Genomic DNA, 61,677 nt, shown 5'->3' with positions numbered 1-61,677 from the left:
TATGCGGACAAGCCGGTTCGTTGGTTTTTAATAAATGTACTATTTCAAGCATATATGTAAAATTTCCATAGGAAAACATGACAGAAACTAATGGAAAATCTTAGCTAAGAAACCTTAATTAAAACATGTAGATCTAATGTTTTCCTATTCCGCTTTAAAGTTAAGAAATATATAAATTTAGCTAAGTAAAATAATACATTTACCATTTTGTTTGTTTATAGCCAGTTACAATAGTTACTAGTTTATATTGCCACACATGCACGATTCGTTTCATCTATTGAAGTCAGTGTCATCAGAGACCTATATACTAGGGATTCGCAACAAGCTCATTGGCTTACCAAACGTCACCGCCGAGCGGAAGTTCGGGTGATTTATCCCAGAGTGCATTGCTGCTCCTAATGTTTAGACGCCATATTGAAAGTACGCCTGACACACGGTCAGCTTTATCACAGCTCATAGAAGACTATTGTCCGATAACAAATCACGGGAATCAAACGTAAGTGCAATTTTTTTTATGTAAACTGGTGTTTCAAACGTATTCCGTCGTACTTTATGTTCGGAAGACTGCACATGTGACCGTTCAACTTCTTTTCACGGCGATTACCGCGCTGGTTAGCTTATGTCGGGCCGCTTATGTCTGGTGTTAAGGACAGTGCTACATGGTTTCAGTTTAACTCCTTTTTTATTTATTGACCAATTTCAAAATGGTTTTCAAATAATTCTTGCTCGATAGTTACTCTATCGCGTTTAGTCAAATTTGTTGTGTAATTCATTGTGAATATTTAGTAATTGCCCAGTGAAAATAAGTAAACAAAACAAATTATGGTTATACTGTGAATGGCTGGTGTTAAGGACAGTGCTACATGGTTTCAGTTTAACTCCTTTTTTATTTATTGACCAATTTCAAAATGGTTTTCAAATAATTCTTGCTCGATAGTTACTCTATCGCGTTTAGTCAAATTTGTTGTGTAATTCATTGTGAATATTTAGTTATTGCCCAGTGAAAATTAGTAAAAAAAAACAAGAGAAAAAGATGGCTGGTATACTATCGTCTATTTTATTTTTAACTGGAAGGTGTATATAATTTAAACTATCCATTAATTATATTCAATTCAACTTTAATATCATATTTATGATTAGATTAGTGATTTAATAGCTATAATCTGTAGAATTTTATATAGTATAACCATGACTTCTGTTAACATTGATCTCATGAATAATAAAGCCATTATTGAAAGAAATGCATTAATTGAAACTAATTGAAAAAAACATAAATCAGTCTTATGTAAATTAAATTAAATATTATACTTTTTGTAAATTATTTGGTGTTTCAAAACAAATATTTGATACAGAATTGCAGGGATTGATCGAGGAATGAGTGTGTTGGAATATAATAGCTATGATATCTTTTGCACATAGCAAAACATTAAATACTGTGGTATATATTTTATTGTATTGTGTGGGAAATTAATAAAATAAAAATGTTATATATTTTTTCCCCCATTATGACCGATATATACACCCCCCCCCCCCCCCCCCCCCCCCCCCCCCCCCCCCCAACCTTTGGGGCATTGATCACACCTCACCTTTGATAAAAACATTTACACCTAGTCATGGGGCATCTCCTAATAAACTCAAAGGGGGTCCATTCAGAATATATGTAGAGTATATACCTGTATGTACCTTTACTTCTGGGTCTACAGAAAAAAATATTGTCATGGTGATCACCTGGGCTCCCCCACTCCATCCAAACCATAAGGACATTGGCCACACCTTTATTACCTTTGAGATATACATCAATCAACAGGTGTGTCTCATTGTCAACACCTGTCCTGAGGCTGGCCATGTCCATCTCCCCAAAATACTAGAGTTCACTAAAGGCATGCTGTGCAGTATACAATCTAAATATTTACCTGTACTCTGGAAGACAAAAATCCCTCAGGTGTGTCCTCATTCCCTAATTAAACTTAAATGAGTCCATTCATATTTAGATATATATGTTTTTAGGTTAATTTTGAATTTACGAATCTGTTTAATCAACATTTGGGGTATATGAATTTACTGCAGGGTATTTGAAATTTGAATGTTTCAAATTTAAATCTTATAGAAGCTTCTCTGCCTATTCTATACCATGTATCAATACTTATTAAACTTGATTTTTTTTTTCAGAATGCCAAAGAAGAAAAGATCTACCATTGGTACATGACCTAAGTACTATCAAAGTTTTCAATACTAAATAATAAAATGTTATCAATCATCAAACATGACAGTGTTTTTTTTGTTTTTTTTTTCATTTTACTTAAGACTTTTGCTATAGCATTTGTCTAATAAACAAGAAATATCTATAAAAAAAAGATAAAAGGCATAGTTTTAATGCTGGTTTTTATACTGTAAAACTGCTGGTGAAATAAATCAACGAATCACTGGTCTAGTGGTGGGTGCAGATGAGCTCTATAAGGCCTATAGGTTTACAAGATATATAACATTAAACAACTACAGATGTGTACAGGAGAGTGTTACATACATGTACATGAAAACTGTTCAATATAAAATTATCTACACTAATAAATTTTGTCTTTTGCAAGCCAAATATAGATATTACATGTAACCTAAATTTGACAACTCTCTAACATTATTAACAGATAATAGTTGGATTAATTTAAAAACAGAATGTCTTTTGTAGTAATATTGTTTTATACATTTTACCCTCAGACCTGTATATAATGGACATATCAAAAAAAATGAAACTCGCCCTCGATGTCACCCAAATCACAATTGTTACAGGTTCTATTTCTTTGGGTAATATTATTATGTCTACCTATTTCTATATTTAATTTGTGTGAGGATGCTCCACATACATTTATATTTAGTTTCTATAGGTTTAAAACTGTACACAGCGGCTATCTATCAGATATCGATATATAATCTACCTTTCGAAGAACTAGATATCTGTTAACATGTTTTGTTTTGTAACATCGGTCAATCTCTGCTCAATGCTTTTAAAAACATAGTCTACTGGTGAATTAGAATAAAACATGTACTCAATACCTAAAGCGGCTAATTCATTCTTAATGTCACATATCCACACGTCATTCTCATTTACCATTTCATCAAGACATGTTTTCAATACCAGATAATCCGACTGTTTCACCAATATTTGAACACTCTTAATTTTCTCATAATAGTTAATGGTAATCTACCCAATTCACAGTAAACAGTCATTGCAAGTTGATTTAGGCACCTTATTAAGTTAAGTTTTTTTTTTTACAGAATTTCTAAGGTACGCTTTCGACATCTGGTGCTTTATGAAATCCCCATATTTCCGATGCATAACGTAAAATACTATTTACATACGAATCAAAAATAAAACAATAAGTTTCTACATTCAAGCAATGATTTCTAAGAGAAGTTGTCAGAGAAAATAAAGCTTTTCTGCCTTGTTCTGCAAAATGTTTTTGTGTTTTGTAAAACTTCCCATTGTAGTTGAACAGCATACCCAATAATTTAAAACTGTCAACAATTTCTATATTGTCATTATTATTCATTATTATATTTCCATGGCTCATTATTTTTTATTTGTCCACAATTTCTAAACACCATAATTTTAGTTATATCAACATTGACCTCCAGATTCCATTTTATGGTATATGCATATACAGAATCCAACATAATTTGTAAATCTTCTGGGCAGTTAACAAATATATCCAAACATAATTTGTAAATCTTCTGGGCAGTTAACAAATAAAGCCATGTCGTCGGTATGTATACATTAGCAAGAAAAGATTAAGCATCTGTAATTCAATACTCGGACAGTTGTCATTAATAAAGTGTATTTAGATACAAAGAAAATAACACAGGTGATTATATTTCCCCTTGTAAGAGTCCGGTATAATTAGGGAAGCACTGACTGAAGTCAGTATCACTATCGAAAATATAAGAATCGTCGTCAGTATATTTCTCTATAACATCTCAATTTAGATCATCGTCTAATGGCAGAAAATCGGACGACATTTTCCATGTGTTTCTATATGAATCTTTAACGGAAAAATGGTGCTTTTTTCGGTTAGACACTACTTAAATATCGTTGTTCACATCTTCCGATATACATTACAGTGCATAGGTATAACTATCGCCAGTGTGAAGTTATCTCGGCCAAACGCGGCGACACATGTGCACAGACAGTCGTCGCCATCTCTTTGCACGGCACATGTCATTAATATAAACAACTCCGATATCCATTCGGAACACCTCGGCCGATTCTCTACGGTCATCTAACCTCGGATGTATCACGGTCGTCGCCATATTGGAACTACTTTCAAGTTACCGGATACGGGGGGGTTAAACATGGCTGCGTCCATGGATACAACACCCGTGAAAATTGTTTTGCCCAATACAACGTGTATGCTTTGCCTACAAGAAAACCGAAGGGCTCACTGTTTGGTAAAGGCCAAGGCTACAAAAGAAAACTATATCCATGTATTACAAACATTTACTGGAGTTACCATAGAGAAGGACTTATTATGGAAGTGTTATGTCTGTACTTCATGCCTAAGTAAGTGTCAAAGTGCTCTAACCTTAAAAGAGACATGTGTTAAAAATGTAGGCAAGTTCTTAGACGAAAACGAGCGAAAAAAACGAATGAGCAAAACACCACCATCGGCAATTCGTTCATCGGTAGCTGAAACACTTTTGTCGTCTGTAGAAAATTGAAAATATCTACTTCTACCAGTTCCGTAAAAAAATCTCGCCAGCGTCTGTTTGAAGATGGTCGACCGTCATTGCCCCACGGATTTCAAGCGTTATCTGAACACGCGTACAGTAGTAAAGTGTTTCAATCAGATACAACTAGTGCGGATCCCAAATTGAACAGACCTACAGGTGAGGACTAATCTTATTGATTGAGTTTTTCTATTGAAAGATTTGTTTTATCTTGGTATATAACTGATTAATCATATGTCTCATTTACAATGTATGTATATAGTCTAATTTAACCTTGTATAATGGTTAAACATTGTAGTATTACAGTGACCCACTTATTACTCTGTTGCTCATATAAATGTCATATAGCAAAAAACAGACAGATATACGCACATGTACAAAAAAGGAGAGAAGTGTGAGACAGAAAGAAAATAAAAAGTTGTTTTGGGAGAGACAAAACTAAGCTAGTAGCTTTATATACATATGAAAGTGTATATTGTATAACATGTGAATATGTTTATCATATGCTCCAAAAAACTTTTGTATTACAGATGAAGAATTCATCACTGAGAGACTGCAGTGTGATATTTTGCCTGCTATAGATGAATCCTTGAAAGATGTTGCACGGCTTGGGCGAAGTGTTTTATTCATCAAAGATTGTAAGGACCTATGTGAGAAGGACTGGTTCAGAGATATTGCTGCAGAGGTGCACGATAAATGCCCAGAACTTTTCCAAGTTTTATTCACTGCTCTTGGTATGTACATACATGTATATATACAGTCATGATTGATTGCACTGCTTCATAAAATCAAGAATGTTCGTAGAGTACGTACCTGTAGAATAAAAGACTTACATTTATTTACAGATATGTTTATATTTTTTGTTCAAATACAAAAAGTTAGAAGATTGTCAAAAAGATAAAATTGATTTAGCGGTGGTCTTCAAAACAAACAGGAATAAAAGTTATTATTAAAGGATGTTTATGTTTGTAGGTAACAAAATTACTGCAGAGTCAAAAATGGGAACTATTTCCATCATATATGGTATGATAATGCACTCTAGGAATGTGAAGGCTTGTGCAGTGCAGCGTATACTGACATCACTGTGTATTAGATACCATGCTGATAATTTGGTAACATTTTGATAGTAATTTGTTTTCAGTTATCTGCAATTTTCATATTCAATTTTAAAGGGGCCTTCCTTCGTTCGAACAGCAAAAATATTTAGAAAAAAAGTTAGTTTTCAAATTTAATTAAAGAGAATTACATCACTGCTTGTACATATAAGTGCTGAAATGACTGTGGAAATGTACAGAAATTAAAATAAATCTACCATGCATAAACATTTTTTTATGTACAGTAATTAGTGAACATTTGGCCATAGGTCATACTGAAACTTTTACTGCCATATTGATATAAAGTTGATAACTTTTGTCTGGAAAAATACTCATATTTGTTTAATTCCATTTTTACAACCAAAAGTTTTTCAAACAAAGGAATGCCACTAAAAGTTACAATATATACCACAAAAAAGTTTTATTAATATACTTGTTGAAATTTAAGGTCACCTGATGAACCTAATTGGTGGTTTTGCATAGCTGAGGCAATTGTTTCAAGTGTCTCTTGCGAAATTGCCAGATGACTTTTCTGTTGTGTATAAATAAATAGTATTATCAGTAATTGATTTATTTCTTTGAATACATGTGGTATGTATTGTTTGTTCAATTTTAAATACACATGTACATGTAACTTGTAAGGTTTTTAAATATTTACATCAGTTAAATGTAATAGTAATATTTGGAGGCGATATCTTGGCCATAAGGCCACTTTCTGTAAGCATTTAAAAGATATTAATTACTAATTATCAAAATTTTGTACATGTGTATGCAGTTTTTTCTTTACTTTTTTTCTGTTGCAGTTTTATTTTCTTGTTCATGTTCCAATAAATTTGTTGATTTCCAGGTGTGGTTGTTAAAAAAGCGGTTTTGCGTGATAAGACAGTTACAAATGATATTACAGAATAATTGGTAAGAAAATAGTATGAAATCAAGTACAACAGAAAACATGCTAAGCAGTTTCCCCAGAAAATCTGTACTACAATGAATTTACCTGAAATAAATTATTAATATTTATAACTTTGAAAAAAAAATCAGTGTATACGTTATACACAATTTTCCTAATTTGTATGTGTACAGACAGTTTAAAAAAAAGATATATCGGAAATAAATAAAATGTAACAAGCAGTTGTCATCATAATTATTGACAATTTGATCAAAGTTTTGGCCTCCTTTATATAATGGAGGAAACATTTGTTGGATGGAGACTTGTTCCTTGTTGATGTTTTTGTTCTTCATTTTTATTTTGTATACATGTATGTGTTCTGTGTGCACATATAATGCCTCTCAAATGTATAATGCTCTGTGATATATGCCAAGAATGGTTAATGCTAACCTTTACTTTAAAATTAAAAGACTTAAAGATCAACAATTGCTGTGATAAATGAATGAATTCTTAAAAAGAAGAAAGATGTTTCAAAAACATTTCTATTATAATGTTTCAATTAGTAATTATTAGGTCTTGTTATTCACAAGATTGAAATATTTTAATTAACAAAGATGATTATGTGTATTTGTGTTATAGAGTTAATTATGTTAAGTATTATGTACAAATAGCATACATCAGCCATATACAGCACATCAGCTTTTTCATTTTTATTTTGATACCTGTTTCTGTAGAATTTGACAAATACTTAGATTTTTCCTTTGTTTTTTATTACAGCTACTTGCATGTCTAAATAAAGTACATGTCACTTTGTCTCATGAAACCAAGAGGAACCTAATCGGAGACTTTGGCAGCTATACAACAGAGAAAATTGTTTCAAGGATATCAGATGGTGAAAACGGAAAACTAAATGGGGACAATCTGGACTTGTATGTTACGACAAACGATATCCGAATGGATAACAAGAATAAAGACTACCACTTCTTTGCCACTGATTTCATATTGGACAGGGTAAGTGTGAGCAGTCTGGATGACTCCAAACCAATCGGAAATATAAACACTACAACATACAGACAGTTTGTTCCATCAGCATGTGAATCTCAAAAGTACAAGGAATCACTGAAAATCATCCTTGGAAGGCTGCTGTCCGAGTATGTTGATGGTTTCAAGTGGATGGAAAATGTTCTTCTAAAACATATTCCACACAACTTTGAGGAATCAATGTCAAAGAAGTCAGAGGTTTTTGTTTTACCTGTCCTACTGAAGAATGAGACATCTTACTCAGATTGCATTCACATTTTGAAGTCCTATGAAAAGGATTTGACTTCCTGGTACATTAAGGCAGGCAGAGGTAAGTCTACGTTACAGTTACAGTCTTCAGGAACCAAAATACAATTGACCTGGTCAGTTTTTGGTCAGGGTCAAATTTTGTAATCCAAGACCCTTGTTTGTTTGTATACCTCAAGAAAGCGTTGAATTTCACCTTGGTCCTTGAAAAGCCTTGAATTTCATTCTGGGCCTTGAAAATCCATGAATAATAAGGTTTCATTATGATAAGTTAAACCCTGGCCACTGATCATTTGAATTCAACTTTGTCTATGTCTCCCCTACAAATGTAAATAATGACCATGTCAGGTTTATTTTGATCACGTGAATAGTTATAAGTTTTTTTTTCTCTTGTTCCTTCTCAAGATGACAGATAAGATGGGCCTTGGATATTTAATAAGAACATTGAAAAGGCCTCGATTGGTTTGACATAATCCGTTAAACCCTATGTGTAATCCTGTGTGTATTTTTAATTTTCAGCTGCAGAGCTAGATAGACTGAAGGTGCCCATTGGAGGAGATCAACTCACTAGAGTGCGGTTACAGGGAGCCAAAGGACTACAGGATGGGTCTTTGACAGCAACAGACAGACTAGAGCATTTAGATCCTATGATTGTGGAATTGTTTCATACAGTGATGGATTTTTTGGAGGTAATTATTAAATCAATGAGTCATGGTTTATGTTGTACTAGCTATATAGGTATCAAGAGTCAACACAAAGGGATGGGTTTCATTTACAGTTGGCATGAGATGCTGTCAGACAGTAGGGATTCAATTCAAAATTGTACAAATAGCTTTCACAAGTCCTGTCATAAGTGTCCTCAAGCCATAAATGTAGCCATTGCTTTGTGTAAACATCTAGTGCAGAAATAAAAGCTACATGTGTTTTTTCTGTCTTTTTTTTTATGTATATATAATTTTGACCTCATATTTTGGAAATAACACTTCAAGAACATTAGCTATAGAAATGTTGTAAAGGCGTTCAGTATTTGTTCATAAACTACATTAATCTTTTTTTTTATCAGAAACTGTACAAAAGATTTTTCAACAAGTCCAGTGGAAGAGAGAAAGGCACTCTTTACAACCTGAAGATACTTATTCAGCGATCAAATGTAAACGGGAATGTGAAGTCACGTTTTGAAGTAAGAACTAGTTAATATACTAGGAATCATATACAAATCTTTCAGTTTGGATTATCAAAGCAATTCGATTTAGTGTAAACAAGCCCAGTGAATAATTCAGACCATATTAGCCTCTTTTCATATTGGAATCATAGATACATTGTTGTGATGTTCACTCAGTTTTCTTTCAATATTGTTAGTCTTCTAAAAAAATGACAAAATGCTGCTCTTGATCAATAATTGTCATCTTGAATAGTATATGTATACAGCATAAATGCATAGATAACATCTTTTAGAAAACATAGTGCAGTATATACGTAGATTACAAAACATTTTTACAATTTATAGACATGCTAATTTACATATCGTGTTACATGAGCCATTTTTTGTGTGCATAATATCTTGTTTGGAGTATGTTGTAATTGATATGGATTTGTTTCTGATTTCAGGCCCATGAAGACTTCATCATGACCGTTGGCTGTGGTTACTTCTTATCGTACATATTACATTTCTTCCAAATGGAAAATTTATCAGATGAACCTAAGCATCCATTGCTGTCAAAAAACATGAAAATGAGGCATAAGGCTGACAAAGAAAAAGTCCTTTCTGAAATCCTTGAAGAGGTAGTCAATGGATTATTGATATTGTTTCCAGAAAAGGTACATTGTTTTGTCACATGGTGGTACGCATTACATTCATTTTAAATACATTTTTTAAAAATGTATTGCTTTAGAGCCAAAGTGCTATTGAGGTCTAATATTATTATAAGGAAATTTTAAAGACGGTAGAGAGGCCTTTCAATTCTCTCAGTCAGATGTTCATGTAATTTCAAGGTCATTAGACATGAATGGTCACAATGATCTATATATTCATTGGAATGTTAGGTCTTTTTTCAGGTGGTTGTTAAAGGGGCATGAGTGCCTTGTTAAAATGATTGAATGATTAACTTTTTTATAAATTTTAGGAGCCTGATGTTTTGCTAACAGTGGATGTTCTTGGAATCAAGCATACAGTTAACAGTTCCATAGATGGAAGGATGCTGAAATTTCATTTAAACATCAATAACAGCATGTTCCTGTTTAATGTTACGCCTGCGCAGGTTGAAAATGGAGTGACTATAGATGTTCCACTAACAACAGTGAACCTTCCTGTGACAATTTCCCGTTCTACAGTTGCAGCTTCTGATGAATTGAATGATTACATAACTCAACTTTTGCAGTGGTATTTTGTCCTCTTAACTTTTAAGGATTCCATTAAGGAGGGCGATACTTTTCGTACGAACATCACTCTTAAGTTTTGTATCCCTATTTTCTTCAGTCACTCGGTTTTGTCAAAATATTTAGAAGAATGTATAGATTACATTCTCAAAACTGAAGTAATGCTGACAGAGAAAATGGCTGTGAAAGTCCGGTGTGGATCATTTGTTAATCCTACTGGACACAAAGGAGACAACAAAGCAGCAGATCTTCAGAAAGAAAATGAAGTAAAAGTATTAAAGGAATTAATTAGAGGGTTAGGTTCAAACAAAACGGAGAATTCTATTGTGGCGATAACTAAAGCAGCCCCAGTTATTGACGATATTGTTGGTAATTTCCAGGAAATGTTGAACATTCCGGTTAAGAAAACCCATCACAGAAAGCGTTCTTTTAATGATGATGTGAAATGTGTTCTGAACACACTGATCCCTTTAAAGGTTTGGACTCCACAGAATGGAAGAAAACTTGAAAACTTCAGAAATATTAAGAAGTCACCATTTGATATTGACCGAGGTCATTTTGTGGAAATTGTTGAAAAGAAAGTTGAAAGACTGAGAAAAGGAATTTCTGTTCCTGCTGATGACAACTCTGACAATGAAGTTTGATACATCTGTATGTGAAGAGAATGTTTAGGGGTTTCTTTAGTCAGTTTTTGAATAGAAGGTGTGAGTTCAAGGGAAGACTGTGACTTATGAGTAAATTAAGGTAGGTGTAGGTGTAGGTGGGTCTACCCGCCACCCTTACAACCATATTGCTTACTCACTATAACCGCATATCTTCCAATATACATCATGATCAGTGTAACAGTACTAGTGCAACTATTGTTTCATTTATTACTTTCCTTCACAACAATTTTGAGATGTCTACATGATTGTTACCAAGTGTATTACTACCTATTACATGTATATATTTTAAATTTACTTTTATATGTTTTTATATGCCAGTTTATAGTGGATATCTATGGTGTAGGACTGTAGGTCGGAAATACCCAACACCCAGATAGTATTCTGCAAATAATGCACATATCCACAGAATGCACATAACCTAGGTGGGTACAAAAGTATGCGAGAATACTATAAGAAATAGTTAAAAACCAGTTGACGTGCAACACACTCGCCACCCATACAGGTTACATTCTTGATATATCAAAACACATTTACATGTGTATATATAGATGACTAGTCTTATGTATTTGTGCTTCTGTGTGCATATATATTTGAAAATGTTGATTAATATATAGATATACTCCTCATTACTCGTTCAATTAATATATATACAATTGACTTCATCGTATGCCCCAATTTCAACAGAAATTACTTTTTGTATCAGACGCAGTCGAATCCCTGCTAGTTTAAAGTTCCTTGATATATCTCGTGCAATCTGATGCCAAGTAAGATGTATATACAGGTACCAGCAAGTGAGAATCTGAGTCATCGCTTTCGCTTGTTCAATGCATCTATTTCAATACATGTACTTAACTTTTCTGATAATAAATTGTTTTAATTGCAATATTTGAATTCATAATATGAGAGTCATCGCTTTAGCTTGTTCAATGCATCTATTTCAATACATGTACTTAACTTTTCTGATAATAATTTTTTTTAATTGAAATATTTTAATTCATATACATGTATATATATATTTTAAGTAGATCCTTGTTAAATATCTGCTATATATATAATATATACACACATACAAAAAATGTATGTGTATAGCTCCATATAGCTTGACAACTTACTAATGTTGAATGCTAAATATTCACAGGGATTTTATTATGATTCAATTAATTCAAATTAATTAATTGTTCAAAATATCAACTGTTTGCATTATGTTACTGCCTGAATACTGTTGATCTAGGAAATCATTATCAAATGTGGACTCATTAACAATAAATAAGTGACAAAGATTTTAACTATAGTCTGATTTTTTCCTTATTAAGTTATAATAATAACTTTTGTGTAACGATGTTGCATTGGTGCAATTGAGTCGTCTGTATCAGATAGTAGACAAGAGTCTCCTGCCCACATATTCTTTGTATTGTTGTTAGCCATATATATCACCAATCATTAGTGTTGGTATGATTATTGATTATAATCAATAACTTAATCCTGCTGAACCAATTCCAATGATCGATGGGGTGTTCAGGTGGCACATTGGTAACACATGCACGTGAATTGCCTTTCAACTAGCTATAGACGGCCGGGGTTTGATTCCCGCTTCCATCCGGGCCAACAAGCGTGATTAATATAAGTTAATATAAATTGTTTCAAAATTGTTGTAAATCAATTATAAAGGTTAATGATCAATTATAAATTTTAATAATCGATTATTTAAAAAAAAAAACAAACAAACAAACACCATTTTCAGATTGCCAGTGATTCTGTATTCTTGCCCTTTTCAAAGGACATGTAATTGCAAGATGTCAAAACATGCATAAATATGACAGAATGATTTTACATAATAATGAGTCATACATGGGTAATTATATATAAAAATACCAAGCTAAATAAAACAAGCATTTTCTGTGAGTATTGCTAGACCAATACATGTCCACTACCGGTGCCCCCAAGTTAAAACTTTAGCCAAATTTGAGTAAAAAAGTTTAATTAGCCACAACTGAAACATTATCATTTTATGAAAATAAGTTCATTCCAAACAATGTGTAAATTCAACTCTATTGGGGTGAATAAACAATGTTTCCTAGCTGCCCATAAAATATATTCCGGTATATATATTAGTTTGGTATATCTACTGTACAGAGTAAAAGAATCTAAAGTGAATTTAAATTGAAATGTGTAATATATATATAACCGCCTTGGATTAAAATATAAACATAATTCTGCATAGCACTGCATAGTAGTACACTGATTTTATTCCAAAAGAATCTCACATCAGTGAAGCATTCAATACAGAGAAAACAGTTAAGTCCATATTATGAAAAAAAAAATCAAAAAATGAAAATAATTTTCATTTTCAACTGTACAAAATTAATGCCACACACCCTAAGAACCTCTATGCAAGGAATCAGCATCCTAATACCATTATTAAGTGAATGGTGTGCCATTATAAAACTTTAACCAAAACTTTAACTGGAAGGACGGACAGACGGTCGCAGGCAAAACATATAGTCACCCCCCGGTTTCATCGGTAGGGGACTAATAACCAATCAATAATTATATAATAGTATCTTAAGATGTTCTTTCAGTACGTATATATATACACTGTATACACACTATCATATATATATATTCAGAACAAGACAACTTCAGCCAAGACAATAAATGCAACACATAATCAATTATGAAAATCCCAAATGATTCCCAACCCATGGAATAAGCAATACAACAGTCAACACATTTCATGAAATGACTGTCAGACTTATATTGACCGACAAAAGACTATGACATTGAAATTCATTTTCATATGAATAAAATGTAATTAATTTTCATACACAAAAAATGAGAATGACATCAGTATAGGTATTATCTTTTGTTAGTGAGTGATTGAACATACTTCATTACTGGATTTCCAGACGCAATCGTATGTTTACATATCATGGCCAGCATTCCTGGGTAATGGTTTTAGGCTTTTAGGTAATGGATGTAGGCTTCTTGTTAACGGTCATAGGCTGTTAGGTAATGGTTGTAAGTTAATGCATGATGGTCTAAGGGTTCTAGGTTCTGGTGGTACTGTTCTGGGTAGTGGTGGTAGGCTTCTGGGTAATGGTGGTAGGCTTCTGGGTAATGGTGGTAGGCTTCTGGGTAATGGTGGTAGGCTTCTGGGTAATGGTGGTAGGCTTCTGGGTAATGGTGGTAGGCTTCTGGGTAATGGTGGTAGGCTTCTGGGTAATGGTGTTAGGCTTCTGGGTAATGGGCATTTGTTCAAAACTTTTGTCCGAATTCAACAAGTGTGCAAATGTGCAGGCATGTGTCAGTGTTCCATGTTGTTAGGTTACTGTAATTGCACTAGACTATCAAAGTTGTGTCAGCACTCCACTGGTCCACAACAATGCTGATAGAACTAGTGTTACATTAGTCCCTCTCCTTTGGAAACGTTGATGACTAAACCTCTCTTGCATCTGTTATCCAAATGGACAAAACTTTTGTGATTGTCTCTATTGTACTGTATTTCCCACACAAGTAGTGGTCATTGGCTCCTCCTAAGTAATGGTAGTAGGTTCCTGCGTGATGGTCTAAGGGTTCTCGGTTATGTTGGTAGGCTTTTAGGTAATGGATGTAGGCTTCTTGTAAACGGTCATAGGCTGTTAGGTAATGGTTGTAAGTTACTGCGTGATGGTCTAAGGGTTCTCGGTTATGGTGGTAGTGTTCTGGGTTGTGGTGGTAGGCTTCTGTGTAATGGTGTTAGTCTTCTGGGTAATGGTTATAGGCTTCTAGGTATTGGTGGTAGTCACCTTGGTAAAGGTTGTAGGCTCCTGCATGATGGGCTTATGGTTCTGGGTTATGTTGGTAGTATTCTGGGTAATTGTTATAGGCTTCTAGGTATTGGTTGTAGTCTGCTGGGTAATGGTGGTAGGGTTCTGCGTTATGGTCGTAGGGTTATGGTGGTAGGCTTCTGGGTAATGATCGTAGGCTCCTGAGTAATGGCTGTAGGTTCCTGGGTAATGGTTTTAGGCTTTTAGGTAATGGATGTAGGCTTCTTGTTAACAACAAAATTATGGTTGCTATGGCAGTTTATATCCATCAGAACAAACAAAGAAACTGATGTTATTGTGAGAGTGTTATTGAATGGTTTCTCACAGGAAATAATCTCTGCAAAAGTGATCATGACATACAGACATAGTGAGAGTGTCACTATCCCTGGCATTAAATATAATCCCCGTGAACAATTGTCTTAAGAATCTACTTTATACAGCAACAGAATCCACAAGAATGATGTGTATGTCACTAGATGCAGGGAATTGCTTAAAATCACACTTGACGGGAGAAATCATATATACAGTCAGTAATGACGAGTCATTTTCTGCTACAAATGGAGCAACAATGTTCCTTTGGTCCTGAAAAAACAACACTTTCAAATCCAAAGTAATTCACAAGAATAATTCTATAACATGTTTCACTTTCACAAAACTTCCTCATTTCTTCTGTCATACCGATTCTGTTTTTTGCAATATCATTTTTGTTGTAGTAAAGAATTGCCACTGACGGTTGTCCAACACGTCCAGCACGACCGATTTCTTGTAGGTATTTCTCCAGTGTTGTTGGGGGCCTGCAATGAATGATACGTGAAACACTTGGGGCATTGAGCCCCATTCCCAGTGCAACAGTTGCCAAAACTAATCTGACTTTAGGGGTTTCTTTGGTCAGTTCCTGAATAATGATTTTCTTCATGGACTCTGCATAATCTTTGTGGTATTGAGCATATATTCTATTCTGTGGGATTTCCTCACCATCGTAGCTGGCACCCTTAAGTTTATACGAAAGAAACTGATAAAAATAAGACAATGCTTCCAAACTTTCCACATACATTATGGTCACTGGAAAATGAACTCCTTTTTCCAGCAATTCTGTTGCCACAGGTTCTATCAAGTCATCAAATTTGTCAAATTTATGAATGTTTGGCAATCTGTTTCTAATGTCTATAAATATGTTTGGACGATCCACATTCTCACTGATAACAAGTGGATTTTTCAAATTCAGCTCTTTAGCTAGACTTGCAATTGATTTGGGTGTAGCAGTTGCTGTCAGAATTAAATGCAAAGCCTTCTCTAGAATGCACATTAACTCCCCAAGCTTCTGGAATGCAGGACGGAATTCTTCTCCCCTTCAAATAACAAGAAAAAAAAAAGATTAATTGCAGTTGACATTAACAAATATAGAACAAGATTAATTTGTAATTGTTTGTCGCCTCTTTCCTGCTTTGTCGATAAATTTACCAAAAACTGGCCTGGGGTTATAATTAGATATTCATTAATGTGATGATATCAATAACCCTGCAAAGTTTTAATTCAATCCAACATCAATGAAATTACAACAATTTTAATTATAAAATTATCAAAATTTAACATTTCTTCAAAATATATTGTTGAAGGCAAAGACTGGTTATTGCAACTTGATTTCTTTTTCAATAAGGACTGATTATACTCTAAAATATAAATTCTACCTCATTTTATTTTGCAACATTGCCCTAATGCTGATTTAAATGCAAATGTGTATTTATACATACCATTCTGAAACCATATGGACTTCATCTATGACTACTGCACAAATGATCTCTTGGTACAGTTGAGACCTAAGAAGTCGAGAAAATCTGGTCTTCAATAGTGCCTCTGGATGACAATAAATCATGCAAAAGTCTCCTCTCTCCAGTTGCTCAAATGGAACATCAATTTCAACATATTCATGATCCTGTTCCTCATCGTTCTCGCAATCCGCATCTTCATAAGTTGAGCCATGAGTACCTGTGAAACGTGAAACAGATGGGTTATTCAGGCTGATTTCACACTAGTCAGAACAATAGGTTATGTCATGCCTACTGGCGGTTTCAGTTGGTTTGGGTTATGTAAGTTTGAAAAACCAAAAAGTACTGGTGAGCTGATAACAATTGTCAAAGCAATGAAAAATGAAAGGTACAATACATGTTACGGGAAAGAGTATTATTCAATCTTCATCTTGGTACATGACATTTAAAATTTGGTTGTTTTTAAATAGGATTGAAATTGACAATTACAGAGATACATATCTGGCCAAACCAACAAAGCCAGACCATCATCTGGACATAATTATTATATAACTTATCACTGTATCATGTGTACATCATCATGTATGAAAGGGCTTATTTCAAACATGTGTGGTAGCAATTGTGACAGTCACCTGTTTTTGTGTTTTAAATGACCATTATAATTTTTTCATGGCTGCCTGTCTTAATTGTGTGCTTTTACTTGCATCTTACCAGATCTATAACAGACATGAGGGGATCCAAACATACAATACATAAAGCATACAATATAACAGGTTTATATCGACCCCCCCCCCCCCCCCCCCCCCCCCCCTATATTTTATACATACAATATTATTGTAACGTGTCCCTGTGATATAACTGACACATACCAGTGAAGTTCAAACTGCAAGCATTTAATCCCTTCTTCCTCATTGCAATGACTTGGTCCTGGATTAGGGAATTTAGCGGGGACACGACTATCACGCTCATTGGTTTCCGTTTCTCCATTTTCAGCTGACAAAACCACGGTAAGAGCTGAAATATTACACTTTTACCGTAGCCTGTGGGTAATACCGACACACAGTCATGATCTTCGTACAATGCTCTCAACGTCTCAATCTGTTTCTCCTTCAATGTGATCTTCTTCTCTTTAAATAAAGGACAATTATCGAGAGAATACTTTAAACACTGTTCGAATGACGCCATTTTGGAGATCTATATGCACAGCGGAGACTCATCCATAATGAGTGATACGGAGACCGCATCACAATTGCACGGCGTTTATACATATCAAATACCGTGATACATCCGAGGTTAGATGACCGTAGAGAATCGGCCGAGGTGTTCCGAATGGAATTAGAGACACCTCGGCCCCGTACCGTCCTCGGCCTAAGACACCTCGGCCCCAATACTTTCTCGGCCTGGACACCTCGGCCTCTATTTATAATATATAATAGTGTGACGGGCTATACTGTAACATGTAATGAATGTTATTAATAATGGAGGTAATATTTTATAATTTTATTGTTTTGAAATCATTTCCTGCTTTATTAATAGGGGAGGTAACTAGCAAGAACTAAAATGTATATTGTATTGCGGTTACTTCCCCTGCCATAACAATTTATTGCATATAAGTTATAAGAGGATGTCAGCCGGTATATATCATTTCGTCGCATGTATATGCATGCATTTAAACGATGTATACCGTTACCAGTTCTTGCCACGTGGAGGCCTCCTCTTTCAAGAACCAAAATGTTTTTTTTTTTTTTTTTTTGTGTGTGTGTGACCTGCCTCCTGGGTGTGGCATGGCCTTGTTCGACTGTGAACTGGTCGGCGCGGAGATGTTGGTATACTCCTGAAATGGAAACGAATTAAATTAAAATAACAGTCAAATGATAATGGTATATTTCCAATTTAATGTCATTATACGAGGAAACATTCGCATGGCGGTATTTTGACCGATATGTATAACTTAAGTATTGTTTTATATGTATAACTTTAGTATTGTTTTATGTATATCGTTGATATCTATCCTTACCTCATTCGTCGTCTGGTGTTGGTCGGACCGTCGCTGGGCAGTAGATCTTGCCGACGGTCTTCAGGAAGGTCGAGCTCGAGATCTCCTGCTCAGCATACTAAAAAAAAAGACACAGAAGTGATTACATTTAAAAAAAAATTACATTTAAAAAAAACATATTGATAGGCCTAATAAATGTACAATGTACGCATTTCCTTTTATATATTCTTTTATATATTATGGAAGTATATGCTTATCTTAAGTGAATAACAATGATTCTGATTTCAATTCAATAAGTTTTACATACCTGGTCCCACAACGTCTGGATCTTCCCCTGGATCCGGCGGTACACTGTAGTCTGCTGGCGACGCAGGGCCTGCTCGGCTACCAGCCTCATCTGGAGGGTGACCAGGCGGCCTTCCTGGTGAAGCAATGGGACGAGCATGTAGAACGGGAGGTTCGCCCGGCGAGCCTTGGTGTTGATCCTGCGATGCCAACCTATAAACAAAATGAATGATTAATCATGTGATCATAAAACAATTTAACAAATATATAATCAGATATGACTTATTTTAATGAATAAGAACTTTTATTATGACAATATAGTTCTATCAGGCATCGCTTTGCTTTCTGTATTGTGACACCCATTAATATGTACAACTTACCCTCTACGTCGTTGTTGGTGCGGACGGACTGTCGATGGACGCACCAGTTCGCAGTCGACCAGACACCGCTCCTGAACCAGTATCTAAAAAGTACAAAGGAACAATGCATAAGAGTTTCAATGTATGAACACTGCTTATAAAATAAGAGTATAAATGGAATGACACGTGTAATGTCAGGAAATCGTATGCTTCAGGACATTTTTATCGGTAAATTCTTTCAACGATTAGAAAAAAACTGTTGATAAATAAGATTGATTCACAACAAACACATATTTAGAAGTTTTACCTGTCGAGGTAATCGACCAGCTGAGTCAGCTCTGGGGTGTTGGCCAGACGCTTCAGCTTCACAAAGGCGTCGTGAATCTGAGGCGACGGGAGGAACGGCAACGCCATCAACTTCCGGATGTATTCCGCAACACCTGAAAAATTGAAATAAAGTTCAATATTTACAATGCTTATTGTAATAAGATTTTACTAGTATATATTTTAAGCATGGTTTTAAATAACTGTTATACACTATGTAATTTTATTATTTTGTAATTGTGATATATATGACACTATAATAAACAAATACATTGGATGATTGATTGTAACTTATAACGTTTTCGTTAAACGTCTTATATGTGTAAATACCTTGACGCTTCCTGAAGGTGGCCCTAAGTCCAAGACTGTCGACCTTGCGGAGGACAGCTTGGGCCCAGTGAAAACTGCAGCCCTTCAGGTCCACACCCGGGAACACGCTCCTGCAGAAGCCGAAGCTGGGTAGGTGTGGCAAACATCAGATGACGGTGGCTGCCGACACGGACGTCACCAACGATGAAGTCATCGCAGTCCAGGAACTCGCGATTCACCTGATAATCAAAATAACAATAATGTTAATACAGAATAGTTTACATGGCTTTAACAACTTTAAGAAATGTACGTCGTTATATTCTACGTGGCTTTAACAACTTTAAGAAATGTACGTCGTTATATTCTACGTGGCTTTAACAACTTTAAGAAATGTACGTCGTTATATTCTACGTGGCTTTAACAACTTTAAGAAATGTACGTCGTTATATTCCATTTTGGCCTTTATCTTCATATAGTAAATACCTCAAAGTCCAGGTCAACCGGCTCTGCGGGGCGAATGTGCTGCCGACATCGGTTGGCGAACCGGATCAGGTTGGCGGGCTTCGGCAAGTCGAAGTCGTCGTCATCAACGTTGGCCTGCAGCTTCTCCTCCACTATCGTCTGCGCAGATGTAAACGGCTGAGCGTTGGCATCTTCCCAGATCTGAAACAATAATTAGAACAATTATTTCAAATTCAATGCACAATATTGATAATATCGTTACTCGTTCAATGGCAAGACTGTCTATGTGACAATTATCTCCTTCACAAATGTGATAAACATTCAGTCAGTTAACTACCTGTTTCTTGACACGGACAAGCATGGCTGTGGAATGGTCAGGAGGGTGGATGTGGTCTGCTGATCCGGGCGTGAACGTGGTTCCTCTCTGGCTGACGGAAGCGCGGCACCATGTCGATCGGTTCCGGACAGCGCATCTCCACTGAGTTGTGGTGGGGTTGGAGCTCTGTTACAGAAAGACATTTAGAAATGCATATTAAGAACATCATAATCGTACTTATTATTGATATGCTATGATATTGGTTCATATTAGATATGCTATGATATTGGTTCATATTAGATATGCTATGATATTGGTTCATATTAGATATGCTATGATATTGGTTCATATTAGATATGCTATGATATTGGTTCATATTAGATATGCTATGATATTGGTTCATATTAGATATGCTATGATATTGGTTCATATTAGATATGCTATGATATTGGTTCATATTAGATATGCTATGATATTGGTTCATATTAGATATGCTATGATATTGGTTCATATTAGATATGCTATGATATTGGTTCATATTAGATATGCTATGATATTGGTTCATATTAGATATGCTATGATATTGGTTCATATTAGATATGCTATGATATTGGTTCATATTAGATATGCTATGATATTGGTTCATATTAGATATGCTATGATATTGGTTCATATTAGATATGCTATGATATTGGTTCATATTAGATATCATCTCGATCATTATTTACCATTCATTCTAATTACCTTAACCGTGTATGAATAGCCATCGGTGGCGATCAGCTTCCGGCAGCGACGGATGGTCCCGCTCTCCACGATCTCGTAGGTGGTGTCCTCGTCTACCACGACGGTGTCAGTGAGGGGCGCATCACCTAAAGATCTGTAATAATAAGGAGTTTAGTTAGTTACTTCTCACCATTAATGTAAATCAGTATATACTTCATTACTGTAAGAAAAGGTTGATTAAGTGGATAATAAAGGACTATAATATAAGCTGCGAAATTACATAGATTTGTTTTATATTTTTGAATGTTTTGTTATACTTTCTACATATATATATATATGTGTGTGTGTGTGTGTGGGTGGGTGTGTCTGTGAGGGTGTGTGTGTGTGTGTGTGTGTGTGTGTGAGGGTGTGAGGGTGTGTGTGTGTGAGTATACATACCTCTCCGATATGCAGACGGGATCATCGTCATCCTGTACCGTCAGGTCAAACGAGGCGTTCAGCGACTGCTCCGGTGGTGGGGGGACAACAAACGTCGAGTTCATCCGGACTGGCGACAGGTCAAAGTTCCTGTAAACAGTATTCTTTCATATAGAAAATACATATATAATATTCAATTATGCACTTTATGTAAAAACAGACTTGGCACAGGCGAGGCACAGACGAGACATCATTAAAGATAATAATTTGATCGAAAATGATCAAGTGATTTGTTCTATACTTTCACTAACTAATATACCTCATGTGCCTTTCACTGATTGGTTAATCGATTTGCGGTAATTGACTGAGCTACTCTTATAAGAGGTACTCTATTAAAACAACAACCCCTGCGTCCTTAGCTCCAAGCGCCCGGATAAAGATAATTCATATTAATTAATTAATTGATTAACCATTTGAATTGATGTCATTTCAAATTATAAATAATTAAAACAGCACTTAAGGATAAAATAAGAATAACACAATATATCTGAAACGTATAAACATAAGACATTATACGTCTCATAAAAAATCAAACAAAGGCAAAACATATTTCAAAATTGATATTTAATAACATTTGCCCCTGTAAAATGAACCTTTTTAACATATTTAATACATATATACGTACATGGATACTTATACAGTACACTGTATATTATAGAGTAGGGCCGATTTTTACAGAGGCCGAAATTGTCTAGTCACCTCGGCCCCGACCGACATGCGCAAGGGCCGAGGTGTCCAAGTACCTTCCGAATGCTCCGATATCCACCTATTGCGCAGCCGCAGCGCTTGGTCTCGCTAGATCTCGTGCTAAATATACCTCCGGTTATGAGAACAATAGGTGAGGTCGTGACTATGCGAGAAAAGCGGTTGTTGCGAGTCCCTAGTATATAGGTGTCATCCTCCTTCGTCTATTTTTATTTATTTTCATTAATTTTATTCATTTTGTCTGTCTGTCTGTCTGTCTGTCTGTACATTTGCATGATGCTTTCAAATTACAGTGCAACAGACAGACGGACGAACGAACGAACGAACGAAAAATGAAAATTGCAAGACATCTCAAATTTACTTGGTAATTCGGTACTTTATGTGTTCCGTTTTAGATTAAGAGGAAATCACAGGGGCACGTTACAATATTAATGTATACTGTACATGAAATTATTAAAAATGTATGTGGGTCAGTATAAACAACTATGTTTATACTGACCCACATGTATACATTAACATTGTAACGTGCCCCTGTTAGTAGATCGTCGAACAAGGGAGAGAACATCCAACCTGATTCCGTATATTTTTATTCCGTAAATTGTATGTACCATATTATGACTACGCATAAATTGATGACGTAGACCTCCTCTTGCACAACGCTGTGTCCTAAAGCATGACATCGTCTCTGTGAAATCAAAAAACGATTTCACAATCACTCGCACATTAGGAGCTCTCTTTTTCAAGTTTCGATTTCATTTTGGAATTATGGCTATCCGCGCACAGTTCGAGGGAAATAATGAAGTTGGAGTTTTCTCCAAACTCACAAACAGTTATTGTCTGGTTGCAATAGGAGGGTCTGAGAACTTTTACAGGTAATATACTGATATATATCGATGTTCTTGTTAGACAACGTGCTCTCAGTCAAAACGAAAGTCAAGAAGTACACAGTAGTCATGGACTTGTTTTGATTTATTAAATTGATTGGGGTACCGTTTATAATCATAAAGTGATGTCAACGTCCGAATAAATGTAGAATTTACATTCTGTTTGGAAATATTTCACATTTAAAACTGCTGTTATGTGCAAGGAAAGTGATATGATGTACACAGAAAAGAAATTATTTTGCTAAGCTGAAGTATCTTGTCCAGGTCATCAGATGTTCCATATTAAAACCCAAACACCATTCATATGTAAGAGGGGGGGGGGGGGGGGGGGGGGGGGGATGCACGGACAGACCAGGGTTCGAACCTGGCACTTCCATTCACTAGCCAGATGTTCTACAAATTGAGCTACCTGATCGCTGATGATCGACCCGATCCAGTTCTGCTACACTCTTCCCTCTCTTTTAAAGTCTTTGACCCCAAAGACCTAATAACTCGGAACCCATGTTCAAGTTGCCGAACGATGATGACCAGGTCCAGTTCCGCTACACATATAGCATACTCCATGTGTATTTGAAAGGTTTCCGATGTTTAATGGGCCTTATAAAATATGATATTGGCCTGTTAATCGGCTAGTACCCTATTTTTAAAAGGTTCACAAAACATCAGAATTTGCTATATAAACACAAATTATCTGACACCATTCGATGATATAGACAAAATAAATTTGCCTTGAAGTTGACATGTATAATACCTACCCGGTACCTTATATTACATCTCAATCAGTGTCTACAAAGGTTGTTATTTTCAAGTTTTTTTCTTATTTTTCAAGGATATTGTTAAATCACGAAAACATATCATGAAAATTAAAATGTATAGAAGAAATTATACTATGTCTGTTAAATAATTCTGAGAAAAATTTACCTGATTTGCATGACAATAGCAAATATAAATCATAAAAAAAGTTTCAGTATTTATTTATCAAATTACCAAGCCCCTAGTCTGTGTTCTTTTATATTCCATAGAATTCTGCTGTTCCAAATTTTCTTAAAGTTAATGATATGTGGCATATTATAATTTATTATGCATTTTTACCATTATTTTTTTACAGTGTATTTGAAGGAGAGTTGTCGGAAGCTATCCCAGTTGTCCATGTCTCTTTAGCAGGATGTAGAATAATTGGAAGAATGTGTGTTGGTAAGTTTGAACATACACAAGTACTGTTCTTTTGATTATATACTGGTAGACATAATAAACATTCCTTTATATTTAAAATTTGTATCCTTATTCCAAGAGACCTAGGGATATTTTTTCACTCTCTGAAACTTTAATATATCTGATCTCAATCTATGTCTGTGTGCATGCCCATATACTGAAGAGAAATTACACATTTTTATAATGCTATGTGGTACTGATATTGGATACAAATTGTGGAGTATGGCCATCTTGTATATTTAACAATCATACACTGACTTTATTGTAATATGATATAAGCCTTTCAAAAAAGGATGTGTATGATGAAGTCTCAGTACGCTAGATAACAACTTTTGTACCTGTTTTCAGTATTTTGTTACAGCAATCTGGCCATCTTTGTGCAGGAACTATTTATGTAATTCACCTATTTATAAATGCCTATTAAGAATTTTACATGTATTCCTCACTGTTGCAGGAAACAGGCACGGTTTGTTGGTACCAAGTACAACAACAGATCAGGAACTTCAGCACATACGTAATTCTCTCCCAGACAGTGTTTCTGTCCAGCGTGTTGAGGAGAGATTATCTGCTCTTGGTAATGTTGTAACGTGTAATGACTATGTTGCACTTGTACATCCAGATCTGGACAGAGTGAGTTGAACTTTTTCGCTAGCTGTTTCTTCTTTACATCCAATTTGATTCGAGCTTATTAATATAACGTGTATATACACAAGCTTAAAAATGTTGAAGGGAAAAAAAGTATTTTGGTTTGTTTCTTAAAAATTATTTCTCTGATACCAAATCAATTTTTTTCCTTGGGTGTCATTTTAGCTAACTATGAATATATACTATGACTGCAATTGTTAATTTAATGTATTTACATACTCCCAACATCAGGCTAGTACTGTGATAGTATACTTAGATATACTAATGTTATAGTTTCAAAATTTACCTTTCCAGTATGTCTTTATACATTATACTCTTGTATAATTGTTTGCGTTTTATAGCGTCATGATATGTTTGATCATTGATGATATCTAGCTTTTGTGTTTGTAAATCAGATAACAATTCTATGTCAGAAAACAATGCACTATTTAACTAATTATTTGGATATGATTTTCTTAGGAAACAGAAGAAATCATCGCAGACACACTGAAGACAGAAGTATTCAGACAGACAGTGGCAGAGAATGTCCTGGTTGGGAGTTACTGTGCTATCAGTAATCAAGGAGGCCTGGTGAGTCATCAATACAGGATTCATAGGTTTTGTTTATTTTTTTAATATGAAATGTAAAACTATCAAATGTACAATATTATTTGCATGTAATTTTGAAAGATTTTGTGTCACAAGAAGTCATTGTTTGTTTTTGTAGTTTCATTTGGGACATAAGTTAAAACTGCATTAAGGTTAAAAACAAGCATTACTTTCAAATGAAAAGAACATTAATAATGTTCAAGTAATTCACATATACAGTTACATACACAGATACATACAGAGCCAAGCCTCATTAATCCAGACACCACCATTCACAGCATAAGAAGAAGCTAGGATTGATTCCCTAACATATCTAAATTAATATAACTTCTGTTGCCCAGACAACTGGTTTGATATGTAGTAATACAACAGCCAGGTTATTGGTGAATATATTATCAAGGATGGACTGCACACATGAATAAGTACTTATATTCTGATAAGCAGTTACTGGATTTAATGATTATATGACTTTGAATTGATACAATATGACACTTTTATTACTAGTCTGGCTCACAAATTACTGGTAAGGTTCACAGCAAAGGTGGTAGATCATAGTAGATTTGAGTATGACCATTTCATAATTGGTGAAAAGATAGTCGAGGGTTCTCTGATTGACTACATCACATGTTATATAACCGAGAATTAACACTGATAGTGTATGTCATTAACATAGCTCTTCTGTATATCCTGTGTGTGGTAAAGTACTTGGGTTAGTGGTTTCAGGACTAATGACTAGTGGTTTCAGGATTAACGAAAATTTACTGTGTATCACAGGTGTGGTACAGTACTCAGAATAGTGGTCTCAGAATTAACGAAGATCTCCATATCACAGGTGTGATATGTATATTACAGGTGTGATATGTATATCACAGGTGTGATATGGTACTCAGCCTAGTAGTTTCCATCTTCACTAGCCATGGCTTCTGATTACATTACACTCCACGAACCCTTGGCAGATATATTCATCAGTTCTGGCCCTCTAGCGGAGATTCGAAATTATCACCCTTTATGCATGAAATTTATGACCAATCAAAACGAGCGTAACCGATGTACTTCATCAGTGATATTTACAGACACACATGGAGGCTTGTGTCATTTTGATGAGATATGTGATCAATGACTTATATAAATTGATCAAACACTGCGAATGTTTCCCCAAAGATTGTACGTTTCTGTATTTAGGTAAAATGCCATGACATAGTCATCAAGGTAGCTCTGTACTTGGCGCCGCAATTTTTGTTTCCTGCGGAACCAAGCCTGAATGTAAAATGCGATTTGATTGAATGCCCTGGGATTCCAGGGCACGACGGTTTAAACACGACTATAATATCTACCAAGGGTTCGTGGAGTGAAACATAATCAGAAGCCTTGGCTATCAAAGATGAGTAGTTTCAGGATTAATGTAGATCTACTGTTTATCATAGGTGTGGTACGGGTTAGAATTAATGAGGATCTGCTGTATACAGTGTGTGGTATGGTACTTGGCAGATGTGGTTTCGAGATTAATAGAATCTTCTGTATATCAAATGTTTGAGGTGTTTGCTCACTCTATATTTTTGAACAGATGGGCCCAACTCAAATATGCACTCGAGTGTATAATAATTTGAAATTAAATGATTTGTTTTTCATTTTCAGGTTCATCCAAAAACAACAGTAGAAGATCAGGATGAACTGTCATCACTTTTACAAGTTCCTTTAGTGGTAAATAACTATAAATGTATTATAAATGGTTATACTTTATCAAGTGTGAATATTCAAGTTAAACATTACCACCATATAAACTAATTGCATCTTGGGTACACTAATTCATTCCTGCACTAATCAGTTTAAATTTGAGAAAGAGCTAAAACATGAGTGCACTAAAATAAGTTTATTTAAAGTACATGTACATGTATATCATTTGACCTTGTAGGCTGGTACAGTAAACAGAGGCAGTGATGTTATAGGGGCTGGACTGGTAGTTAACGACTGGATAGCTTTCTGTGGACTGGATACAACAAGTACAGAACTCTCTGTCGTAGAAAGTGTATTTAAACTTGGTGACAGACAACCTAGCAATATCACAACAGAAATGAGGGAAAGTTTGATCGACAGGTCAGTATTCCTTCAACACATTTCACATCTTCATCAATTTTTTTTCTTGACGATTAATTTAACTTTAATTGTTTCTACAACAATTTAAAAATTAGTTATATATATTTATATAAATCACTCTTGTTGCTCAGATGGTAGTGTGTGAGGAGACGAGTATTCAGAGAAAACTCACTATTTCTATATACAGTAAAATTCAGGACATGCAAATATTTCTATACCATGATTGTCACTCTAGAATTCTAAATACAGGAGTAATTTGCTCGTTATATCAAAGTCAGTGAGGTCATGAAAAACTTTGAAATATACTAAATATCTGAGGTAGCTGTACATCTTATATAAATATTTTACTGTTAGAACTGAATATTAAGCAAGGTCTTTAATTATCAGAGTTCGAGTTAATGAAGTTGGATAGTAATGTACATTGAATGGTGTTGCTTTTGTTTTGAATGCTATTCACTAAATTCAAGGTAATGCATATATTCCTCTTTCCTCCTCTGAAGATTTTACTTTCTTTATCTTCACACTTTAGATTTCTATTGTTAATATGGTAAAAATCATTTAAAACCTACATTATTATTCTGACTATATAATAATTCCTTTTTCAGTATGACGTAAAGCAGAACTACTCGGCATACGTTTATACGACATGCAGACAGCAGGCTGTTAAATGATTGGTGTTTAATCTTACCAATATTTAAAACAAACTTTGTACATAGTGATGACATCAACCTAGGTTGATATGTATAAACATCATGTCATTCAGGAAACACAAGAAACCTGTTATCAGAATGGATGGACACTGTGTCGGAAGGGAAACGTTAAGTTAGCCAAGTATTTGAAAGTTTCATGTACATAAACAATTTACTGAAATGTTGATACGAGTCAGGTTGCCTTTCTTGTTACTCATGGTATCGCTAGTTGTAACATGTATGATGCCAAGTACTATGGATCTGATTCATTGATATTGATGAATACATCATTGTATAAATACTAAAATCTTTGGTTACCCATCATCTAAATGTATCACCTGTTTCATATGAAGTACCAAACATGGATTTGAAGATTTGTTGTTACACATATTCTGCAAGGGACAAATCATGAAGAAATAAATATCAAAAATAATGAATTTGTTTAGTGACTTTAATTTGATCAATGTTATGAAGTACCGATTAAATGTCCTGATTCTAATTCCATCTGAAAAAGTGGATTTATTATTAGTTATCAAATGCCAAAGTGGAAGTGAGTGTTGTATGCTATGATGTATCATCCAATGGTCTTCCTTCCATCTCTCAAGCACCTTCTGTCAATGCTTCAGCCGAAGGCTCATGTTGACCATTTGCAATGGCATTTTATCCATTGTCGAGTATCGTGTATTAATTTTTTTTTGTGCACACAATAATTTGGGTAAATATAAATGGAAGACTAATGCAGCGTCCTCCACCTATGGGTTGCGAGTTCGAAACCTACGTGGGGCAGTTACCAGGTACTGACCGTAGCCCGGTGGTTTTTTCTCCGGGTTCTCAGGCTTTCCTCCACTACACAAACCTGGCACATCCTTAAATGACGCTGGCTGTTAATAGGACGTTAAACAAAAACAAACAAAATTATGCAGCCTTATATCAACAATATCCTGGATGAGTTTGACAATAAGGCCAATTCAACTATAACTTACAGAGTTATGGTCCTTTGTAGTTTTATTGCCATTTGACCTTGTGCACATCATGACATGATAACTTGAGTAAATATGAATGGATTTTCATGAAACTTGTTATGAAGCCCTATATCTCAAAAAAGTTGACAATCAGGCCGATTCAACTGTTACTAACTTACAGAGTTATGGCCCTTTGTAGTTTTATTTATGAACAGTTTTTTTATGAAACTTGGTATGCTACCTCATATCATTAAGATCTCGAGTATGCTACCTCATATCATTAAGATCTGAGATGAGTTTGACAATGGGACAAATTTTGGCCCTGCAGTTTAATTACCATTTGACCTTTTGAGAATAACTTGGGTAAATTATAATAGTTATGGTCCTTTGCAGTTTAAGTCTAGGGTCATTAAATTGGGCCAGTAGTATGCTGGGATGAAAGACTACCAAGATTATTCAAAGAATTACCTTAAGCGAAAATCATTTATCAGTATCGGAACTCGGGTTACCAATAATGCCCATGGGCCTCTTGTTTCCGTTAACATCTTCTCAATAACCAAGAGGTCTAGAGTCATTATATTGGGAAAGATGCAGGTTGGGATGAAGGAGGAAGGACTAAGGCCTATCATGACGAGAATTGACCTACAATCATAGTAAGAGGGGAAAAACTTCTTTAAAATAAGCAGATCCAAAAAATAAATGCTGGTCTAAGCTTCAGTGTTTATTTTCATAAAATTGTTAAAATATGTGCTGATTAAAGAACATAGTACTTTGTACCTGTACTGGGAAGATATTTATATTTCTAACACCAGTTTAGATTTAATAAGATAATAAACAATACAATACTTCAAACTGTTCAGATCGTTTTAAGCATGGTCAGCTTAATACTAAACAGACAAATATTTCAAAATGATTATATCTTTTCAAATATGTTCAGGTTGATAATAAAAAGTACAATACTTCAAACTGATCACATTTTTTCAAGCATAGTCAGCTTGATACCAAATTGTATAATATTTCGAAATTGTATCTTTTCAAATATGTTTATGTTTAAAATTGAAAGTACAATACTGCAAAATGATCACATCTTGTCACACAAGTTCAGCTTGATAATAAACAGTGAAAACCCAAAATGATCATATCTTTTCAAACATATTCAGCTTGATGATGAAAAGTACTATACTTCAAAATGGTCATCAATACTTCAAAATGCTTGAGTCTTTTCAAGCATGGTCATCCTGATACTAAACATTAAAATACATGTATTTCAAAATGATCATACCTTTTCAAATATGTTCAATGTTATAATAAAAAGTTCAACACTTCCAACTGATCACATTGTTTTAAGCATGCCAAGATTGATACCAAAATGAGCCTGTTTTCAAATATGTTCAGCTTTATAATAAAATGTACAATACTTCAAACGGATCATCAATACTTCAAACTAATCAAATCTTTTCATACAAGTTTAGCTTGATAACAGAAAAATACTCAAAGCTGTTCATATTTTGTCATACGTTTTCAATTAGTTTTATGTTATATTATTTACATACTTAGCCAAAAGCCTTCAGTTACTTCAAATATATAATTTTACAAATAGTACTGATTATTTTAGCATGCTCAGTCCCATTTGGATGTCCCTGACTGAAAAAAAATTGTCATTTTATTGTTAAAAGAATTGAAAAGAATAATAATTTTAACTGGTTAAGTTAGGGTTTCTAAATGGTATTTGTACGTTTTTGATTGTTTTAAATTGAATTAATTACAAATTTCTCGCCAATCCTGATAAGACAGTGATTTTTACATCCTATTTTTGTGCCTCATAAGGAATCCATTTAAAATACTCCAACATATCAGCTTAGTACCATTGCTGTACGTATATCAGAGGGACCTGAGAATTCTCAGGTCCCTGTGCTTTATATAAGACATACACACACATGTTAACATCATTTTAACTTTGATCAAATGTAATAATACAACATCTGCTTCATACAATGACAAACATATTTTTGGCGAACGTATGTCCGTTTGGTATGTTTGATGTAAATTATGATAGATGACGGAAAGAAATCCGCCTTAAGTTACAAAAAAATAAAAGATGTAACCTCAACCATACACATTTTCTGTAATGAAGTCCATATTCCTGTTACAAACATTTAAAAATATAACTTTTACGATACACATTTTCAGTAAAATATGAATAACAACACTTTAATGAAGTCCATATTTCTATAACAAATTAAATCTTAATTCATAAATACAGTAGATGTGTATCATCAGAGGGACTTGACGAGAATTCCCAACCTACGGTCTTTATGTAACTATTTATGTTCTTTGCGTGTGGTCGTTTGTAATTTACGTTTGTCTTGATAAAAGGGCGAATCGCCTGGGAAATTAGACAGTTTACTTGTCTGTTTTGGTGTTTATTACAATACAATACAATACATAGACCGTGGGTTGGGAATTCGTGTCAAGTCCCTGTGTATATCATAACTGAAACACGGGGTATGCACGTGACGCTTACATCAAGCAAAATTGAGTGTGAAATGGAAAAAGAATATGGACAGCTACACAACTCGTAGACTATATAACATTTGTCTTTCAAATTCATAACATAATGGACTAAGAATCACAGACACAACTGGAATGAAGCGAGTGTAAAGAGGCCATGTTTGGAAAGAATTTGCATTAATTTTAGACGGAGGAAGACAAAATTAATTTATTAACATCAAACATAGGTACTTAGCACGTTTATAAGTCCAAAACCGATTATAGACTAATACATTTTCTCTATACTTATAAACGTGCTAAGCACCTATGCATCAAACATCTAAAGTATCATGGCACCGCTGGTAGCATCCTCGATACTCCAGGGGACACAGTGAAGTCGTAACTACACTAGTTATTTCATTTTTTTTGTGTAATAGGGTATACTGAGCATTATCTAAAGCACGCATACCTTGTATGTAAGTTGCACTCGTCCATTAATGAATTGGTCGACAAAATCATAATACTCGAAGGAAAAGTTATGTTTAATGAGTTTACATTTGAACTGGATCTGGATCATAATCAGCAACGTCCCAAGGATATTTCGATTTTGAGTAATAACTCGTATTGTTAACGTACTTATAGTACTGGTAGGACTGTGTAACTGTTTGTCCGACTTTGACCCATTTGAGGAAATGATGACGTTATGACAACCTTACACAAAACTAATTAACATTGACATTTGTACTCAAATCTGATATTTATACAAAGTGTCCATAACTTTTTTTTTCATCATTCATATCACTTCCTCTGAAAGATCAACCTTTAGTCCCAGGTGATTTGAATTGTAGATTGGGCGTATAACGGTGCAAAACAGTTATGTACATTACCCAAACCACAAAACAATGACAAATACGTCAGAAACTGTATTGAGATTATCCACACACAATTGAAATCGTTAATCTAACACAATGTCATGTTTTACACGATTATAGTGACCTCAACGCCAGGAAATACATAGATGTATGGTTGCTATGCTTATGCAGTCTTGTCAGTTTTTCAATCCACTTTAGAACGGTACACCTACAAAGGAGAGATATCAAAAAAGTTGAAGGGAAAAAAACCAAACATAAAACCAAAAACCTGGACTTTCATTGATTTTCGCTTGATTATCTTTCCGAGTATCGATAATCTAACTAAACGTAGTTTTCATAAAATTGTTACTCGATTAATGGAATAGGTGAATTTATGACTGTTAATGCATATATGTTGGTTACATGTCTAGACCAGGTAATGTTGATGATCCAAAGATTATAAAATACTAGTCCCTTCCATTTCCAAAGGATGAAACCAAAGATATATCGGATAGTTTACACACGGCCGGGATGCCAGTTGTATATATATATAAGCGTAGAAATTTGATGGAGTGAATTCATATTACTAGTATTGTATAATAATGCACGAAAAAATTGTATTCATTGTGATCAGATTATGTTGTTTCTCAATTTATGAATTTATGTAGAATTTATCGTAGAGTGGAGGGCCTTTGTAATGTTGAAATAACTTGTGCCAAATCCACTTGCTTCATTAACGCCCTTAAATATGTTAAAATCAATCAATAAACCGACAATATTCCAAAACACTTCATTGAGTTACTCACCAAATCACTTTATTTACCATTTCACGTTCCTCCAAACATATCCTCTATTGTAGAAAGAAGCTCCTTTAATTTCGACCGCAAAGCATTTTCCTCGCGTATTACATTATCCTGAAATACAAAGTCTAGATAATCCAACGGACAAAATAGAGAATATCGAAAATTCACGACCTCCGTTAGCTTTTAACAATAATGGGTGAAGCAGAATAGTTTCGTAAAGAAACAAATTAAACAACGTATACCTATTTAAAAAAACCTATCCATATTGCATATTGCATATTCAACATGAAAGAATATCTTTCTTTTATTACGTAACGAATTGAAACATATGGAAGCAACGGAAAATTTACCTCTATTTTGCTACGGTTCCTCTTTTTCTTCAGCTGTTCTATCTTTCTTAAACGCCGGCCTATTTCTTCAATTCTCTGAGTTGGATCTGGAAGGACTGATGATGACCTAATACGCGCCATTCCCATTCGGTCGTGGCTCTGAATTGAATTTGAAATTAGACTCTGACGATCGTCTGATGACACATCAAATGCCTTCGGACCGGCCCAAGAAAATCCAAGGTAGAAAAAAACTTTCTTTTGCCAAAGTGACCTTTGGCCTATTGGCATCGCTGTTGGGACAGTCAAAGCTTCTTTGTTACCGGATTCTGTCTCTATCCTTATCAGAACCTCCAAACCATCTCCAACTAAAGTTCCTTCCAGGCGTTGAAGCTTATGTACGACATTTGGATCTTGCCATATCTCGTCACCCTTGAAGTACATGCTACCATGGCGATTGTGAAGTTCCTCATAATAGACAATTTCGTCACTTTCATGGTCCTTTCCGAGAAAGAAATATGTTGTTTCTTTTTTTCTGTGTGGATTACCTTCATCTCTTTGTCGTGGGTGATTTGTTTGGAATGCTATTTTCCAGCGTTTGATGGCTTCACGGATCGTTCCAACTGGACATATGTTCTTACTTTTTCTGCTTGGCGTTGGCCAATGGAACATCACAAGGTACAAGAAGATTTCTAAATACGGAAATTCGTTTTCTGACTTGCACTCTGTATCGTACATACGCTTTGTAAGGTCCAAGATATTAGGAATTTTTGTCGTTACACTTTCCTTTTTACTATGGATCCTCATAGCCAATGCAACACTGATGAGCATAACAGTGTCAAATGGCTCTGGGCAAGCAGATGAGATATTCATTGTCAGGTGGGAAAACATGATTTCCAGTTGTCTTAAACAGCTGCCATTGCCATTGTCTTGTCGTAGGTATCTCAACAATGAGGACAACGAACGTCCACCCAATCGTTTCACTCTTCTTCTTCTAAAATCTGCGCTCTCTAAAGGAGAAAGATGTGACGGTACAACGTCTGTGCATTCTCCAAAAAGCATGTCTACATTCTCCCGCAGAACTGCCAAACTTTCATCTGGAAAACCTTTCTTGTCACGGAAAATTGAACTGGTTACATTTTCCTTCAGTTGTGATGACCTTTCTTCTATCTTTCTCATTGCACTCTCGGTGAACCCTTGCAACTTTTTGAGGGTGTCTCTACTTCCATCATCTAAAACGGAGAGCGACGGTGGTTCAAAAGTGCTTTCAACAACGAATCGATGAAGCACATCTTTATCAAAAGGTGAAAAATTCAAAACCTTCATCAATAAAATGATGAGTTGGACCTCCCCAAAATAGCCGGGATCATTCGGGGATGTTTTGTTGTCGTGTTGACTTTGATCCTGCTCTTTATGGAACTTCTCAATCCCCTTCATTGCAACTTGAATTATATTGCACGTATCCTCGAGCGACAATGCCTGATTAGTTATGCACGATTCATATTGATCAAATACTTGTGCCTTGAATACTTGACCATACGTGTCCCAGAGATATGAGTTGTTTGGTCGGAGTTGCGTAGCTTTAATAGCATATTCGGTTGCCATTCCCCAGTTCTTGCTGTATATGTACAATCGTGCGATTTGTTGAGCAATCATGGGATCCTCTGTCATCTCAAAGCCTTTCTTCAGGACACTAACGGCTCTCTCAGTATCTTCTTCGCTCATGATCACTGTCAAAATCCGTGAAAACTTCTGTCTTCTACCATTTTCTAGTGCCTCTCTTTTCTTTAATACATCTTTGACTACTCGAATGACTTGGTCAACAGGTCCATTCTGCCTTTTGAATACTTTAGACCGTAGGAATTGTAGCATGATAGAACTAGTACTTGCTTCTTGTTTAAGGTGCTGAAATATTTCTTTCGCAAACAAAGGATTGATTATTGACAGTGCTCTAAGGTTGCTACCTTGTCCACTTCTTGATGAGACGTTCAGCAGTACTTTCAACTCCGCGCTAAGTTTAGTCTCCCATTGCCTGTCGCGTTTCTGTCGGCGATGTGATAGCGCTAGTCCATAAGATTCTTTACCTCCAAATTTCACATCCATTAAAGCATCAAATGCACTGATAGGCAAAGGTTGGAAATCCATGTCGTAAGTATTCATCAATGATAAATACATCAGCAATTCTTTCTCTTCTTGCGACTCAATTCCATCTGCATATTGCTTTACGATACCTTTGATGTATTCAAAATTGAAATTTTCTTTCAAAATATTGAATGAAATAAGAAGCCTAGGGTCAACGCCTTCTTTATCTTTGAATCGCCGTTCCAGTACACTTGCCTTTCTCTGAAACCATGTCAGCTCTTTTTGTTCCAGCTCTTGCCGAATAAGAACAGTGTGCTCTTTCACTGATTTTGGTAAATTGGTTCTTCTCGTACATACCAACAAGACGCAGTAGGTTAGAATGCTTTGCTCCGATCGAATTGATGCTTCCCGTGCTCGTCTTTCCAATGTAGCATGGAGATTAAGTACACCTTCTTCGTCACAGTTGTCCAGTAAAACTACCGGGGGCTTAGCAGAATTAATTTCTTCATAGTTTCTCAGATAGATTATTTGATCACGTCTGGTCTGTAACTTTTTTTACGACGCAACATCGAAATTCCTTTTTTAAATCCCACAAAATCTGTCTTGCTGCTGTCGTGCCGCCAGATCCAGGTTGGTGTATCAAGGTTACAACAGCCACTTTGTCCTCTCCGGTGTTCCGCCTATGCAATGCTTCCATCACATATTTTTTCAGGGTGTCGTGCTTTGATCGACGGCAAATTTGATCTTCTCCGAACCAGTAGTTCCACCAACTTGGCTGCTCTCCGTGATAGAAGGCTTCCTGAACTTTTCTGAATAGCTCGTTTTTTTTAGTTGTATCTTCCAGTAGATCACTGTCATCACATTCCTGCTGACTTAGAATATCCAAGTCACATAGTTCATTTCGAACTTTATTTTTCAATGGGCAATATGCTCCAGTTGAAAGTGGTATTTGACAAATGGTACTTAGCGCTGGCGCAACGACTTGACAAACCATTTCGTTCACTTGTTCCCAGGGCATTCCTATGATACATCTGTCACGGATAACTTCTTTGTCAACGCTATTTCTATGAAGTAATTCTGCAATCCAATGGTTTGCAATGTCTTCCGTTGGTGCCAGAAGGATCCACTGCTTCTAGCATGATGTCATAGTTTTTTGAAAGCAAAAGAAGTATTGCTAACGATCGTCCCTTTGGGATATCATTATAGCAGTAGCGCAAAGCTTCCTTAAAACCCTCGCTTCTTTTTTGTTTCCAGTCGTAAGTACACATTTCATCCTTCTGCATTCTGTCATATCCGTTGGCGAATACCCATGTTTGCAATGATGAACATCGAAGATCTTCCATCACATGAAATTGACTATCAGAGTTAAGCTTGTTTTCGTCGCTTTCTTTGTCAAAGTTATCAGTCGTCATAACCTTTAAGACTTGTCCCTTCTTTTCTTCTATATAATTGTACAACGAATCAGGCTCCGTGGAAGAACCGAAGTCAAATACTGCATATGGATCCAGAGCTTGTACAAAATCTAAATTGTTTTCTTCTAATTCCTCTTTCAAATTTTCATCACCAGGACTTGCTATAATTATGTTGTATGTTTCTTCTGCCAGGAAAGAATCACCACCTGAAAACACATTTAGAAATTTTTGTCTCAAATCTTCATTCACTTGGATGGATTTTGGCTTCTCCTCTTCATCTTTGCGTTGTTTCTGAAGCCTGCTTTTGACTTTCATGTATTGTCGTATTTGTTCTTCGTTCTGAATTTCTGGGATTGCAATGTCCTCTTTGAACCGTAGTAGAATTGGCTTGCTTTCAGTCGCACTTGTTTCTCGGACAAAAATCGCTTCGTCTTCTAATAACGCAGCATGTGGTACCACATCAATCTCCACCACAAAGCAAGCAAGGTTCCTGCCTGATTCAACCACGCGAATGAATTGAGGAGGTCGCATGCATTTCCATGCCATTTCTATCTGGTCATCGAAAAATCGCTCTCGCAAACACAGTTTGATTGCGCTTTTACATTTGTCTCTATCGATTGATATGCCAACAATTTCTCCTTTCCCCTGACCAACCTCTGTCAAACCTTTTATACCAAAATGAATAGTTCCATTAGTTCTATCATTCATACATGCTGATGCGAAATGCATGGCGTTCCTACCAAGCCAGGTTTCTTTATTTTCGGAGCTGTTGTCATTGTAATCAATGAACAAATGAACAGGCTGAAGTAGGTTATGAACCCTAGTAATATCAGTCGAAACCACAGCAGATTTTCTGTAAGTCCCAAGTGCTTCAGTAGGTGTGTCAAACCTTCGAAGTGATTCATTTACTTTAGTTTTGGTATTTTCCTCTACGGGGTTAAGTACGCCACATGTTTCACTTTTCTGTGTGGCATTCTCTTCTGCAATCAGTTCGTCCTTAATTATCATAATAGTCTTTTTCTTCCCGTATGGCATATCCGTAATGTTGGATAAATCGGCAATTTCGAAGTGTTTAAAGACATATCCATTTATTTCATGTCTTTTAAAGATAGACAAGACGTCTCCTGTTATTCCTGCCTGAAGAAACTTCGGTTCCAAAATGCGACACAGATCATCTTCGCTAAGAGAATGTAGAGGCTTCCTTAGTTTATGCATCTGTTCCTGATCGGTATCTCTGTTACCTGTGAAATTTATAATGTATTACCCATCATTGTTAATAAACAAAATGTAAAGTTTCCATGCATTCAAATAGGGATTGAACGGTGTTTTTATTGCGTTTACGGTGGTATGAACGTAATGGGATACGGACATATTCTATTATATTGAATATGTCGGTATTTTAAGGTTATGTTACCGATTCCCGCGCTTATTAATCCGCTGAGCCTTTTTTCACTTCTTTACGCTAATTTTAACGTAGTCAGAGTTTACTAAGCTAAAGAAGGGAGAGATGCAAATATATGATGAAAAATACACATGGAACCTTTTAAGATTTAAAATGACAAATTGGACTGATTTTAAGAAAGAAGGAATGATATCCTAATGTTTATAAATATTTTATCAAAATATTTTCAATAGGATTGTACATTTATGAACATCAAAAGTACTTGCTTACCTCTGGACTTGTTTCTTGTCGCACATGCACCATCTTCGCAGTCAACTGTTTTTGATAAATGTTTGAATACGTATCTTTTGCGGTCAAGGATAATTGTAAATTTATGTAAAATATGCTACTTTCAAAGTTAGAATCGTTGAATTATTTCCAACATTCAAACAATAAGACAACACCGACGTCTTGGCTGAATAAACGTTAAATTTTGATTTTTTTTTTGACTTTTTTTATGTCCTTATATCATATCTGTAGTGTCAGGATTAACGTTACAGCTATAAAGCTTTATGTACAAACCAAGTTATTCCAGACATTACCAGGGCAACGCTGTTTCAACATTTTCATAAACAAAATTATTACTACACTAGAATTAATATATTTAATTACGATTTGGATTATATTGCCTTGCAATAAATCAGGATATCTGTATATCTGTTATTAATCTTATTAAGCTTAATTCCTAAGATCGCATTATTATCAGCAAATTTAGAATGTCAAATTTAATGTTACCTGTTGAAACTGGTAGATGGAGTGGTACACCACGTAATAATCTTAATTGCTTATTATGTCATTACGATATTAGTGATGGAGACCACTATTTATTTCAATGTAATAATGCTCTAGTGACAGAGTTTAGACATAACTACATTCCAAATTATTACGTTACAAATCCAAGTTTAATCAAAATGGGAGGTATGTTTGAAATTTGTAACATTATTATTATCTAAAGCGAACCATTTTCTCAAAAATGTAGAAAAACTTTGCATTTCAAGTTGATAATATTGTAGTATAAAAGTAATAAAAGTATATTCTTTCATATGTTGTATTGTACTTATTATATTTCTATGTATAGTGAGATAACATTCCTTATACATGCGTTAGTATATACACTATTGTGTTTTCACGTTATTATCCTGTAAGTCATGTTCATTATTTTGTCATATTGACTGCCTGTTACACACTTTGTGTGTCCTGAGTGAATAAACATATTGACATCTTGTATAATGGAGATATAAAACTATGATAGTCGGATATTTATACGGAAATATCTTGAAGGATACATGTCCTCTTCTTCACGTTTTACTTGTGTGTATTCAACCGTTGGAAACGCCTTCTGAACAATAGATCTTAGTGATAACTTCTGCAAGTTGATTTCTTGTCCTGCTAAAGAAACCTTTATATCGCTTTTCAGTGTTGATAATGGCACTTCACTACCACTAGACTCGCAAAACAGCAATAATATTTTATCTCTTACGATATCCTCGTCGGATTGTTGATCTAAAAGTAAATTATGAAATTGAAATATGAAAGTGTAATATGTACATCATTTGAGGTAATAGTAATCTGATAAAAAAAAAGCGTGAGAAATATATAAATGACGTGTGCAAGCCCTCCTGTGAGAGGACATATTTGTAATATCAACATGTTTTGCCTGAATAAAAAGATTTTAATAAAAAAAAAACAAAAAAAACAGTAATCGGACAAAACGCCTAGCATAAAGTTAATTAGCTTTGATTTATGTTTTATTTAATTTATTTTTTATTCATTTTAATTTTTTTACAAGACATACAATAACATACATATATACATATGGGAAAGCATTACATACACTATATACTTTACATCAACATTACATTCTCCCTGGTGGTATAAAAAATATATTTTGATATACAAAATGTATTAGATTAACTGAATGAGGTAATTGGATTTATTAATAAAGTATACTAACTTTATCTTTGATTAAAACGTTATAAAATAGCAAAGAATGTAATAGACTGGAATAAGGGGGGAGATTTGGAGGGAGGGGGGAGGGGGAACAACAACAACAAAGACAAAATAAGCAAACAACAAAAACAAAATGGATTTCTGTATACACATAAAGACATGGACATATGGACAAGGACATTGTAGACTGGTCTAACAAATATCAGTGATTTAGTATTTCGGTTAAAGTTATTTGTTTATGAGTTGCTCACTCTACTGACTTCTTATAAGGTTTGTTGCACTCTGAAAAATCTAGAAATATTGATGTGTTGGAACCAAGCTTAAATTTGTAACCAATCGTTTATTTGAGTAATATGATGTTCTTTATTTTTATAGTCCATAGTTGAAATGAGAATTTTATGTGCTCTTAACTCAAATTTAATGTGATTTTTTAGATTGTCAAGATTAAGATCTATTTCCAAGCATTTGTTTTTGTATATGAATTGTTTTATAATTAAAATTATAAGGTTGTCTAAATTAAACTTTTGTTGCTTATTGATAAATTTGCCAAAATGAATTCTTGTTTATTAAATCTTAAACCAAGATTCTTACTGATAATGTTTATTCTAAGTCTTTCAATAAGATTGGATACATGGTCACATTCCCATAACATGTGTGTTATTGTTTCAGGATGAGTTTTACAGAAGGAACAAAAATTGTTATTCGACTTACCAATTTTAAAAAGAAAAGACTTAGTAGTGAGTGTTCTATGAATTATTCTATACTGAAGCCAATGAAGTTTCGAACTAGTGGTTGTTTTGAAAGGGGAGATGTATATTTCTTTCCATGTTTCTTCATTAAAATTAAAAATCTGGTTCCATTTTCTTTGATTCATGTTAGTATATTCTTACATATATTTGCTCACCATCATTTCCCACTGTAAGTTCGCCTCCTTCTTGGTCGTCTTCGAAGGACCTTCGAACCATATTTCTGAAAACAGATCTTTTAGCTAAGTTAAGGAAATATCAGATTAAAAGTTCATAATATAAATATTTTATTTGAGTCATTCATTACACGTGATAAGGTGGCTGAGTTACAGATTTATAGTTGTTTAACAAACAAGAAAAAAAAACTGAAAGGATACACTGGTCCACTTTTGCTGCTGCATGACTCTTCATATTTGACCGCTGGAAAAGTCTTCTCTACTAATTGTACTAGAGACTTTGTTTCCGTTTGCAAGTCCTTTCCTTCAAAGTCAATGACTTGTCGAATATCTTCCTCAAACGCAGAGTAAATGACACTTTCCCCTTCAGACTCTCGATAAAGTATCAAAAGCTGTTCTTTAACAAACTCTTCATCTGACTTCCATTCTGCACGAAAGAAAGAAAAATAGCTAGCGGAAACAAATGAATGAGATTTTCTTTCCTTAATATGAGGTTTGTGTACCACCACTTCCCTATCTTAACATTTGATCATGTCCATCGCGATTTTCCATTCATTGGTATTATGTAGTGTTATATTCAATATTAGTCGAAGACTATACCTTTTTACTAAAAGGTGCTATTCACTTACTTCATAGTTGTTGAATTTCACGGGGCTAATGTTTCGCGATCGTCCAAGTCGTTTCTAGTTCGCGGGTATTGAACTTCGTGCAACCATGCAATGTAAACATATGTGGTGAACACTTACATATCTGTGTACATGATTATAGATATTCGCTGAGTATCAATTTCGCTCTGTATTTAATGAACGAGAAATCATTACCCCGTGAACTTTATAAAGTATACGCTATTGCACAATCTTTTGAAGTTGTGGGTGGTAATCTGTGTTGTCCCGAAGTTTGCTAGTGACGCCGGTTCAAAAAAAAAAGAATTCTGACAAAAAAACGAAATCATCATTCTAACACAATACTGGTAAAACGAGGGTAAAACACGTGCAAAACTGAAGAGTTGCACGCATGGGCACTGTTAAAAAAAGTAGAAGGAGAATAATAACAAGTGCTCAGAAAAGGGCATTTTCTGCATTATCGACGACACTAGTCATACAAATCTAGGTCACGACGACACCCACCATACAAATCTGGGTCAAATCCGAGTTAAGTCGCATTCTCAAAATGAGAACTAGGGTGGTGACACGTATTTTTTGGCTGAAAACCTATACTTGTGTGTCTTCTGTTTGTCTAGTCAAACAATGAAAACATTTGGTAGCCAATAGAAACATATTAATCAATCTTATATTTGAATATAGTGTACTAAATAACTACCTTTTCTGAGTATATCCTCGTCTATGACAGTTGACATTAATTGCTCTCTAACATGTCGAGATTCCTCCACATCTAGAACCTCGAGTAGTTTGTAATACCCGCCTGACTTCCGTTTGATGATTCGAAGAAATTTAGTGATCTTGTCCCTGGTTGTGTCCTCCTTTTCAATTCGTTCCCGGTCGTCGTCAGAAATGACACTCTCTTGATACAAACTCGGAAGTATTTGCTGAATTTCCAAATTCTCTCGAAGATATGTCTCATTTCTTCTTAGGATCAATTTACCTCTTTTATCCATCAGGCTATTGCCCTAGCGTGAAAGTAACGTTTACAATTGAATAACTTATAAAAATAAGACAGGTTTATTTACTGCTATGCATAATTTATTTTTAAAAGCAAATCTTATCAGATATTGTCAGAAAACGGTAAAATGAAAATAACACAAATATATGGTATTGTCAAGCATTGTACACTTAAGACAGGATGCCAACTTTTTAACTAGTATTACTTCCATTAGGACTAGGTCCGATATCACATGTGAGGATACATCTATGTTCTGCAATACTCTACTGAACATAAATATAATGTGGTTTTCAACGCGAAAGATATATTTTACCCGCAATGTAATTAATTCGTAAATCACGTATATGTAAAATTAAATTCTCAAATCAGCAGTTATATAACTCACTCTATGACATAGTTAATGGTTCAACACGACAAAGCTATTTAACAATAACGACATAAGATTATATGTATTATCAATATGGTGTTAAACAAGTTCTAAAGTGTACACGAAATTATTATTTTCCCCTAAAAAACTACCAAACGTCCAAAAACAATCAAGTAATGGCAAACACCACGTGTATATTGTAGTTTTGTTTTAATATTTTAGCATTTTAGTGCCAGTGCAAGTGCATTTTTCACAAAATATCTTATTGTAAAATTTCGTCGAAACAGTTTTTTCATCCTAAAGCATGATATGTAACGGTGATTCGATATGAATTTAAAATGTGGTTTAAATTAATTTTAGAAGCAATTAAGAAATTATTTCAAAATCTGAATTTTCAACCTCAAAATACACCAAATATATTAAATTCATATCCATTCTAAGTGCGACCTCAAGACAAAACTTTTAAGTCTGGTTGTCCAGCATTTTTAGTTTGGCTATTGACCACACAGTCTGGATAATAATTTCAAAATGATGCGTATTTTGAGATGGTTGCTTAGCGATCTAATGAACTATTAACATTGTTTAAAGGGATTTAAACTGGCGGAGAAACTGATATAAACCCAAAAACCCAGTAAAATGCCACGAGGAAAGTAACAATAGTCTCGCTTTTGCTGACAAGACAAAAATGCTATCAATGTTAATTATTCAAATCGTAGATTACCATGAGCAAACTTTAGCAGATTTGTCGAGTTATTCGAAATATAAGATGAATTCGAAAATCGCTAAAACTAAGGCAGAATGCAAACAAATAAGAATTATAAAAATGTACAATGAGATCAAAAACAGGTGTTCTGGAAGGGAAAGCGTCTTCTACCTCATTTAAGTGTTTTGTAGTGTCATTTGCATTGTCCTGTTTCTCACTTTAGGGGCATAACTTTGATTGGACCCTTGATAACTGGTACTTTTGAATTCTTGATTTCTGATAAATCACATGGAACGTTAAATGATGTAATCAAACAAATATTTCCCACATGTTAGCCATCGTATGGAAAGTTTAATCTTTCATACAGAGAAAAAGTATCATTCAGAAATAATTGATGAAATTCAACAATTATGGCAGTAAACATTTTATTTTATAATTCAATCAACTGTTAAATCAGTGTTACTGTCTTTCGAGTACTGGTGTGATTTTACATGCCACTGAACCAACCCAATAACATCATGTTTAGCTCACCTGGACCAAAGGTCCGGTGAGCTTATGCCATGGCGCGGCGTCCGTCGTCCATCCGTCAACATTTGCTTTAAATAACTACTAGTCATAAAATAGATAGTGGCACCTAAGGGGCCAGAGAGGCAGGGCCCAATAGGGGAAATTGAGGTAATTCAGATTTTGCATAAATGGCTGCTGTGACCCTCCATCCCATAACCATGTATAGTATCGCTGGAGGTTGACGGATAAACACAATTCTGATGTAAAAATAGGCCCAAGGGTCTTTCCCCACCCTAAGGGACTAAGTTTCTTTATAAACACGATCATGTTGTAAAAACAATCCTTTGAGGTTTTTCAGACCCTTAGAGATTCTGGACGTCGTTATTTCTTTAAAGCAGTTGGGATCCCCACACTATAACTTTATAAAGCATTGTTCGAGATTGACAAATAAAGCTATATATGTACTAACAAATTGAACATGAACATTATTTTGACGTTTGGTCAAATCCAACCAGGTGAACGATACAGGCCCCATGGACCTCTCGTTAAGGTAGCAAAATTTAGTTCTAACTGTACATATTTGTTATTAAGTCGTATACTGTTAGGAAGCAAAATGTTTGTTGAATCTTATCAATGTGATATCACATAACAAATTTGTAGTTTCTTCATTATGAGAACTTTATATAATTATATAAAAGGTATGATCGGTTTCATGACACTTAAATGTCAAAACACAAGGGAACTGTCTTTGAATTTCGGTGTATATATTAACTCCTCTGCAGTTAATACTCTAGTAGTACTCCAGGATCTAAAACATATCGACGTTTAAAAAATCACAGTAAACCTTGGACCCATAAACAATGATTACGTAGAAAACGTTCATACAGACATGACCTTTACCATAAACAATGACGTCATTATACATGTACTTAAATTGTGATAGTGATAAACAAGGTTTTATTAAAATGATGATATGACTTTTCCGGTAGTGTACAAAGCATATTGGAAGCAACGTTATTAACACCATCAGCGAAACCGAAAGTTCATGGTTCCGTGAAACGATAATCATATTTCCTTTACCCACCAACAAATATTAGCGTTAGCATATTTTCAATTCTTACCTGCAGAAATCAGTCTGAGTACTTACCTCATAAATTCAATTTAAAATGGTGGTGTTTCGTACAGAATCATAATGAAACTTCCTCCTCTGATCAACATATCGCCCTTATCAGCTGTTCACGTCATGTTTCTATAAATACATACATGTTTTGATTGGTAGGTGATCAGAATTTAAGGTCCTGATAGGACGTAACTAAACAACGTAACCACAAGAAAATAATCAGCTATGCATAACAATTGAAGGGATATGATCACAATGGCGAATACGCCATAAGGCATAACAACGAAGCTTTACTGAAACATCATTGTTATAAATGACATCAGGATGTGTAAAAGGACTAATATCAAATCTGTTAAAAGCATTAACTCCAAATGGTATATAAATTATGCTATGATAGTATATATAATATGCTTTATATAGATTATGGTATATATATAGTATACTTTATATAGCATATAGATTGTATACTATATAGTATATAGATACTACACTTTATATAGTACACGTATTTAGATAGTATATTCTAAAGTATATTTCATATAGTATATAAGTAGTATGTTTATATCATATACAGATAGTATACTTACCAACTTTACGACATGGTATCTTTAATGCAGTGGTCATTACAGTTTAAGCATTAGCACACTGGAGTATATAACCCCACACAATCTACTTATAATGCCGTAATGTACTTCAATGTTACAAATATCGTAACAAACAGAATAACATCTACCGTCATAGCGTCTGGTCACATGTGACTAGTTTTGTATAAAGGGGTCAAATATTATCGGTCCTAATAATCCATTATTGGACCAATAACCGCTACCCGAATTAGATATTAATTTTGTGCTTTGTCTAAACACACACTCCGTCAAGTGTGTTATTCTACCTTTGTTTTTTTAGATTGCCGCTTATTACTGCACTTTAATGCATGTTTAAGGTTGATTGTCTCTGTATTCCAAATGACCTTGGCTGATCTACTTCGACACACTCGTTCGTCAGTTTACATTTAAATTAAGCATGTAGTATTAATCCGGTGACAACAATAAGTTTTGAACAACATATACTTTTGCCAAAGGAAGGAAATGCGCCTCATTGGTGACATATCTGCACACTCACCTTATTAAATAATCAATTTAACATTGTGTTCAATTTTGAGAAATCATTTATTAGAAACAGGTAATTGATAGTAGTAGAAGGGATGCTGATACTTTGTGACCTCCAATGTCCAGGACTCACCTGAATTCAAATATGAAAAAAAAAAAAAATTCAAAGAGGTCGCTTAGATCAATGCTCAAATTGTACATTTTAGCACCTTTCACTGGCCTACAGTCCATGCACGTGAACAAGAGGACGGGTGGCAAATGAACACCGGGGTATGCTTACAATGATTCTGTATTATTACCTTATCTATAACATTTACGAATCTACGTCATAGATTTGTTATACTCCTGTTTTTAACGACAAGCACCTACCAGTAAGTAGCTAAGTAGTCCTTGGTTTGTTGTTCAGCAATTGAATAAAACAATTTGCTCCTATATACATGTAATAAGTTATCTAGAGTTTTATCCTGTTCAAAATAATGTTACAATTGCATTTGGCATATATATGATCGAGTAGATACTTGTTATCCTTTTCGAGCTTTATACAGACTACATCCAGACTTGCCTCTGTAATAAGTCCATCTTGAAGTTTAGACATATTACTACCGTTAGATATGGTGTATGTGTCTGTGTCATGAGACCTCTTTAAGTCCTGTTTGTATATAAAATTTAATTTATGCCTAGCGTTACATAAATTCCATCTGCTCTCATCATTTTAGTCACGCCACATCATTGTACATACAAAAAAGTAAGCATCATATGCTTCTGGACCGTATTCTCTTATTTGGTCTTAGAGTATTTATAGTCAAGGTTGCAGTCAAACTGTGATACCTTATACGTCAGACGATGAATTAATAGAACGCTGAGTTGAGCGTTTGCTGGTTACACTATCACTCCATAGGGGTTCGTTACAAATGATATTCCGCTTTGACCGACTTATTAGCCCGGAAGTTGCGCAATATCTCTCAAGGTCCGCAGTGAATAATCACATCATCAGGTTGCGTTCTTGAACAAATACACTAATAAACTTTCCATGGGCTGATTCGAGGTATAAAATGAACTTAAAACTCACCAAGAAACGATATCATACATGATTTAGATATGTCGCCAAATTCATTGCGGAACATTTCTGTGCATCGGTGTTTACCTACTCTTGCATGGTATTAACAAGAATCTTCCGAGAGATATTGCTCAACTTCCAACCCATCTGTGAACTCTCGACTAAATTGCTATAAAACTTTGATTAGATAGTGGAATGCACAAGAACTACTATGGATGTTAAAAGTGTGGCATAAAAGGAAACGAAATCAAAGAAAAAGAACGAAAGTAAGCGTTCATATGTTTTTGAAAATTAGCGCCCCATCAATAGACCAGGAAGTTACCTTTTCAACTTGTATAGGGATAGTGCGACCAATAGCATATATCATGTTATTTGTAAAGAGCCCCTGTGATAACACCAAGTACAAAATTTAGAGAAACGCACTCGTTCTATTATCGACAGAGTAGAAAGGCGAAGACGTTCATGGCGGCGATATATGCTGAAGCATGTGCTATTTATCACCTAACTCGGACCATGATGAAATATCCCTAGGGTGAAATCGTGACAATGATCGAATTGCTGGTTTATAATATTTTTGTTGAATTTGGCGATAAGATCTTCCAACAGCCAAAAAAACTGTCCCTCACTTAGCTGATTCGTTCTTGTTTTCTTACGAGGCTGTTTACACCGAATAACCTTAAGATATATTCATGCGCATGTACATCGGGTATACCATCCAAACCCTACAAACTCGCACGAGCATGCTATTTTCATTTTTTTTCAATAGTTATTTCTATGTGGTAACATCTCAGCTTCCTCTTCCTACAGGATTTACATATCGACAACTTGTTCCAACTGTGCATCATATGTCAACTACATAATAGGGTTTCAAGTGATGCAATTTGAGTAAGACAATGGTAAAGTTTTATGGTCGATGTCGTAATCTGATTGGGAAATAACCGTACTCATTCTTCGTTCGATATGACAGGAGACATGTCCGATGTACGTTGATATATCTGATGATTCCGTTGTTACCACGATGGTTGTATGAGCACTTGGATTTGACCTAGATTTACATTGCGGTGTCATCAATTAAGAAGAAGACAGTTACTCCTCAGTAACGCCTGGTTCTATTATCATCATATCGGTTTTCAAGGATTGAGATTTCGCCTGCATGTCGGTATTCTCTGTGCTTAAAAGGTATTGATTATAATTCCTGCAGTTAAAGTGAAACCTATTCATAAACCTAACTCAATGATATTTGTCATATAATGGAAATGTCTTCAATGTCTGTTCGATTCAGTATATCAATAGATAAACTTTATTTTCAAATAATTCTGAAACATGTTAAGTTAATCCACATATATCATTCAGTTTCAGTGGCCCAGTTGGATTGCACAGGAGCCCCGATGACAGAAAGGCAGGTTCGGTATCATTGCGCCACCAAACCACTCTCAGTACTGAGTGAATCTGGATCACATTGATAAGATATAACACAGATATGCCAATCTTAAACCATAGTACTTTTATTAGAGATATGTATATATGACGTTTCAAAGTAAATACAAGTATAAACATTCACATATGCCATTGAAAAATTGTATTTGTAATAAAATCGTGCTCTTCAAGCATATAATTAATTATGTATGAATACAGTGTGTAATTTTCAATTTCAAAAATATTTTATTGTAAATACATTTTAACAAAGTACAATAAGGTTATTATTACAGTGTGTAATGCATTAGAATACTGTAAATCACTTAGATTTTGCGAATTCTATATGTCGAAAACTGGCTTCTTCAAACATATTCGCAAAAACATGATAATACAGTGCGTTATTTTCGTACAAATAATTGCGAAACAATTGAATTGGCGATTGACTCTCCTCGTGTGTTTACTCGAAAATAAATCCCATGCAAAATATAGGTGATTTACAGTAAACGGCGTAATCATAACGAGAACAATTCCGTTATATTATGAAATCTTGTTGTTAATTTTTATAACGCAAACATGCCTGTTTGATACAAAAACGAAATACGATTTAAGGATGTTGCGTTAAGGTTATAAAGGTTGTCCTGGAGGTTGTCCTTGATCTATTCGGCTGCTGCTAACTTCAGATTTTATATCAAATGTTGTATTCCCTTGGTTACAGTAGACTCGAAAAATACAAAAATAAAAACAGTTTTCATGAGCGTAGCATAGCGGAGAGAAATGATTCTATTACAGATAATCCTGTCAAGCAGATACAAAAAAATTCCTACTTTCGATTTAATCAGACCGAAACTCTTCGAAAACGACTGATTATTGAAGACGTCACATATCATTCTCGAAATTTGAAGTTATCATTCTTTACTTTTAGATCTTTGATATTTCATGACAACATTTACTGTATAATAGGGTTATATTCGCGGGGTATTTAATTTCGATTTGCGGTCATCAGATATAGCGTGAATTTAAATACACAGCGCGAATATTTATACAAACAAATGTTGTATAAGTGTATCACTATATAATATTTGCAAAGTGGTGTTGCGCAAAATCCTGCAAACTAGGCCCGACTGAAATATCCGCGAAATATTACCCCCGTGAAATTTAACAATTTTACAGTACATCATCTTTTTATACGACTGTATACGAGCACTTAAATACAAACAAAGGAATTATGTTCTATATACAGACGAACAATCACGAATGTTAATGGTATGCGTATGAAATTAAGTGCAAGCTACATCAATTTGATATTACGTAATTAATTCATAATGTAGTATCGTATTTCAAATTTCAAAATGACTACTTCTGGCAATCCAAAAGTAACAGTATGACGCATAAAAGACGTTTAAGTTTCACTACTAGCTAGAAATATCATTAACACATTTCAAATATCAATATCCAAATGGCTGTTGTTGTTCATCTTGATCAATTAAAAATGTGCTGTGAACAACGATAACCATTACCTTATGTTTCATAAAGACCATTCCAGCAGTTTCTGAGAAATAGAGAAAACAGGAATAGAGTTTACGTGACGGACAGGCCACGGATGATAGCTTTTTGAAACAAAGGGGGAAAATAAGAAAGAGATATATATCGTTTTCAATGTGGAAACTGAACTCATAAAAAAAAACAAATGACAGCAGATCATCGAGAGAAGTCGATGTAATACTAATTCAATATAAAGTATCAGAAAAAAACTGTGATAAATCACCGTCTGTACAGGATTTACTTAGATAAAGTATTCATAATGGTTTCATCACCGAAAGCTCTGCCATTTCTACACTAACAAAAATGTCAAAAATCATCCGTGTGTAGAATATAAATAGAACAAGAGATCCCAGAGGGATCTTGGCGCCCACCATTGAATGATCTTCATAGGTTCCATGTCAGATTGATCTTTTCTCTACTTTTCCCTTCATTTTACTAATCTGTGCAAATTGAGACATCCCTCCAGTACTTTTCAAACAAGGGAATCCTAGCTATATAAGAAATTTGAGATTTAACGGTAATGGCTGTTGGTTTGCCAGGTTGTTTTCAGGACAGACCGGTCCAAAAATGCAATACAAGGGACCAAGGGGAACCTACTTATGAAATTTGAGAAAGATCCATTCAGTACTTTGAGAAATAGAGATAACAAACTTCAATTGTCAAAATCCAAGATGGCGGTCTGTCGGCCATGTTATTTTCAGATTGGTCTCAAAATGCAATATGCATAACTAGGCACCAAGGGAAACTTACATATGAAATTTGAGAAAGATCCCTTCAGTACTTTCTGAAAAATAGTGATAACAATCTTCAATTGTCAAAATCCAAGATGGCTGCCTGTCGGCCATGTTGTTTTCAGATTGGTCTCAAAACGCAATATGCATAACTAGGCACCAAGGGAAACTTACATATGAAATTTGAGAAAGATCCCTTAAATACTTTCTCAGAAATAGTGATAACAAACTTGAATTGTCAAAATCCAAGATGGCTGCCTGTCGGCCATGTTGTTTTCAGATTGGTCTCAAAATGCAATATGCATAACTAGGCACCAAGGGAAACTTACATATGAAATTTGAGAAAGATCCCTTCAGTACTTTCTGAGAAATAGTGATAACAATCTTCAATTGTCAAAATCCAAGATGGCTGCCTGTCGGCCATGTTGTTTTCCGATTGGTCTCAAAACGCAATATGCATAACTAGGCACCAAGGGAAACTTACATATGAAATTTGAGAAAGATCCCTTAAATACTTTCTCAGAAATAGTGATAACAAACTTGAATTGTCAAAATCCAAGATGGCTGCCTGTCGGCCATGTTGTTTTCGGATTGATCTCAAAAAGCAATATGCATAACTAGGCACCAAGGGGAACCTACATATGAAATTTGAGAAAGATTCATTCAGTACTTTCTCAGAAATAGCGATAACAAACTTCAATTGTCAAAATCCAAGATGGCTTCCTGTCGGCCATGTTGTTTTCAGATTGGTCTCAAAACGCAATATGCATAACTAGGCACCAAAGGAAACTTACATATGAAATTTCAGAAAGATCCCTTCAGTACATTCTCAGAAATAGTGATAACAAACTTCAATTGTCAAAATCCAAGATGGCTGCCTGTCGGCCATGTTTTTTTCCGATTGGTCTCAAATTGCAATATGCATAACTAGGAACCAAGGGGAACCTACATATGAAATTTGAGAAAGATCCCTTCAGTACTTTCTCAGAAATAGTGATAACAAACTTCAATTGCCAAAATCCAAGATGGCTGCCTGTCGGCCATGTTGTTATCCGATTGGTCTCAAAACGCAATATGCATAACTAGGAACCAAGGGAAACCTTCATATGAAATTTGAGAATGATCCCTTCAGTACTTTCTCAGAAATAGCGATAACAAACTTCAATTGTCAAAAACCAAGATGGCTGCCTGTCGGCCATGTTGTTTTCAGATTGGTCTCAAAAAGCAATATGCATAACTAGGCACCAAGGGAAACCTACATATGAAATTTGAGAAAGATCCCTTCAGTACTTTCTGAGAAATAGCGATAACAAGAATTGTTTACGGACGGACGGACGGACGGACGGACGGAGGGACGGAGGGACGGACGACGGACCACGGACGCAGGGCGATTTGAATAGCCCACCATCTGATGATGGTGGGCTAAAAATCAAGTATAATACATTCTAATGACAGTTTATAAGTATACCTGGCATAACAAACATCAAATTTCATTAAATAAACATGATTTAACTGGGTTGGATGTAAATAGTAGAGTACAAGTGTTAACCTCATGGCAACAACAATAATGAAAACTTATATATGAATATATCACACTACGGAGAAAAAGATTTAATGATTTAAATATACATTTATCTTCATTAGAGATAATAAGCAAGCAATGTTTCTATCATGAAGAATCATCAATGAAGAACTATCCAAACATTGACAGAATTAATTCAATAATTTCTTCAGATAAATCTGACACAGAATGTTTTCACTGATGACGAAATACATTCAAGCATTTCATATTTGCCAATTATATAGTAAAACGGCACGTGGAACAACATGGAATTATTTGCTTGTGAATAAACGCCTAACATTAAAATGACTGTCATGATAATGAATATTGACGGAAAGGACGATGCAAAAATTAAATATGTAGAAATTAAGTAGAGTACAACTTCAAAAATACCTATCTTAATCTCAATTTAGTCTGACTCTATAGATCTATAGACAGTTCAGAACAGAAAAAATACCACAAACGAATTACCTAAGCACAAACGAAAGGTCCATGCATGTATTGGTACAGGAACGTTTTGAAACAGGTCTCTACAAAGATTCGTCAGTCAAAAAGGATCTGAAAAAAACAAGACAGTAATATCATATCAATACACATTGAATACAAGCTATTGTCTTTTAATTCATTTATACACTAATTATGTAAAGGTTCCTGGTCGATAGCGGACATATTTCAGAATAGCTAAAAAAATCAACTGATCGGTGCTTGGTGAAAATATGTGTACATTCTGTTATAGGAAAAAGCGAAAACATATTTGGTCTGTACAGAAAAAATTTACACATTTACAGTTTTAAGTACCTACAATTATTTTACTGCTATTGCATTTGATAATGTTATCTTTGTCGCCATCTACTGGGGTCACACTTTTCAAAGATGTTCGCCATTTCGAATGAAATTCCTAACGTTAACTTCATTATTGTGTACAAAGTGTTAATCGATAGTATACATCAGTAATTACAAGGGTCCTGGTCTATTTATTACATCTATACCAGTGAAATATCAAAAAATATTCATTCTATAAAAGTGATATTTTTCACTAGTGAAAAATATCACTTTTGCTGGTTTGACCAATCAAATTAATGATTAGAAAATACCAAAATAATTGACCAATCAGAAAGCCCGACATATATGTCAGCACCTGGACAGGGGGAGCTACTTTTTTAGGGAACTGTAGGCCTAGTTAGCATACGGGATAGGTTTTTCGTTGATAAAAAATGTAATAAACAGAATATCTAACAGTGTCTTCAGTAATACCAAATATATTTCACTCGTGTGGCTAATATTTTGATATTTTTCACTCGTGCTGCGCACTCGTGAAAAATATCAAAATATTAGCCCCACTCGTGAAATATATTTATGTTTGCGACTGTGATTCCTCAGATATGAAATATCCAAGCAGGCCCATTAAATATATATTTCACTGCTTAAACATAACAAAAAATTTTCATGTTGACAATTACTGCTACGGTATACCTGGAAATTTTCGTTACAGTTTAAACTTTGGCAGTTTGTTGCCAAATAAGAAAAGGCTTATTTAACAATGATCTTAAGTTTCAATACTGTCTACTGTAAATATCTCGCATATGGTCAGAGCGGGTTTTAAACGGGTTGAAATCATACTTTTTGCAGAAAACTAGTGTTCCTCGGGCCAAAGTTTCCCGTTGTAATTTATTTCAAATTAGGTTTTGATAGAGATAGAACGACAAAACCGGAACATTTTGAGGGATGTATGACATTACCTATCTCAGTATTGGAATAATTCTTGTCGACTTTTGATGAGGAACTCAAGCCGCTTGCGAAGCTCTGGCTCCCTCTTGATGAGGTTTTCCTTAAAGTGAGCAAATTGAGATCATTAGATCATTAAGAGATATTATTAAACAGATAAATTAAACATATCCATAGGCAATAAGAATTACTGATGTACATTATAACAATATATCTAGCAATATATTAACGCATTGTTAATGTTTTAGAACTATTTCTAATATCTAACATGCTATTTTTATTTCTAGTACGTTCATGTCTATGATGTACATAGATGAAGACAATCTTGACATAGCCAATACTAGCAGTATAATCTGTAAAACATTTACTTTATTGATATTGATTGATATACCTCTCGTTCGCTCCTTCCATTCATTCCTTTCAGATGCTCAATATTCTTTAGGGATTTGTGTATGCCAAGAATTTGCTGCGCAACGTCAGGCTCTGGTTGTAAAGGAACGTTTTTACTTGCCGTTTTCCTGGTCTTGCTATGGAATCGAGCTTCTGAATCGCTTGATTTCCTGTCGTCTTGTGTAACATCGAAAGCTTTCGGTCCTAACCATGTGAATCCTAGGTAAAAGTAGACCCGTTTTTGCCAAAGACTCCGTTGACCAATGTGAGTTCCAGTGGGTATAACAATCTGTGTTTTGTTGCCACCTGCTGTCTTTATCTCGACGGACACTTCGGTTCCATCCTTAATCAGTATCCCATCCAGACGTTTTAGCCTTTCGATGTTCTGCGGTTGCGACCATACGGTGTCTCCTTTGTAGTATCTACCTGTATGGCTGTTATGGAGTTCTTCGTAATACACGATTTCATCGTATCCTTGTCCTTTTCCAAGGAAGAAATATGTCGTTTCCCTTTTCATACGATATTGGTTGCCATCCATTTGACGTGGGTGATTCTTTTGGAAGGCTGTTTTCCATTTCTGCATAGCATCTGGAAGTTTCCCTATGGGGTATAGCTGCAGTTGTCCTCTGTTCTCTGTTGGCCAATGAAGCATCATCAGGTAAAGAAAAACCTCTAAATAAGGTAGCTCATCTGCGCTATCGCTTTGGATAATGTACAGTCGTCTGCTTAATGCGACTAAATCCTCAAAAGGATAAGGATTGCATCTAGTTTTAGTGATATGCAATACAATTGCTACACTTATGAAACTTTTAATGTCAAATGCTTCAATATTTTCTTCTGTCTTCAAAATGGCTTGGAGATGCGTGAATATCAGTTCCAATTTTTGTTCACCTTCCTGTTCACGTCTAAGTTCTAGGATATTGGCAAGAGATCTTCCTCCAAGTTTACGAATTCTTCTTCTCCTAAAGTCTGCCTTATCTTTCTCGCTCAAGTGTTCAGGCACTTCATCTGTATCCTCACCAAAGTAGCTATCTACGTTTTCCCTCAAACGCGTCAGTGTGCGGTACGCAAAGCCAGATTTTATCAGATATGCATTTTTCACGGCACTATTCTTTAGTTGAGTAGTTTTGTCTTCTATCTTTCTCATGGCAGCATCGATATGAAACCGAAGAGTCCGTAAATATTCAAAAGTTTCCCTGTCGAAGTCGGGTATTCCGACCTTTTCATACTGGAGTTCTTTGTCAACCAAAATGGCATGCAGTTTATTCCCTTTAATCGGTGATGATACCTTTAGCAAATCCAGCAACAGTATCACTAAATGTACTTCATTGTAGTACCCTGCGTCATTGGCAGAGGCATGTTTTTCCTGTTCGCTGACTGATTGTTCTTTGTGAAATATGCCTATGCCAGTATTTGCCAACTTTATAACCTCTCTCGTCTCATTCATGGATAATTCAGTTCCTTGTTGAAGACAACATTCATACTTTTCCTGCAATTGATTTTTGAACACCAAACCGTAGGTATCCCACAGGTACGAGTTTTTGGGCTTCAAGTGCGTAGCTATCTTGGAATATTTTGTTGCATCTTCCCAATTTTTGAAACTCATGTACAGTCTTGCTATTTGTTGTGCAATCATTGGGTCCTTTGTCATGTTAAATCCCTTCAGAAGAACAGCTGCTGCTTTATCAGGGTCTTCTTTCGAGCATATTTCAAGGAGCATAGGCGAAAAAGTTTCTTTTTTTCCATTTTCTAGCTGTTCTCTCTTTTTCAGGATGTCCTTGACAATTTTCTTAACCTGGTCAACAGACCTGTTCTGGTTGATAAAAACTGGTGAACTCAGAAAGAATAACATGGCATCACTCGTTTCCTTCTCAAGCTTTTTCTGCAAAAACTTGAATATTTCTCTCGCAAACAGCTTGTTTATGATAGAAAGAGCTTGGAGGTTTGTTCCCAGGCCACCTCTTGATGATCGATTGAGCAGAACTTGCAACGGCTGACTCATATTGCTCTCCCATCGTCGTTTCGACCTCTGGCGTTGAGGTGATACCAAGCCGAATGAAATTACACCTCTATTTGATTCTGGGCTCATCATTGTGTCAAAAGCGCTGATAGGAATGGACTGAAAATCAATGTCATAACTGTTCATCATGGCCAAATACAACAATAGGAACTGTTCTTCTTGAATTCCAATGCTGTCGACATACTGTTGAACAGTACGAGTGATATATTCCTTGTTAAAATTTTCTTTCAGAATGTTGAAAGATATCAACAAGCGAGGATTGACACCATTCTCATTTTGATACTTTTGTTCGAGGGATTCATACTTTTTGTTGAACCAGTCTAGTTCACGGGGTTCCAATTCATGTTTCAGAAGGACAACTGAATCGTCAATTTTCTTTGGAAGATTTGTTCTCCGAGTGCAAAGGAGAAGGACACAGAAACAGGAAAAGGGTGTTGTTTCGCTTCGCCTTGCAGCAACCCTAGCTCTGTTTTCAAGCGATGCGTAGAGGTTCTGAACGTTCTCTTCATCACAATTATCCAACAGCACGATCGGCGGTTTTGGATTGGATGGGTCATCATAGTTCCTCAGGAGAGCAATTTGATCACATGTTTGGTCGGTAATTTGCTTCACAATACAACATCTATACATCCGTCTTGAATCCCACAGCAATTGTTTGGCGGAGGTAGTTCCACCAGCACCCGGTTGGTGCATTAGGTTGACGATAGCAACTCTACAATCGTCATCATGTTGGTGTCCGTTCAACGCCTCCGTGAGAATGTTCATCAGTTTGGAATGCTGCGACCTCTGCAATATATGATCAGAACCAAACCAATAGTTCCACCATGTAGCTTCGTGACCCCTAAAAAAGGATTCCTGAGCCTCCCTACTGTGTTTTTCAAGTTTCTGTTTATCCATGGTTATCTCGGTGTCATCACATTCGTTCATGCTAAGAATCTCAAGGTCGCACATTTCGTTTCTAACTTTATCACGCAAATAGCAAAATGCGCCCTTTGAAGTCGCAATTTCACATGACCCCCTTTTGTTGTTCGAGACTAAATTTTGTAGCATTATATTGACATGGTTCCATGGCAGTCCTACAATACATCTCTCTGACATTGTTTTCTCGTCAATACTCTGTCGTCTCAGCAATTCGCTAATCAAGCTATTAGCGATATCCTCACTCGGCGAAAGTAGCATCCATTGGTCCTGGAACTTCAGTATAACCTCTTCCGCAGCTTCAAGCAGTACATCATAGTTCTTCGAGAGCAGAAGAAAAATTACCATTGCTCTTCCACTGGGAACTTCGTCTCCATAAAACCGCAAAGCCTCTTTGAATCCTTCACTTCGGTTTCGTTTCCATTCCAGAACATCCATGGGTTGTTCCTCCATGACATCATAACCATTGCAAAAGACCCATGGTCTTAAAGCGGATGTTCTAAGATCGTCAAACAAGTGATTTCGTCGCTCGTGGTCTTCTTTATTTTCATCAGAATTTTTGTCGAAATTTTCAGTTGTCAAAACCTTGACAACTTGCTCCTTTTCAATCTCAATGAAATGGTACATTCCGTCTACAACGCTGGAAGAACTGAAATCAAAAATCACGCATGGCTCAATGTCATTGACAAACTGGAAACTTTCTGCAAAGTTGTGGACAGTGTTGCATTCCAACGGACTGAGGAAAATTATCGGATACATTTCTTCTGTCAAAGTTTCGCAACCACCGCAAAATAAGTTTAGGAATTTCTGTCGGAGATTTTCCTGTATGGGAACTGTCTTGGGAATTTCTTCCTGCTGTTTTCTGTATATTGAAAGTTCTTTTTTAGATCTCATATATTGGCGTATCTGTTCATCTGTCAGAGATGATGGATGTGGATCGTCATTTAGGAGGCGAAATATAACCATTCCCTCCTCATCAAACTTAACATATACCGCCTCATCCTTAAGTAAGGTGGAGTTGGGTACTATGTCTACCTCGACAACGACCAGCTGTCCTCCAGAAGAATCGACGTTGTTTACATCTATAAACTCAACTGGTCTGATACAATTGAGTGCTAACTCAATCTGATCCTCATAAAAATGAGAAGTTATAGCTTGATAAATGGCTCTCTTGCAACTGTCCTTTTCAACGTCTATGCCGATAATCTCTCCTTCCAAGCACTCACTATTGGCTTTTTGTTCAACACCAAAATGAATGGTTCCATTCGTCCTTTCGTTCATGCATGCAGATGCAAAACGAACAGTCTCTTCAGCGATCCATTTGACCCTTTCTACTGGCGTTTTCGGTGTTTTGTTCAGAAACAGATGAACTGGTTCTATCAAGTTATGCGGTCTGGTTATACTCGTTCGTATTACTGCAGATTTCCGGTAGTTGTCAAGATGTCCAACAGGTGCTTCAAATTTCCTGAACGATTCTCTGAAGTGTCCTTTCGGTTCAGTATTTTTTATTTTAGCTTTGCCTTTCTGTTGTTTGTTAACCGACGTCACAGGTTTCCCTGTTTTTTCAGATTCTATCAGTTCGTCTCGAATTATCAGCAGATTTTTCCTATCACGAAAGGAAAATTCTTGTAAGATCTCTTTCGTATCATCCGAATCCAAACATTTGAAAATTTTTCCATCGACTTTTTCGTTCTTGAATATTGTTAGTATCTTTCTATTGAATCGGTCTGCACCTAGATCAAATTTTTCAAGAACATCACAGATCTCGTCTACATCCATCTCTTCAATGCATGGACTACTTTGAACTTGGCTTGTATGTGCATCTTCGTCACCTATATGAATAAAATTGTTGTTAGATAAGCAAAATGGCTGGTTGGAAAATAAGATAAATCTTTTTCTTTTTTCGTTCCGATTGTATGTCAATAACATTGACAATATATGATAATGAAAACATTACCAAGAGAATGATCAACTTAGGTAGAGTCGTTTTTTCTCTGAACATGTATTCCGATCTGAAGTATAAATGTTGGTCATTTAGTTTTTTAATCATCTAATCAATTATCTAGCTAAACCATAAGTTTCCTGGTTATGTACGGTCGGACGGGAAATATTAACCCTTAATTGTATCACGGTATATGAATTACTAATTACATGCAAAGCCAATCTTCTAGAAACTAAAGCAGTTTCAAAGGACACCAATCACGCCTCTATCTGACAACATTTCAAAAAAAAAATTCTACCAAGAAAGTCACATTATTACAAATATATTTTAAGATACATGAACACCTGTCAAGACATAGAACTACAAAACTGGATATGAAGGGGAGTAACTCGAATTTGCTAGTAGCATATTTGATTATTGATTGTTAAATTCTAAATTGTCCAAATTATATAAAAGTACCATATATTTCATTTAACTGTCCCGCAATACGGTTACTGGAAAGGAACAATGGATAAAATATTGTTTTAACAATAATTATTATTACACCTGAATTCAAACACGCCCGGATCATATTCAAAGCAAACTTTTCATATGTAAGGATCCCCCGTACAAATGAGAACTTGTTCAGTGGAGCATTCACCGTTCATCGATTTCACATGAGTATAATAAGATTACTTTGGTTCCTTTGTATGATTATATCCTCAAGTAATCGTGAATTCGCTGTCATTTACCTATACAAATAACTGTTAACTTACCAGAATCATTTCCATCGGATTCGGAATCTTTTTGTCGCCAGGACAGATTTTTATACACATGGCTTTTCATTGGTTAAAGACAACATGACAAGTAAAAGTACAAAATAAATTAAAGTGCATTTATATGACGAGTACACTTGCATGAACACAAATCAGTGATACAGAGCTGACAACTCTGGACAGTGTTAAGAGCTAGAGAAAACAGCTCTTAATGCAGGGCTCCAAAGGTCATCTCAATTATACAATCTCGAATGTCAATGCCACTTTATTAATAAGCAAGTCGTGCCCATT

General features: G+C 35.2%; 6 protein-coding genes across 7 annotated transcripts in view; 2 read left to right on the top strand and 4 right to left on the bottom strand.

Moving 5' to 3' along the window:
• The first annotated feature begins 4,242 nt into the window (after nt 1-4,242).
• Nucleotides 4,243-12,295, top strand: LOC117318339. Its single transcript, XM_033873339.1, has 8 exons — nt 4,243-4,878; nt 5,250-5,453; nt 6,661-6,725; nt 7,477-8,050; nt 8,506-8,675; nt 9,050-9,166; nt 9,595-9,804; nt 10,110-12,295. The coding sequence occupies exons 4-8, from the start codon at nt 7,654-7,656 to the stop codon at nt 11,004-11,006; spliced, it is 1,791 nt and encodes a 596-aa protein (XP_033729230.1). The 5' UTR covers nt 4,243-4,878; nt 5,250-5,453; nt 6,661-6,725; nt 7,477-7,653; the 3' UTR covers nt 11,007-12,295.
• Nucleotides 12,296-13,972: 1,677 nt separating this feature from the next.
• LOC117318338 (ATP-dependent DNA helicase Q-like 3) lies at nt 13,973-17,890 on the bottom strand. Its single transcript, XM_033873338.1, has 3 exons — nt 17,469-17,890; nt 16,585-16,819; nt 13,973-16,182 (listed from the first exon to the last, which is right to left on the bottom strand). Exons 1-3 carry the CDS (start codon nt 17,782-17,784, stop codon nt 15,375-15,377), a joined length of 1,359 nt encoding a protein of 452 aa, XP_033729229.1. The 5' UTR covers nt 17,785-17,890; the 3' UTR covers nt 13,973-15,374.
• A 459-nt stretch (nt 17,891-18,349) lies between these two features.
• LOC117318335 lies at nt 18,350-22,114 on the bottom strand. Its single transcript, XM_033873336.1, has 11 exons — nt 22,110-22,114; nt 21,812-21,940; nt 21,395-21,527; nt 20,672-20,836; nt 20,356-20,535; nt 19,894-20,035; nt 19,547-19,679; nt 19,261-19,343; nt 18,903-19,093; nt 18,617-18,713; nt 18,350-18,433 (listed from the first exon to the last, which is right to left on the bottom strand). The coding sequence occupies exons 1-10, from the start codon at nt 22,112-22,114 to the stop codon at nt 18,618-18,620; spliced, it is 1,257 nt and encodes a 418-aa protein (XP_033729227.1). The 3' UTR covers nt 18,350-18,433; nt 18,617.
• A 1,070-nt stretch (nt 22,115-23,184) lies between these two features.
• LOC117318342 (eukaryotic translation initiation factor 6) lies at nt 23,185-29,100 on the top strand. The gene is made up of 7 exons (XM_033873343.1): nt 23,185-23,427; nt 24,548-24,633; nt 25,106-25,281; nt 25,756-25,866; nt 27,520-27,585; nt 27,797-27,978; nt 28,584-29,100. The coding sequence occupies exons 1-7, from the start codon at nt 23,321-23,323 to the stop codon at nt 28,591-28,593; spliced, it is 738 nt and encodes a 245-aa protein (XP_033729234.1). The 5' UTR covers nt 23,185-23,320; the 3' UTR covers nt 28,594-29,100.
• Nucleotides 29,101-30,479: 1,379 nt separating this feature from the next.
• Nucleotides 30,480-37,241, bottom strand: LOC117318341 (sterile alpha motif domain-containing protein 9-like). Of its 2 annotated transcripts, XR_004530336.1 has the most exons (4): nt 34,124-37,241; nt 33,777-33,884; nt 30,813-33,199; nt 30,480-30,734 (listed from the first exon to the last, which is right to left on the bottom strand). XR_004530336.1 is itself a non-coding variant. In XM_033873342.1 (3 exons), exons 1-2 carry the CDS (start codon nt 36,272-36,274, stop codon nt 33,798-33,800), a joined length of 2,238 nt encoding a protein of 745 aa, XP_033729233.1. In that variant the 5' UTR covers nt 36,275-37,241; the 3' UTR covers nt 30,480-33,199; nt 33,777-33,797. The 2 variants fall into 2 exon arrangements, 1 of the variants encoding a protein (XP_033729233.1); XM_033873342.1 differs by having other exon boundaries at nt 30,480-33,199.
• A 16,176-nt stretch (nt 37,242-53,417) lies between these two features.
• Nucleotides 53,418-61,677, bottom strand: part of LOC117318340 (sterile alpha motif domain-containing protein 9-like) — a 12,714-nt gene continuing 4,454 nt past the window's right edge. Inside the window, exons 4-7 of the mRNA XM_033873340.1 lie at nt 61,387-61,448; nt 55,753-60,521; nt 55,376-55,464; nt 53,418-54,194 (exon numbers count right to left, since the gene is read on the bottom strand). Of these exons, the coding sequence (XP_033729231.1) occupies nt 55,381-55,464; nt 55,753-60,521; nt 61,387-61,448 (4,915 nt within the window). The 3' untranslated portion in view covers nt 53,418-54,194; nt 55,376-55,380. The remainder of the gene's footprint in view (nt 54,195-55,375; nt 55,465-55,752; nt 60,522-61,386; nt 61,449-61,677) is intronic.

Source organism: Pecten maximus, unplaced genomic scaffold, assembly GCF_902652985.1.
Source record: "Pecten maximus unplaced genomic scaffold, xPecMax1.1, whole genome shotgun sequence".
NCBI classification, from domain to species: Eukaryota; Metazoa; Mollusca; class Bivalvia; order Pectinida; family Pectinidae; genus Pecten; species Pecten maximus.
Note: the sequence above shows the minus strand (reverse complement) of the source record. Positions and strands in the feature narration are given on the sequence as shown.

What these genes read in the sequence shown, in the direction of transcription:
- LOC117318338 (XM_033873338.1), bottom strand. Translation starts at nt 17,784, where the DNA reads ATGGCGTCATTCGAACAGTGTTTAAAGTATTCTCTCGATAATTGTCCT. An exon ending in TTGCAGTTTGAACTTCACTG is followed by an intron (nt 16,820 to 17,468) that starts GTATGTGTCAGT and finishes CACGTTTCACAG; the next exon opens with GTACTCATGGCTCAACTTAT. An exon ending in GTCCATATGGTTTCAGAATG is followed by an intron (nt 16,183 to 16,584) that starts GTATGTATAAAT and finishes TGTTATTTGAAG; the next exon opens with GGGAGAAGAATTCCGTCCTG.
- LOC117318342 (XM_033873343.1), top strand. Translation starts at nt 23,321, where the DNA reads ATGGCTATCCGCGCACAGTTCGAGGGAAATAATGAAGTTGGAGTTTTC. An exon ending in TACATCCAGATCTGGACAGA is followed by an intron (nt 25,282 to 25,755) that starts GTGAGTTGAACT and finishes TGATTTTCTTAG; the next exon opens with GAAACAGAAGAAATCATCGC. An exon ending in TTTTACAAGTTCCTTTAGTG is followed by an intron (nt 27,586 to 27,796) that starts GTAAATAACTAT and finishes TTGACCTTGTAG; the next exon opens with GCTGGTACAGTAAACAGAGG.
- LOC117318341 (XM_033873342.1), bottom strand. Translation starts at nt 36,274, where the DNA reads ATGTATTTATCATTGATGAATACTTACGACATGGATTTCCAACCTTTG. An exon ending in GGAACCGTAGCAAAATAGAG is followed by an intron (nt 33,885 to 34,123) that starts GTAAATTTTCCG and finishes TTTGTATTTCAG; the next exon opens with GATAATGTAATACGCGAGGA.
- LOC117318339 (XM_033873339.1), top strand. Translation starts at nt 7,654, where the DNA reads ATGGATAACAAGAATAAAGACTACCACTTCTTTGCCACTGATTTCATA. An exon ending in CAGTGATGGATTTTTTGGAG is followed by an intron (nt 8,676 to 9,049) that starts GTAATTATTAAA and finishes TTTTTTTATCAG; the next exon opens with AAACTGTACAAAAGATTTTT. An exon ending in ATGTGAAGTCACGTTTTGAA is followed by an intron (nt 9,167 to 9,594) that starts GTAAGAACTAGT and finishes TTCTGATTTCAG; the next exon opens with GCCCATGAAGACTTCATCAT.
- LOC117318335 (XM_033873336.1), bottom strand. An exon ending in GCTATTCATACACGGTTAAG is followed by an intron (nt 20,837 to 21,394) that starts GTAATTAGAATG and finishes TTTCTGTAACAG; the next exon opens with AGCTCCAACCCCACCACAAC. An exon ending in TCCAGACGTTGTGGGACCAG is followed by an intron (nt 18,714 to 18,902) that starts GTATGTAAAACT and finishes CTTTTTTTTTAG; the next exon opens with TATGCTGAGCAGGAGATCTC.